General features: G+C 32.5%; 5 protein-coding genes across 6 annotated transcripts in view; 1 reads left to right on the forward strand and 4 right to left on the reverse strand.

Moving 5' to 3' along the window:
- Positions 1–33,045: 33,045 nt before the first annotated feature.
- LOC130979482 (bifunctional nuclease 2) lies at positions 33,046–37,575 on the reverse strand. Of its 2 annotated transcripts, none has more exons than XM_057902936.1 (10): positions 37,230–37,462; positions 36,018–36,235; positions 35,878–35,927; positions 35,748–35,804; positions 35,289–35,354; positions 35,124–35,195; positions 34,852–34,961; positions 34,621–34,712; positions 34,431–34,495; positions 33,046–34,321 (listed from the first exon to the last, which is right to left on the reverse strand). In XM_057902936.1, exons 2-9 carry the CDS (start codon positions 36,208–36,210, stop codon positions 34,443–34,445), a joined length of 693 nt encoding a protein of 230 aa, XP_057758919.1. In that variant the 5' UTR covers positions 36,211–36,235; positions 37,230–37,462; the 3' UTR covers positions 33,046–34,321; positions 34,431–34,442. The 2 variants fall into 2 exon arrangements, with proteins under 2 accessions (XP_057758919.1, XP_057758918.1); XM_057902935.1 differs by having other exon boundaries at positions 33,049–34,321; positions 36,018–36,230; positions 37,230–37,575.
- A 4,541-nt stretch (positions 37,576–42,116) lies between these two features.
- Positions 42,117–48,275, reverse strand: LOC130982692 (ankyrin repeat domain-containing protein, chloroplastic). The gene is made up of 8 exons (XM_057906753.1): positions 47,939–48,275; positions 44,967–45,861; positions 44,448–44,524; positions 43,666–43,764; positions 43,486–43,584; positions 43,146–43,244; positions 42,949–43,047; positions 42,117–42,628 (listed from the first exon to the last, which is right to left on the reverse strand). Exons 2-8 carry the CDS (start codon positions 45,703–45,705, stop codon positions 42,515–42,517), a joined length of 1,326 nt encoding a protein of 441 aa, XP_057762736.1. The 5' UTR covers positions 45,706–45,861; positions 47,939–48,275; the 3' UTR covers positions 42,117–42,514.
- A 1,258-nt stretch (positions 48,276–49,533) lies between these two features.
- LOC130982005 (serine/arginine-rich splicing factor SR45a) lies at positions 49,534–52,277 on the reverse strand. Its single transcript, XM_057905814.1, has 8 exons — positions 52,134–52,277; positions 52,011–52,030; positions 51,496–51,636; positions 51,342–51,365; positions 51,067–51,169; positions 50,828–50,977; positions 50,176–50,245; positions 49,534–49,998 (listed from the first exon to the last, which is right to left on the reverse strand). The coding sequence occupies exons 1-8, from the start codon at positions 52,134–52,136 to the stop codon at positions 49,766–49,768; spliced, it is 744 nt and encodes a 247-aa protein (XP_057761797.1). The 5' UTR covers positions 52,137–52,277; the 3' UTR covers positions 49,534–49,765.
- A 986-nt stretch (positions 52,278–53,263) lies between these two features.
- On the reverse strand, positions 53,264–60,340 carry LOC130981851 (phospholipase D delta). The gene is made up of 10 exons (XM_057905583.1): positions 59,146–60,340; positions 58,655–58,771; positions 57,965–58,159; positions 57,040–57,345; positions 56,861–56,929; positions 56,523–56,670; positions 55,123–55,271; positions 54,630–54,782; positions 54,249–54,449; positions 53,264–53,844 (listed from the first exon to the last, which is right to left on the reverse strand). The coding sequence occupies exons 1-10, from the start codon at positions 60,100–60,102 to the stop codon at positions 53,548–53,550; spliced, it is 2,592 nt and encodes an 863-aa protein (XP_057761566.1). The 5' UTR covers positions 60,103–60,340; the 3' UTR covers positions 53,264–53,547.
- Positions 60,341–69,391: 9,051 nt separating this feature from the next.
- The window catches only part of LOC130980297 (protein TIC 214-like), a 1,059-nt gene continuing 642 nt past the window's right edge, over positions 69,392–69,808 (forward strand). Inside the window, exon 1 of the mRNA XM_057903986.1 lies at positions 69,392–69,808. This exon is cut by the window's right edge and continues 642 nt beyond it. Coding sequence (XP_057759969.1) covers positions 69,392–69,808 — 417 coding nt within the window.

The following is a 69,808-nucleotide window of genomic DNA, read 5'->3' on the forward strand; positions in this document are numbered from 1 at the left end:
AAGCAGGTGTCTAGATCGCAATCCAAACATATGAAGCCCACTAAATCGACCGCTCGGATCGAGTCTAATAATGCACTAGCCGACTGAACTGAAACAATTTGTGTGTTACGTAAGTTTATATTTATTATATTATTAGTTTTGCATATTAATAGAATTATACTATATTCTTATGCTAATATTAATATAGTAATATTATATGTATAGATAATGTAAAATATGGTATTAATAAAATGTATATGTGTGTATGTTGACAATATAGTAATTATTAAGCAAAATTTGTAATGTTTATCAGAATTATATGTTATTGTGAAAAATATTAATATTAGAAGGTAAAATACATAATTTAAATATTTTTTAAGTATGTAACTAGCGTTTGTTTGTTTTTTTCATTGTTAATTGTTATCTATATCATGTGTAATAATCTTAAAATTATATATTATTCTTAACTTTAAAAGTATGATATTTAAATATTTAATAATCTGAAAATTATATATTAATATTTATATTTCTAATGGTAATAAATTATTATCGAATGTGAAAGTTATTATATATATCAATATTAAAGTATTTTAGATAGAGAAATGTTAAGAATCATTAAAATTTATTATTTTTAGTTTTTTTTTTTGCCAAAAATAGAAGACTCGAACCCGCAACCTCTTAATTGAGTATGGAGAATCTATGTCATTTGAGCTATTATTTTTAGTTATTATTTAACTATTAATTCAATTTTATTAATCTAATAATTTAATGACATAATTTATAATGATAGTCTACCATTTCTCTTTTATATATTCATGTTAATAAAATATATTTGTATTAATATATCTATTCTAAATATATTGTTAAATTATACAATATACATAAAAAAAATTATTTAAAAGAAAATAATAAACTCGCACGCTGCGAGATGGAAGATTTAAAGCTTTTTTATTCAATTTAAAAAAATATATATCTCGTGCACTGCAACAAAAAAAAAAAAGAATCTATTATCCTAAAATATAACACCACACATTTTTATGCTGGAAAATAACACACACACAAAATATTCATATTCAAATTTTTTAGCCGTTGCCTAAGTAAGGTTTTTATTTTTTATTTTTTTCTCATGGAGTATATCCAAGGGAAGTTATGAATCGTGATTTTATTTAATTTAATAATAGATAAAATGTGAGGTAATAAAATATATAGAAACAATATATTCACTATTTTTTTTCTTATAACAACAATACAATAACACTCGCCTATACTATACACTTGCATACACAATTGGCTTCAGCTAAATTACGAATTTTTGTTTTGAAATAGCAACTTAAAAGTCTTAAAGCACGGGTTTCTTTTGTTTGTTCAATGTATTTTGAATAGTTTTTTTTTTCACTTTTTGATAAGTGCTTAAAAAATTCGTATCTTATTATATCAATAAATTGGATTAAAAGTATATTGATTTTTTTATTTAAATTTTTTTGTCTTTTATTTTAATTTTAATTTATTTTTTATTTAATTTTAATTTATATTTTGTTTATTTATCTCTTATTTCATAATATTTGGTATCAGAGTTTAAATATCCGATTAATTTTTATTAGTCTATATATATATATGTTTTGCCCGGAAAAGAAGTTCGCCTTCATTGTTTGTTTTCCCTCTGTGTTTTTGAATAATTAAAAAAGAAACGGAAAAACAAAAACGATACATGCATAGTCAATTCGTTCTTACCAGCTTTGTTCCTTTTCCTAGTGATTAGCTTTGTATCTTCAGTTTATTGTTCTTTTCTTTTTTTTTTAAGTCCTTTTCTCTCCTATTAACACTGTATGTGTCTCTCTTTTGTTCTCCATTGATTTCCTCCTCCTTTTCTTGTTAGTCATTTTAGCTATTATTCTTATTATTTTCTCTTTCAAAATAGTATTGAGTATGTACGGTTGGTCGGGTATCGAACGGTTTAGAGTCAGTTTTTGGATGTGATAGTGGGTTCCAACCTCGAAGTGGATCTGGGACGTGAGAAGCGCGAGTAGACGATTCTACGAGTTCTTCGAAAGGTATGGAGGGTGCCACCTGCAAGAACATTCCGATACTCAAGTTTAGAAAGGTGCAGGTGGTAGGAAGATTAGGGATGTCGTTACGTACCCTGGAGAATGGATAGGACCCTCTCCTTATATAACTTGTCAGTATAGTGAGCCATACAGAAAAAATTTTCTTTCAGGAAGTTTCGTTTCCCACAGCTGTCATGCAGCTGTCAGCAGCGCGTGTCCGAGCCGCAAGCCGTGTAATGGTCGCCAACCCGACCGCTTAGGTCAAGTCGTTTTTGAGTCAGGTCGGTTAACTGGCCAGTTGGACTGACCGTAACAGAATAAAAAAAAGGATCATTTTAAATTTTGAACAATAGTGCTTTAGTATAAAAAATATTGTACATATTTAGTTATATCTTTAATTTTGTTTATATTTTTATTTTACTTTATTTTATTATTTTTTGTCCTTATCTTCACTTTAACACATTTTAGTATTTTATTTTATTATTCAAAGTATCTTTGTGATTTAATTATATTCTTGTTGATCAAGTTTTTCTAATTTTTTATCCGATTTCTAAAGTATAATAACTAAAGAATACTCTAAAGTGATGAGTTTAATAGAGAATAAAAGTTAATTTTGAGAGTAAATACCAATGTTCATTTTTGAGTGAAACACCTGAGAGTAATTGCAAAGTTATTTATATAATTTTTTTTACAAATTCATTGCTTTGACGCCCTCAAAAGATATTCTAGTTTATATGGAGATAATGCAAGGGGTGTTATTTAATACTTAACTAATTGCTTGAATAAAATTAGAAGAATAAGAAAAAAAAGTAGATAAATATTGTCCAAAAATACATTAGACTCGTGAACCTTCTCATGATCATTCTGATGGGACTATAACAGCTCGATACAAAAGATAAAATAGTAATATCAATATCATTAAGATATAAATATCATCATTTAAAGGAAGAAACAATCCTAAAATTTATTTGAAATGGATACGGAAGATAAAAATAATGTTTACTTATCATAATTATTCGAAGGCAAAGAAAATTTGCTTGGCAGCAATTATGTTCTCTAATTATGCATTGCTTTGATGGAAAAACTAGTAAATTCAGTGCATGTGACAAATTTAACACCATTCTTGTTTACGTAGTTTTTTTTTTTTCTGTTTAGGAAGATTGAACATCTAATTTTAGACATTATAAATCCACTCACACCACATTCGTAAATGCATGAATACACTCATTGCAAGGCATAAAGATAATCACTAGAGCAAGGCGTTGCTTGTTTCTTCTTTGCTTGTTTTTTTTGGTAGTTTCTTGTTTTTTTTTTAAATAGTAGTTATGCATTTTCCACATTGATAGTTTTGATAAAAGCCCGGGATCTGCGACTGGTTGCAATTGAGACCAAATATGTATTCTTTGTGAGGCCCAGCCCAGAAGAATATAATCCGAGCTAGAGCTGGCAAATTGTAATTTCGACTTAATAGCTTTGGCCCGTTACAACATAAAACAAATATAGATTATATTATTATTGTCATCAATGTTACATCATGTATCATATTTTGTTTTCACTTTTTTTCTTAATCTTAAAAGAAAGCAATGTTGTGTAATCCGATTCAACAAATTCAAAGGTTTGATTTGAAGGAGCTGAGAAATATTAGAATCATACATGCTACTTCCATATAAATTAAACCAATGGATCCTTGTGTAGGAATCTTTGTTTAGTTAAATTTGATCTTCTCTCTTATAGAACATCCACCTTATAAAATAATTTCGTGGCGTATTTTCTCTTCTCCTATAAAATAATTTTAATTCCAATATGAAAAATAATTTAGAGTATTATCTCATGCGATCCTCCTAACTATCTTTCTAACTTTTAAACAAATATTACTCTCATATATATATACCGATTAGACTTAATAAGTTCTTATTGTATTGCAATTAAGACAGATTATTAAAAGGTTTAAAACGCTAAACCGTACATGTAGTCATCATTAGTTATAGTTGCTGAAAGCATTTATGAAATTTAAGTGTCACATTATTTCGCTTATTTTATTGATTTTTTTTAAATTACAAATAAAATGTTAAAAGCAGGAAATTGTTGGATGACCCTTTGCCCTTTCAGTTGCATACATAATAGTATTGGTAAAACTTACGTGGAGTTAACTTTATATAAAATTGATAACTGACAGCCATTAGATAAAAATTTAGTAATTATTTAATCGCTCTCAACTATTAACTTTACATAAAATAAAATTGATGGTGCTTACTTGAGTTTTCACCTAATAGTATTAGATATCTTTATATAAAAGAAATCATATGTCTGATTATGCTTCATATATATATATATGAGACTAAAACAGTGATCGCTTCCTATGTATGAGTTATTTATTGTTTGATTTTTTATTTCTTTATATAAAAAAAACAGCCATATAAATGAATAAAGAAAAAGAATGGTAACTAACAGAGGAAAATATTGAGTGAGATAGAAGTGAAGGAAACTAATTAAGAAAAACAAACCTTGGTTTGATGTTGATTGTGTTGGATAGATAGAAATGAAATAGCAGTGAGATATTGGCACGGCTCAATCAAAATCAAAAGAATATGAATGAATGTATATGCGTGTTGTCTGAGTGAACCAAGCCAATATCACAATAACTACTCCACATACATGAACATACATTCTTCAAAGAAAGAGAAATGAATGAAGAAGAAGAAGAGGAGAGAAGAGAAGAGAGGAGAGGAGTGGTGATTGTTGAGAAGGGTGGGGGGGTTTTAATTAGAAGAGGGGGGGGTCTGTGTAAAGCATTAAAAGCCCGCGACTACCAAAGCATAAAGCTGGGACATAGCATTTATATCCCATGCTTTCTCTTCTCTTCTCTTCTCTTCTCCCTTTCTTCACCCTTTTGCCTTCAACTCTCTATGTTCCCTCTCTTCAAGAAACTCCTCCCCCACCCCCCTCAATTCTACGTTCCGTACTAGGGTTTCGTCAACTGGAAAAAATTTAAATAATCTTAGCCTATTCGGATAAACACGTTTAAAATGTCTTTTTTTTTAAATATTCTTTTTTATAATTAAAATTTAACACATATAATCGATTAAATCGTGTTATTTTTGTCAAAATTAGGCTAAACAAATTAATTTAACCGAAAAATGATAAATCAAATTTTGAATCGGTCTGAATTAATATTATTTTTTATAAAAAATTGACTATAATACCCCTATTATAGAAAATGACTAAAATACTCTTATTATATATATTAATTTTGAAAATCCTAAATTCTAGCATTTTTCTTCTCTGTCGTCATAAGATTAGAATTTAGAATTTTTAAAATTAATATATATATATATATATATATATATATATATATATATATAAAAGGAGATCACACTTTACTCTAAACTTTAGAGGATCCAAATCCTATATATAATAGGAGTATTTTAGTTATTTTTTATAATAGAGAGATATTGTAGTCATTTTTTATAAAAAATATTAATTTATATCAGTTCAAAATTAAATTTATTAATTTTTTGACTAAATTAATTTGTCCGGTCTAATTTTAATAAAACTAATATAGTTTAATTAATTATATGTGTTAAATTTTAATTTTTAAAAAATATTTTAAAAAAAAATATTTTTAACATCTTTATCTAAGTGGCTCTTATAATCTTAACATGTGTTTGGTAGCTATCAAAAATAACACATAAATGGACTGATTAAGTTTCGATGTAGAATTAACAACCATTTTAAATGTACAATCAAAATTAATTACTACGTCTTGATTAATTATTAAAAATATAATTATTAATGTTATCTTTTGTATTAGTAATTTTATGATATGATATCAGAATTTTATGTCTAAAAAATTTAAAATTTAAGAAAAAATCTTAAAAACATAACTATCAATATTATTTTTTTTATTAATTTAAATTTTTAGAATGAATAATTTTATGATACTAGTTTAGTAGTTAATTTTTAATATATTCATAATATTTTTTTTTGCAAAATTAATAAGCGTAAAAGGATTAAAATTTGTGTCATGATGGGACACAAGGGATAAAAAATTGTGCATCTTTGGAGGAGTAAGACATTGAAAATAAGAGATAAAAACACAAATTTAATAAAAATATATTTTTCAATGTGACATGTCCTCCCTATTATGAGTCTACACCCTTGTACACCTCAGTTTCTCATGGAGTCATGGTTGTGTTTCCCTCTACGTAATCACTCGCTTGAACAATGTGGTAGATGGGATTAAGATGGGTGGGGAGTAGGGATAGCATCGGAGTGGGTAGGGGCAGATTTTTGTTTTATTGAATTCTGTTTTATCTTACAAAAATTCGTATTGAATTTGTCTCGTTTTTATTCATAGATAGTAAAATGTTAAATTCTAATCTATTCCGTTCTTATTCGTCTCTATGATTATTAAATCCAACAAATAAAATTAAATTTTAAAAATTATATAACCATCATTTATATATATAACATAAACTAAAGTAAAAATTTAAATATAATATAATATTATTAATTATTTTATTAATTATTTTATGTATATTACATATATTATATATATTGGGGTGAGTTTAACCTAAATCCGTCCCGTCCAAGAACTCGCCCTATTAAAACTCATTCTGGTGTGGGACTTATAGTTACCCGCCTGAAACAGATAGAAACGGAATAAGTACCCACGAATTCGGATAGTGTTACCACTTCTAGTAAAAAGAGAAAAGAAAGAGATCAACAAGAGTTTGAAGACATTTTTATTTTTAATTAGAAATAAGTATTATTTTAGTCTTTATAACTTTATAATTTGATGTTAAAATCAAAATCATTGTTAACGTTAAAATATTTTTAAAATAATTCTATTAATAAAAAGATAAATTTACCCAAAACAAAAAATAAAAACCCGTTCCTTTATCCCCAATCTTCGTTCTCCATCTCCCTTTCCCTCATTTTTCATCGCTTGGCAAGTTTCGATGGCCTTTTCTAGTAACTATGCAGTGGCGGAGCACGTTAGCAACGATCAAGACTGCTCTTCTTTCTCTATATCGTTGGGCTCTATCTTTCGTTCTCTTTGGTAACGTTTGTTTGTGGAGACACGACAGAACAGGACACTGAGACAAAGACAATAGGACAGAGATATTAAAAATTATGTTTTGTGTATCGTGTTTGGATACGATGGATAGGACACTAATGTAATGTCCAGTATTATGTTTGGATACACATGGACAAGACTAAAATATTATATAAAATGACTAAAATAGCCATGTGATTCCAAATTTTTTAGTATAAACTAATTTAATAAATAATGAGAGTACGTAGGAGTACAGACAGTGAGAACTTGAAAAAAATATTTGAAGCAGTCAAAAATTTTAATAAAAAATTATATAATAGTATTTATATTAAAATAAAATTTATAAATATAATTATTTTTTTTTTAAATTTATTATTAATATGTAAGAATACATATGGTTAATATTAACAAAAAAATCTGAGTTTGATTAATAAAAAATTTCATTTAGGTTAATAAGCCAAATTAATTTTAAATACAAAATCAGTTTTAAAAAAAGAATCTATTTTTAAATGGAAAAAAAATTAATTTTTGCACATAAAAATTTATTTTTATTTAGAAAATTAATTTTTTTATCTAAAATTTTATTTTTCTTTTCAAAAAATTAATTTTTCTTTAAATTATATAAAATCAATTATAATTTATAAATTATTTTTTAGTATTTTAAAATATCAATTTTACCTTTATAATATTTATCTTTTAAAAGTTTTCAGACTAATTATTTTTGTTATTATTTTTATTACAAATCAAATAATATAATATAAGGTTAAAATAATGTTGAAGTAAGAATGATAAGAAAAAAGAAATTATTTAGTCCAATAAAAATTTTTATAAAAAGGAGAGAGTACCTGAGAAAAAAAAGAGAAAGAAAAAGAACGTAGAGATAGAAAAAGAGCATGGAGTAAAAAAAGTACTTTCTGATAACAACGCAAAATAGGAAAAATAAGAAGGGGTAACAGTGGAATAATAAAAAATAGCACAATGGACAAAAAAGAAAAAAAATTCATAAAAACAGTCCGTGTCCCTCTTCCAAATCCCGTGTCCATCATTGTCCTTCGTAAAAGAGTGGACACAAAAGTATAAAAAACTGTCCGGAGACAATATGTTCAGTGTCCATGTCTTTACTTCCAAACGCTTTTTAAGAATGTGCTGTCCATGTCTCCGTGTCCTGTCTCCGAAAACAAACGCTACCTTTATGTCTTTGTTTTTGTCTCTCTTTAAACTCTTATACCACTTTAAAAAATTATACTTTATAATAATTTTTTTTTAATATTAGATGTCTTGGTATTAATTTTTTGAATATTAATGAGTCAACAAATTATTTTTAATAAAATTTTAAAAATTATTTATTATTTTATTCTGAATTCATAAGTATAATTTATAAAAATATATATTTTTTAAAATTTGAACTAAAATATAAAATTTGTGTATACCATATATCGTAATAAATCAAATTAAATTAATTTTATTTATATAAATATATTTAAAAAAGACATATAACAAAATTTAGTTTAAAATATCTACATAATTTTAAATCTCAAACTATTTATTCATGTGAATTATCTTATTCATAAGTTTTGTCTATTATAATCAATTACGAAATAGAAATACGAAAATTTTTATCTTACTATCTGTATTATCTTTGTGTCTCTTTCTTTATCATTTAGTATAGGTACATACTAAACACACTCTAATTATCCTTAAAATAAGATACTAATTTATACATGATGCAAAGTTATTAACATGAAACGTCATACTAGATATATATTTTCAGGATTTATATCATCTAAAATTTGAATTTTACTTTAGAGAGTAAAGTATGATCTTTTATCTTTGAATAGTTTTTTTTATATTTATTTTTTGTCCTATATATAAAATAAATGGTGAGAGATCACACTTTATTTTGTAAAATAAAATTTAAACTTTAGAAGATCCAAATCCATATTTTTAATTTAAAAGATTTATTTTTCATTCAAGAGTTTAGCAAATATTTTAAAAGAGTGAAAATAATATAATCGTCTCCTCAGACAAATATATCATTTTAAAATGATAATAGTGCTTTATCTTTATTATTATGTGCTTAGCTTTTGGATGGGAAACAATATAAAAGAAAATGTAGAGTTTATTTGATTTGAATTTGTGTTTTTTTATTTTTATTTTTAAATTATATAAAGAAAAATCTGAAAATAAAAATATTTTTCACTTTTTCTTCACAAAATGTTAAAACTAAAAAATACTTTAATTTAAAATTTGTTGCACAAACCAAACATGTTTTTAGTTATAGTTAGTTATTAAACAAAATTTTGTCCACCAATAAGAATAAAATTGACCTATTTTAAGAAATTTATTTGACAAAAACTGTTTCAAAAGTATCTAGACGTATTTTGATAAACTAACATAGAGTTAGTTGAAACAGTTAACTATTTCGATATTTTAAACGTGTCTATTAGATTTTTTACTAAAAGATCTAGAACCTCAACTTATGTGATTGATTGAATTCAATTAATTAAATTTCTAATAATAATAAGAATCAGTAAGCTTATTTAATTCAAAGTCTAATCTATCCAAACTTACTCTAAAGCATGTTTACACCCCCTCTTTAGAAGAACAAGTGTTAGTCTAAAACCTGCTTAAAGAGATTAATAAGCGACAACCACCAACCACTCATTGATGAAAACTTTATTGCTTCATCTTCGTTCACACTACTAGCTAGTATGGCAACCTATGCCCTACTATTGTGTCGCGTAATTGTCTAGTGTTTTTTTTTTTAACAATTTCAAAATAACTGAATATATAGGCAACGGCAAGTTGATCTATGAACTGTGGATTGAGATTGTTATAATAATTAAGTAGGATAGGATTCAATGTTCAGTAGGGGTGTACATGGTCGGGTATATTGGATTTGGCTTAATACAAACTCGACTCGAAATATAGATCAGATTTAATTTTTAGATCTTAATTTGATTTTAGATTCGATGAAACTTACGCATCATTGAATCGGGTAAAAATTAGGTAAAAAACGGGTCTTTAGCACATAAAAATCATCTAATCTCCAACCATTATTTCACAATTCACATAGTAAAGTTCACTTAAAAAAATATAACAAGAACAAACTATTCTCTAAAATTAAAACATAACCATAATCAATACTAATATTGTCTAATAACACTAAATATTTAAATCAATACAAATAACACTATTATACATTAGTCTAAAGTCTTATGCATTTTAAACATAAAACATTAACTTATAATTTTATAATGACTAATAACACAAAATATTAAGGTTTATAGTATTTAAATTCCACATAAGAATAGCCATCATCATCATTAATAACACAAAATATTAATTGTGTATGATGACCGGGCCACAGGGCCGAGTTCGGGCGACCCGAGCTATGGCCCAGACCCGATCCGAAATAATGACCAGATCTATTTTTTAGACCTTTACCCAACCCTAAACCCGATAAAATCACACTAAATTAGCACCTAAAGTGTTCGGGGTCGGACCAGGTCTTCGGGCCGAGCCGAGCCATGTACACTCTTAGTTCTCATAACGGTTGGACTATTTAATAGTCCTATAATAAAATATATTTTTTAAATTTTTTAATAACTGTTAAATAATTTTTGTTTAATTTTAATTATGAATTAATTTTTTATATATTATTTAATTATAAAATTTATCTTCTATTTTATAAATTATTATTTTATCATTTATTTATTATGTTTATTAACAATTAAAAACAAAAACAATAAAGAAACAGATCTTCTATTAATCGTAATAAATATTTTGGCAATTTAAATCAATTAATTTTTTATTCTTGATCCATTACATCCATAAAAGTTTGTGAAATCGTGTTTGTTGGCAATTCAATTGATTGGATGTATAACATAATCGATTGAATGTCGCAAGACAGTATGTGTTTTTTCATAATTCAATCGATTGATTTTTGCAGTCAATATGGGTTTTCAAAATTTAATCGATTGGAATTGTTAAACAATTGATTGAATTGTACTTAGAATGTGAGTTTTTCCTTGTTCAATCGATTGTTCGAATTACCAATCAATTGAAGTCATAAAAGTAATATGGATTTTCACAATTCAATCGATTGAATTGGTTGTGTTATCCAATCAATTGAATTGTACACTGTATTATATGTTGTTCCATTCTAAATTTTTTCTCTTGTTTATAAATTATTATTTTATTATTCATCTATCTTATTTTTAAAATTCTATCTTCAGTTTTTAAGTTTTTATTTTGATGTAGATACTTTAATCCTATCTTTTTTAAATATTAAGATTATAAATTGGTGATAATTTATCATCAATTTATTTTTTAATTACTTAATCATGTAATTAGAATCATTTATCAATCTCTTTAATTATTAATTTTTTCATTATTTTTTTCATCATTTATCCATTTACTTAATATCCAATTTTTCTTCATTGTTTATCCATCTCTTGAATATCCAATATTTGTTTATCATTATGCGATAATCAGTAGAGATCCAATCAATTTCTTCTTCATTGTAGTAATCAATTAGTTTGTAAAAGAGTCTTTTTCATCTTACATCGTTCAGAAAATAATCCATTATTTTAATTACAAAATTGAGGTTAATGAATGGAATCTCTAATTTTGCAATTTCTCGTTTCGATTTTTTATTCATGAAATTGATTGTGTAATGAAAGAATATTTTTTTATCTTTTAGTAATTCACATACATTAAAAAATATTAAAAAGTAAATAAAATTTATTATTTTTTATTATTAATTAACTAATACTATTTAAAAGTGTGGACTTAAAATGTATTATTGGATTATTAGACTAAAAGAATTTGTATAGCTTATACTTTTTTGTCATTGTGAGTTCCACTATAATGAATGTCCAACGTTTTGATTGTATTTATATAGCTTATATTTCATGGCAAATAGAATTAGATGAATTCAATTTATGAAATTGGTTGAACGTCATAGAAAATCAAATCAAATTAGAATGACGTAATATATAACGTAGTGCACAATTCAATCGATTGGATAACACAACCAATCGATTGAATTATGAAAATACATATTGGTTTGAAAACTTCAATCAATTGGTAACACGAACAATCGATTGAACAAGAAAAAATTCATATTTTAAGCGCAGTTCAATCGATTGAATTTTGAAAACCCATATTGCCTTACAAAAATCAATTGATTGTGTTACATTTCCAATTGATTGAATTCTGAAAAAATCCATGCTGTCTTGCGACATTCAATCGATTGTGTTGTACGTCCAATCAATTGAATTACCAACAAACACGATTTTCACAAATCTTTACGAATGTAACAGATCAATGATAAAATTCTAATCGATTATGATTGCCAAAATATTTATTACGATCAATAGAAGATCTATTTCGTTGTTATTTTTGTTTCTAATTGTTAATAAACATGATAGATGAATAATAAAATAAAAAATTATAAAATAGATGATAGATTTTATAATTAAATAATATATAAAGAATTCAGTTGTAACTAAAATTAAATAAGGACTGTTTAGTAATTAACTTAAAAAATATATTTTTTTATTGGACCATTTAATGGTCCAAACATTCTGGGGCCATTGAATCCTATACCTAATAAGTAGTCGTAGTTATGGGTGTACATGATCCGATGAAATCGAATTTGTCCTGTCTCAAATTCGATTCTAAATATGTACCGAGCCTAATTTAATTTTTAGACCCTAATTCGATCATAAATCCGATAAAATTTATACACATTTGTGTCATAATTATACCGAATAAAAATCAAGTAAAAAATAAACCTTTAATAACAATAATTAGAAAAATCAACAATGAGCACATCAACTAAATTAAGAACAAATAAAAAACAAGTAATTATCAGTGCAAATATTGGTAATCGAAACAAGAATTAGAATACCAAAATACCATCCCTAATTAATTAAAAAAAAAAAGAAAATACCATCACCGATAATCAGAAGTAAGAACAATAATCAAAATATTAATCAGAACAATAATCAAAACCCCTAATCAAAATACTAATCGATTTACTTGAGTTTGAGACACAACGACGACCAACGGCGTTGCCATAAGTCACATTGCCATATCACTGCGAATATCAAAATAAACGAAAAACGGTGAAGCATAGATACTACTCTTGAGATATAGCAAGCTAGATGTCCATCACTATAAGTTATTGGATATCATCAGATTTGTCCCAGTGGATTTACTAAAAAAATTCGTCGGTATAAACCTCACCGATAATTATTTATTGACAAATTTTTTCGTCCATCGTTAATTATCGGCGAATATAAATTCAACATTAAAACAACATGATACACAAGCAAACATGTAATTCAAAATTTAAAGTGTTATAAAGACATATCACTAAATACTTGGCGTACATTAATTTAAACAAGAATAATTAGCATAATTTAAACAAATCAAATATACAAATTCTTCAATTTTAAGCACAGCAATCCAAAATCAATAAAAAATATAATCCAAATCATCAAACACTACCTAACTCAATAACTAGAATAACATGTCAAAAGTTCACTAACTAAAGCTAATTCTAATTTAAAAATCCTAATTCAAATTAAGCCAAACCTAAAAATTCAGGTACAATTAAATTCAAACTAAATCCAATAAACAAAATCAAATTAATCTAGAAATATAGCATCTAGTAGTTGCGATGAGTAGATGGGCTGAATGTAGTGGCACCAGAGGTAGTGAACAACGCAACAGCAATACAAACAAAGAACCTACGATGCAAACATTAAGCAAAAATGTAGGGTTGAGGTTTAGCAAACGCTAACAATGTCAAAAAAATAGAAGAAGGAAAAAAAGAAGACATACCTGAATGAAGGGGGAAGGGTAGCATCGCAGTTGACAGAAGCAAGCAGCGGCAACGGCGAACAATAGAAGCAGCAACTTACATGGGAGAAACAAACTCCTTCATGGCAGAAACAAGTTCCAAGTGGACACTCCTCGACGGCGACGATGGCTGGAGTCGTGGGAAACGGTCGACGACTGTGAATGGTGGCGATGGGGTCTGACAGCGAGAGAGAAAGAGAAAGGAGAGAGAAGTAAGGTTAATGATGTTGCAGAAATGGAAGGAAAGGGTTCGCAAATTTGAATTTAGGGTCAATTTTACTGTTGAAAAAATTCGCCGGTAACGTACAACCTGTGATAAAAACGGGGCTGTTTTATTTAATTACCTTACCGTCGACTTTTTTTCCTAAATTCGATGGTAATGACAGCGCCAATTTTTCTTCTTTTTTTTTTTCAATTATTATCGGTAAATTTACCATCAAAAAACCAAATTCAACGATAGTTTTTTCACTCGACAAATTTATTGCCAAATCCTCCGATAAATCCGCTGGTAAACCCGCCACTAATCTCCCACGCTAAATTCGACAGTATTAAGCATTTTTCTTGTAGTGGTCGCATTTGGCATAATGAATGAAATAGGCAAAAAAAAGTGTGAAACAACGCAGATGAGAGAAAGGTTGTAATGGTTTAGTCTTGGCAAAATTTTAATACAATGATGAACATTTTTTTTAAAGGTCTAAAATGACACCATTTTAGCTTAAAATAGGGAAAAAATTAAACTCATTAATTCAAAAATTAGAATTAAAGTAAACTTACGAGTTTGACTAAATCTAGTTGAATCTATCAGAAACAATGAAACTAAATCAACTCGATTATACTACTTAAAAATGTAAACTCATAGGATTTTACGAATTAATTTGCGAGTTTAAAACAATAATAATTTTAATTGTCTATGGTATTTTTTAGTTTAACATACTAAAGATTAATTTATTATGGATCTAAGCTTTATTTAATAATTTGTTATTGGTCAATAGATTACTACATGCTCAAAGTAAAATTTAAATCTTTAATATTTACTTAAACAGACGAATCAGCTGATCTGTCGATCATCCTAAGTTGGTTGGGTATAGAAATAATTTAGTTGGAGTAAATATTATTAGTGAGAAATTAAAGAGAGAAGTAATAATAAGAAAGGGGATGATTTGTTGGGCATGATGGCGATACTGGCAGTGTGATTGCAAAGGGAGACCCACAAATAACATTAAATGAGGGAATCTCCCCTCTGAAAATTAGACAGCCCTCAACATTAATAGGCAAGGTACCCTTGACCTTGAGACTTGTCACTGTGCCTTTGAACTATCTATCAAAACTAAAACCTCACTTGGCTCCCACAACAACCCTACTTCTATTCTTATCATTTTGGTCTTCTACCTAGGTCTTCCCATTTGGAAAATCCTCCATAACTTCTTCATGTGTTTCTTCGAAATTACAAAATTAAATAAGACTAGAATATTTAAATCATATAAATAATTACTTACCAATTTAATTACCAAATAAGAATTTTCAGGATCTATATATCCCTTCAAATAAAAATATACGTGTAATTATCATCATATAAAATTGTTAAATAAAAATTGTTAGATAATTTGACATATTTAACTGAATTAATAATTTTACATAAAAATAATTACATATAAATTTTTACCTATTAGTTTTTGACTTTTGTTGATTTTAGGTGGAAGGGAGTTGACTAGTAGCAATAGTCCTAGAGAAGCAAAAAAAATAATGAATCTCTTATGTGTTGCTCGATATGACAAAGCAGTATCTCTGTTGCAATTGGGAATCTTGTTTTTATGTATGGCATTCCTTCATGAAACAGTGTTGGCGGTTAGGTTGATATGGTATTTATGGGAACAATTAATGCACCATAATATCATCTACGACCCTTTTTCTTTCTCTTTCGCAGATGGAATCTCATTTGCAGTTTGCAGTTTGCAGGTTCTCAGCGTCTCTATTTATGACACCACATTGGTGCTTCTCTCTTTCTGGCATCTGGAATTTCCATCCCTCCCTTCATGGCCCCTCTCCTCCCTTAAAAAAAATAAATAATAAATGTTGTGTTTGTTTATAAATACGCGGCATTGAGATAAAAATACAGAAATATAATTAAGTGAAAATTCAGGTGTAGTTGACTTCACGTGAAGTTGATAGGTGAGAGTCATTAGATGATTTAACTGATTTAACTAAATTTTCATCTAATGGTTCTCACCTATAAACTTCACCTGAAGTCGACTGCACCTAAATTTTTACTATGTAATTATATTTGACAGATAAAATATAGATACAAATATTGTGTCAAGAAATACTAAATTAGTATATTTAAAAAAAGATATAAAGACACTAATAAAATGCACAATTTATTTTTTATTATTTTTATCAATTTTTATAATTAAACTTTTATAATATATTTTTTTATATTTAATTTATTATTAAAAAAATATAAAATTATTAATTTTTGTATCTTTATTCTTTGTATTTTATTTTTAATGTCTCGTGTCTTATTTAATTCTTATAACCAAATACAATTGAAGTCCTAGCTAGAGACTAAAACATTTTTGTTACTCTTAATTTAATTATATTTTGTGTATATATTATCATATCTCATTCTTAAACTGTTTGAGCTTTCTTTTATTATAAAAAAATTTATTCAATTATCTAATAATAAGATTTAGATATATGTGACTTTTTAAGTAGTGAACTGAAAAATTAATGATTTTTGTTGATACGATAATATGTGATTAGTAATTTATGTAAAACTCTTTTACATTAATAATATATGAAAATTATATATATAACAACAAAAATTATTAATAAAATTTTTCCTCCAGACAATCATATATAATACTAATAAGATAGCTAAATAAAGTAAAATTATAAAATTATTAATGTAATTAATGTGTTTTAGAATAAATAAACTTGATTTTTTTTTTTTAATAGGAAGAGATCAATTCAAAAGAGAAACAAAAATAGAGAGTATTCCCAAACAGTGGATTACACATTAGGCACATTGTATGCCCATCTACATTTTGAAGAGAAAATAAAATGAAGAAAGAAAAAGGGAAAAAAAAAGGGAAGAAGAAGGAGGAAGAAACTTCTAAATACCATACGCATAATAATTAATAACCCTAATTATGGCCAAGAGATAAAGTGAAGTTGTTTTCTATGGATAGTTACCAGGAAAATACTAATAATAATGCTAATTGCTAAGTAAATATGAAGCCATGCTATATCCTATATGACTAATAATTTTATAATTAATATAAAAAGGAAACTAATGAAGCATTTTTTTTATAGGAATAAAAAATTGGACTATTGACTAAAAAATTATTAATTATTTAAACTTTGTTTGAGATATAACTGTATAGATGGAATATCATTCATTAAATTCAAATGCCCTGGGGTCTTAGCAAATTGGATTATTGATTAAGAATGTGATAGAAATATCAAAATAAGAATACATAACTATGCAAAAAAAATCAAAAAAGTATATTTTATAAAAATTAAATATACATAAAACTAGTATTTTTATCCGTAATTACGTTACGAGAATATAAATCTTTTAAAATTACGTCAATTTTGTTATGATATTATAGATTATGGCGCAAAAAATTTATAAAATTAACCTACTTTAGCAAAAAGATCGTAGAAGATAAAAGTCCTAGTCGACTAAAAAGACTAAAGTTTACGTAAATAAAAAATTAAATAATAAAATTTTTACTTATTATTTTCATATGAAAGAATTTAACTTATTATTAATAATTAATTTTAATATTTATTATCTAAAATTTAAAATAATTTAATTTGTATATTTTTAATTAAGTATTTAATCTATTATACAAATAGTAATAATTAATTTTTATATTTGCTATTAAAAATATTTTTTTATGTATATAAAAATTAATTAAATATTAACATAAAAAATTATATTGATTAAGAATGTGTTAGAAGAAATAAGAATACATAACTGCAAAAAAAAAAAAATCAAAGAAATATATTTAATAAAAACCAAATATATCATATGAAATATCCAGCTATAAATACCCTAAACTTTTATAAAAATCATAACAAGTGATTGATGATTGTATTATCACAAAACTCAATTATGGGAATAATAACAGACAACTCGATGTCTAATTAGTTAGAACAACCAAATATGATGAACAAATAAAAGCTGTTACGCACCATATATATCCTTCCTATATATATTATTAGAGAAAACAAAAGAAGAAGAGAAATAAATTAATGCCAATCCACATATTATTATTCGCAGTTCGCACTATATGTTTCCGTCATTCACACAAATGTATCTGTATATGCATAATAATTCCATCTGCGCAAAAAACATGAGGCGTAAATTACCTTAGTTTATATCATGTTAATATAAGGTAATTAATTCATACAATCAAAGTGTATGTAATGTGTCTACCTTTTATAATATGAAATCATCATTTGTGATAGTGAACATGATCAAATAATAATGACAAATTATATTTGTGTTACTTTTTGATATATTATAAAGTATATATAATATTTTTTTCTGGAATAATTTATGAAAGGGCCCACAAAGTGTAATGTTAGTGTGGATATGACGCAGGCTTAAAATTGTCGCGTCCAAGAATCTTCAAAGTGCCAACCAAACCTTCGAGGGAAGCGTGGACTAACCCTATTTTTTCCATAAACAAATATTATATTTGTGCTCTAAGAATAATATGTACGTTTAACATAAAATATAGATAAAAAATGTGTTATCTAATACCGAATTTTAAATTTCAAATGTACTTTCAATTTTTTTTCTCTTTTGTATTTGTATCTTATTTCAATTATTGATAAATAAAAAATTTAATTATTTTATTAGTCTCTTTAATTTTATTAAATTTTTAATTAAATTTTTATATTTTTTTATTGAATCTCTATACAAAATCAAATTTTATAACTAAATCATTGCAGTAATAAAAATGTTAAAATTTATAGAATATTTGATTAAACTATACGAAATATTCAGTTGAATATTAGGTATATATTTTTTATTTAATAAAATATTCTGTTAATTCTAATATTTTTGTTACGATAATGATTTAATTACAAAATTTAATAGAGTACAAAAATTCAATAAAAAAATATAAAAACCTAATTAAAAATTTAGTAAAATTATAGAGACGAATAAATAAATTATACCTAAATAAAATTAATACGTCTTAAAGTGTTACCACAAATCTTTGTATACATGGTAACCCTTTAAACACATATAATCAAGAGAAAAAAGCTTGCTTTGACGCAAAAGGCTATACCTACAAATACTAGAACATAATAACTTAGAAGACACCTCTATGTGGCTTCAAGCATATAAATACACCACAATCGCATAGTCTCAAGTTTGATGAAGAAAATAGATAGAGAAAGAGAATTGAAGCACACAAAGATATGTGAAAGCAACAGATTGAAGTTGCACAAAACAAGCTAAGATTCCTTTGGTCTTCTATCTTGTCCAAACCAATTACCAGCCAGGTTTATTTGATTCATAGTACTCTATATATATCTCTATATCTCTATATCTATAGATATAAATATAATATATATGATTTGGATATAGTTTGTATATATCATTTAGATGGGTCAATGTGCATCACGTAGAACAAATAATAATAATAAAAATGAAGGGATTAGTGGTGGTGGAGGCTATGTACATTCAGAGAGGCATCAAGGGTGCTTTGCCATGGTAAAGGAGCACAAATCCAGGTTCTATATTGCTAGAAGATGTATAGTCATGCTTCTTTGTTGGCACAAATATGGCAAGTATTGACTACTATTCACTATTCACCATTGACTACTACAAACTTCAAATAATTTATTTCTTTTTCTTTTTCTTTTTTTTTCCCTCTTGTTTTCATATTTTAGTAAAGTCATGAATTAATAGTGTTTTTTTTTTTATTTTAAATAATGATATTGTACATAGACTTGAGTTTAGGAAATGTTATGTTATTTTATGTATCCTTATGTCATGTCAAAATTTAAACTTGACTCTTCATTAAGTTAGCACTTAACATATGATGAGTGAATTCAATGCATATATTTGATACAATTGTAAATATCTTTTTAGTAACATTAAAAGGGTAAATGCTACTTACTAAGAGAATTGAACCTGAGTTATACATATGTTCATTCAACCATTTTGTAAACAAAAATAATGTTCGCACCAATTTTTTGTACACTTCGATCTCTTGTGTATACCTTTTCTTTAGAGTGTAAATAAAAGACAATTTTTATTTTTTCCTCTAGGTTTATCAATCATTTCTAATACTTAAAAAAATATATATACACAAGACATATATAAATGCGGTGTATATATAATTATATATAGAATATGTTTAGTTGTTCTCTCAAAATAATAAAAAATAATGGTTTTGTTAGGTAGATAATGACTTTTCTAAATAATGTGAACAATGGGCTCTAAAATTGATCCAATAAAATAAAAAAATACTTCATCCTCAAATTACTTCATAAATCTGATAATCATTCGCATACCTAGTAAATTGAACATTTAACCATTGTTAATTATACATGAGTAAATCGAATAAAAAAAAAACCATCTAATTAAAAATAATCAACATATATATCTATTAAATTGAACATCCAATATATCTATTATTCACATTGTTTAATATTCTCATTATCTATTTATATTTTTTCAAAAAATAAATACAGTAATATAAAAATATCCAAATTTCACATCTTGTTTGGTAATTATGCACAACAATACATTCAAAATCATAAATGAATGTCAACTCTATCAACGCCACTACCATTACCATCACAAGTCATTATCATCCACCAAAAATCATCAGCAATCAACAAAAAAGAAGGAGATGCTAGAGAAACAGTGACAAGACCCTACAACAACAACAAAGTTTTTGAGGGAGAAAAGAGGCAAAGGCATATGTGACCAATGAATACTAAGAGAGGTGGCAGCAAAGAGAAGAGGAGAGAAAGCTCAGTAATGGAGGAAGGGTAAGAAGAATAGGGGAAGGAAGAAAGAAGTGAAGATGGTAGGGTTAAAAGAAAGATGAAAATTCACGTGTAATTGTTTTGTGTAATTGTTTTTTATTATGCAAAATTATTAGTTAAAAATTATTATATAATTTAATATATTTGATTAAATTATTATTTAATAATTTTTTATTATCAATTTTACATTAAAATAAGTACACGATAGTCTTCACTTAAAAGAAAACAAATAATAAAATTAGAATTAAAAAAAATAATGGCAAAATTATGATGAAATTTATATATATCTCAAGTTTAATTTATCTATCTCAATATTTTGAATGAAAACTAAGAGTTTAATTTTAATACACTGATAATATAAAATATTTTACACAATTATGTAATTATATTTATTTTTTTGGATGATTATTTACGCGATCAATGTGTAAGATAGTTATTTTTTTGGTGATGTGGTATTATGTAAGGGTAAAATATTAAATTGGTCCTTTACATTTGGACGTAATCCTGTTTTGGTCTTTAAGGTTTAAAGTGTCTTATTTGAATCCAAAAAAGTTTCATTTAACTTCAATGTAGTCCCACCGTGAGATCAAAGTTAAATAATTAATAGAAATAACAACAATACAAGAACAATTTCGATAATATGGAGAACAAGTACAAACTCCAGTGGTACAAAATCAACCGTGGATGCATCAATACATTTATTTATCATTTTCTATAATTATATAGAAAATATTTGATTTAAATTATAAGAAAAATAATAAATAAATGTGTTGATGTATTCACAGTTGATTTTGTGCCTATTTTGTGCCTATGGAACTAGTACTTATTCTTCATATTATCGTCTTATCCTTGTACTATTGTCATATAGGACATTCCATTAATTATTTAATTTTGACATCACGGTGAGACTACATTAAAACTAATTAAATTTTTTTGGATTCAAATAGGACATTTAAAACCTTAAGAACAAAAACATGATTATGTACAAATATAAAAGATCAATTTAATACTTTATCCCATTACATAATTAGATACATATACAAAATTATTTTACACTAATATTAAATGCACATGTAAAATTATTTTACACTGACAATGTATTAAAATTAAATTCTAGAAACTAAATACATATTTTCATTTGTGTACAACTTTTTTTATGAAATTTGTGTCCAAATAACTGAACATACAATAAATATGTGTCATCATATCCATATTTTTGATGGACATCAACACTAGCAAAACAGGTGTATTCATATATAAATTCCTCTCCTGGATAATGGTGTTTAGTTTAATTGATGGAAAAAAAAAAAAAAAAACACAACACACAAATTGTTCAGTAAGTAGTTCGCAGCAGTTAGTTATCCGCAACGAGCTTGCATGTTGCTAGATGGTTTTAAGTTTTAACGATGATTTTCAATAGCATTGGAGTAACCCAAATATTTGTCAAATTAGTTTTTTTTTTTTTAAATAAAGTTGTGGCAATTTTGAATCGCAACTATTTTTTACACTGAATTTAAAAAATAACAATAATTTAAAACCATAGCAATATACTATGCGAGATTAAAAAAATTAGCTAAAAATTGCATGAGTTTACATCCTTTTCCTCATCATTCTCTATCTTTTATTATTTTCACATCATGATAAATCAAATTTAAGAGATACTTATATTAGAAAGTACTCTCTAAATAATATGCCTGTCTGCATGCAATAAAATATATTTAAATTTTATTTTAAAGGTGTGAATTTGATTGATATGTGCTGTGGATACAACAAGTTGCATCGTTTAATAATGTGAAGTCACATAATTTACTGAATTGATGACTTTATAGTTTATGCAGTCAAGCTCCCTACCACTGCTTTATCTCGTCTCACACAGAAAAAGGCCTTTTCTTTTATATTTAGCTAGATGTTTTTTGTTTTTGTTTTTGGTGGAGTTGGCTATATTTATTTGATATAATTCAATGAATTTGGATTTTTTAAATTTTAAATTTTTATTTTAGAAGAATGATTTATCTTTTATATTTTTTCTTGGTCCCACTTATAAAATAAACTATGAGAGATTATACTTTACTTTTTAAAATAAAATTTAAAATTTAAAAAATTTAAATCCTAATTCAATATATGCATAGTAGGGTTGAAAGTTATTAATTTCTTTTTGTTCTAAAAAAACTAATCTAATTAATTGTCTTTGAAAGAGCAAGAGGCTGAAGCATAAATATGCTATCTAGCATTATGAGTGATTGAACATTAATTTTATAGTCAACATAAAGTAAAATAAAGATTCCAAAAACTCAACTATGCTCATTTTGCTCCATTCTCATAATTTTGCTGGCTTCATTTGTTGACATGGGATTTACTTTATACTACTCATCATACAAGGTCATCGAAGAAGTAATATTTGGACGGGTGTCAGTAACATAAAATAATATCCCTTCCAAATGTGTGTATATATATAAAAGTTGGGTTGGTCTAATTATTAGTTTATTAATCCAATTCATTTAAATAAATATTAAAATTTAAATTCTACTTTGTATATACTTTTAATAAATAATTATACTAACTAATTTAATACATAGTTAAAATTTGAATAAAAATAAATTTTAAAACCACACATTAAATATATCTAAGATTACACAATTTTTTCTTAAATTTTATGATTCCAAGAATACATAAATAATATGATAAATTAATTATCTCAAGTTTAATTCAAACATAATATTTTATATTCAAATAAAATATATAAAAATATTTATTTTATATATTAAATTATTAATACATGTAAAATTAAACTTGTTATACAATAATATATTAAAAATAATTTATTCTCTAATTTTTAGATTGATTGCCAACCTAATATCATTATTTATTAGTAAGCTACTTTCATGTTTAGCAAAACCTAAGGGTGTTCCCGGTGCGATTTAAATCAATTTTACGTTAAAAATTCATCTGATCCTTCATCTAATTCGAACACTAATTTTATTTGCGGTGCGGTTTAAATTGAATTAGATTTGTAATTTTGTAAATTAAAAAAATTAAATACATATAACAAGTCTCAACATCAAATTTTAAATAATTAACAATGACATAACAAGTCTCAACAATATTTTAAAAAACCAACGAAAACATAACAATAAAAATAAAATTATAAATTAGTTAAAATAAATAACATTTTGAACATAAAATATTTATTAAATAATAATAATACATAAATAATATAAAAATATATAACAAATCGAATATTTTATAAGTATAATTGTAAATATAATAATAAAATAATAATAACACATTGTGCTGTTTGAATTGAATCGGATCGGTTATGAAAAGTAAATCCGAAATCCGATCCAATCCAGCAGTTTGCAAAAAATAGAATCCAATTGTTCATACCCTGGCCCAATGTTAAGGGCCCAGGTCCAATCGAAAGGCCTGATCCATTAGATTAAGCCTAGCAAAGCACCCACCTCCACTCTAGAGGTCGGTGTCCACCCCGACTTGGTACGAAGAAGTCGGTTGTGAGATTAGCTGGCAAGTAAACACTCATTCAAATGAGTAACCGCCCCTAGAATCTCTCTAACCACTTCCTAAAGCCATATCTTAACCTCCCTAAGATAGTGGGACGGTTATTATCCTAAAGATACGGCACTACTCCAACGGTGGTTATTGGCTCACCACTATAAGTACACTGACACACCTCAGGTATTCCTAAGTCCAATACTCTCTAAGACCTGCTTACACCCTTGCTAACTTAGGCATCGGAGTGTCCTTGCAGGTACCACCCCCCATTCACACGCGAGCACAAGTCGGACGGAGCCTCCCGAGTTGCGGACCTACCTGGAATTCTCCTCCGTTATACACTTGGGTCGCCTAACGTCATTCATTGGGCTAATCTCCGGCTACCTACCGTAACATTGGCGCCGTTGCCGGGGACCCGAGAGATCACCCCTCGATGGCGGATAGATTCCATGAAGAAGTCCGTGTGGAAACAGATTCCGAAGAGGAGAATCTGAACGCGGGCAATAACAATGAAGACCTGGCCCAGCACCAGGAAGATAACGACCAGCATAGAGAAGGTACCTCAGGAATGAAAAATCCGAAGGTAAATTCCTCAGATGGTCGTGAATCAGAAAAGGGTGGACCATCCCACGTAACTGAACTAATGGGATTGGTCCATAGCCGCCTAGAGCAATTGGAACAAGAGCGGGAGAGGCAAAAGGAAACCGAAAGGTACCTTAATGAAGAGATGGAACGGCGAAAAGAGTTAGAAAGAAAACTCTTGCAGCTAGAATCCTCCCTCAAGAACTCCCGCGATGAAGGAGAAGATCAACTCCCGGGCGGAGAGGATCCTTTCAGCGAGGACATAATGAGGGCAAAAGTTCCAAGGAACTTCAAAAGCCCTGATATGGACCTCTACGATGGGACTACGGATCCAAAGCATCATCTTAGCAACTTCAAAAGCCGGATGTATCTAGCTGATGCCTCCGACGCTACGAGATGCAAGGCTTTCCCGACCACTTTATCGAAAGCAGCGATGAAGTGGTTCGATAGCCTCCCCCCGAGATCCATTACTAGTTTTGAAGACCTCTCCAGGAAATTTTTGATGAGGTTCTCAATTCAGAAAGATAAAGTAAAACATGCACCGAGCCTCCTGGGAGTAAAACAGGAGGTCGGAGAGTCTCTACGAGCCTACATGGAAAGGTTCAATAAGGCATGTTTAGAGATCCAAGACCTGCCCACAGAGGCAGTAATAATGGGGTTAGTCAACGGACTTAGAGAAGGCCCCTTCTCACAGTCCATATCTAAAAGGCACCCCGTTTCTCTAAGTGATGTACAAGAAAGGGCCGAAAAGTACATCAACATGGAAGAAAATGCCAAATTAAGAGACCTAAGTTCACGACCTGGACCTACTTCCTCCTCTAGGGAAAGGGAAAGGGAAGTCAGGAAGAAGGAAGAACCCGGTCTCGAAAGGCCCAGAAAGTATCACTCTTATACTCCTCTAAAGACTTCTATAGTGGATGTATACAGAGAGATCTGCAACACTGAAAGGCTGCCACCCCCAAGACCTATTAAAAACAAAAAAGGGGGAAGTCGCAGCGAGTATTGCGAGTACCATAAAATATATGGTCACTCCACCAACGACTGTTACGACCTCAAAATGTGATAGAAAAGCTGGCTAGAGAAGGTCGGCTTGACAGATATCTCATGGAGAGGTCGGACACCCATGGAAAGAGAAAGCGAGATGATATGGATAGGAGAGATCCTCCACCACAAACCCCTGAGAGACACATCCACATGATCTCAGGAGGATTTGCGGGAGGTGGAGTCACCAAATCTTCTCGCAAAAGACATCTGAAGAGAGTCTATCAGGTCGGGGATGAGACACCCGACCTCCCCACTATATCATTCACAAAAGAGGATGGGCAAGGAATAATCCCCGGGCATGATGATCCCGTGGTGATAACTATGATCCTAGCCAACGCCCACCTCCACAGAACCCTAGTAGACCAAGGAAGTTCGGCGGACATCCTTTTCAAGCCCGCCTTCGACAAACTAGGGTTAGATGAAAAAGAGTTGAGAGCTTACCCCGACACTCTATATGGGTTAGGGGACACGCCAATAAAGCCACTAGGATTTTTACCCCTTCACACTACCTTTGGAAAAGGGGAAAAATCAAGGACTCTGAGCATAGACTTTATAGTCATCGATGAAGGGTCAGCCTACAATGCCTTAATTGGCAGAACTACCCTTAATCGACTCGGAGCGGTGGTATCAACTCCTCACCTCTGCATGAAATTCCCGACTCCAGGAGGAATAGCAACGGTGAGGGGAGATCAGAAATTGGCGAGGAAGTGCTATAACGAAAGCCTAAATCTGAGAGGAAAGGGCAAAGAAGTCCACACCATAGAATTAGGTGGTGCCAGGACCAGAGAAGAGCTGCGACCCCAGCCGGGAGGAAAGACCGAGGAGATACAAGTCGGTGAGGAGGAAGGAAAAAACACTTACATAGGAGCCAACCTAGGGGAAACCCTGAAACAAGGGTTGGGTGAACTCCTAAGAGCTAATTCCGACCTCTTCGCTTGGAAGGCTTCCGACATGCCCGGGATTGATCCCGAGCTCATGTCCCACAGGCTCTCGGTTTACCCAGGGTCCCGACCTGTACAACAAAGAAGACGCAAGCTCGGCCCAGAGAGGGCCTCAATAGTAGAAGAGCAAGTACAGGCGCTCCTGGAAGCCGGCTTTATCAGAGAGGTCAAATACCCAACATGGCTAGCCAATGTAGTGCTAGTCAAAAAACAAAATGGTAAATGGAGAATGTGCGTCGACTATACCGACTTGAATAAGGCGTGTCCCAAGGACCCCTATCCTCTACCAAGTATTGACACCCTGGTGGACTCCAGCTCAGGGTATCAATACCTATCATTCATGGACGCCTACTCGGGATATAACCAAATCCCGATGCATGAACCCGACCAGGAGAAAACATCGTTCATCACACCAAAAGCCAACTATTGCTACGTGGTCATGCCATTCGGACTAAAGAATGCAGGAGCCACGTACCAAAGGCTGATGAACAAAGTGTTTTCCTCCCATTTAGGGAGCCTAATGGAGGTATACGTCGACGACATGTTAGTAAAAACCAAGCAAGAAGTCGACCTCTTAACCGACCTCTCACAAGTCTTCGACACTATAAGGTTGCATGGGATGAGACTAAATCCCGCAAAATGCGCCTTCGCAGTAGAAGCAGGGAAATTTCTAGGCTTCATGCTAACACAAAGAGGGATTGAGGCCAATCCCGACAAGTGCAGAGCTATCCTAGAAATGAAGAGCCCGACTTGTTTAAGAGAGGTTCAACAACTCAATGGCCGACTCGCAGCCCTCTCCAGATTCATGGCAGGATCGGCACTAAAATCCCTTCCATTATTCTCCCTATTAAGGAAGGGATGCCAATTTGAATGGACTCCGGAATGTGAGGAGGCGTTCCAAGAGTTCAAAAAATTCTTAAGCCAACCTCCTATATTAACTCGACCAATACCGGGAAAAGACCTCGTCCTATACCTATCTGTCGCAAACAAGGCTGTTTCATCAGCCCTGATCAGAGAAGACGAGGTCGGGCAACACCCGGTCTATTTCACCAGTAAGGTTCTACAAGGTCCTGAGCTAAGGTACCACAAACTAGAGAAGTTTGTTTACTCCTTAGTGATAGCCTCACGAAGGCTACGACCTTACTTCCAGGCTCACACAATAAGAGTCCGCACGAACCAGCCCATGAAGCAAATCCTTCAAAAGACGGATGTTGCAGGGAGAATGGTTCAATGGGCGATAGAGCTCTCCGAGTTTGATTTAAGATACGAAACTCGGACTGCAATTAAAGCCCAATGCCTCGCCGACTTCATCGCAGAATACGCAGGTGAACAAGAGGAAAAACCGACTACATGGAAACTCTATGTAGACGGATCCTCCAACAAAACAGGAAGCAGCGCAGGCATAATATTGGTAGATGGAAAAGGAACCCAGATAGAGGTCTCCTTGAAATTTGAATTTCCGGCTTCAAACAATCAGGCAGAATATGAGGCCTTGATTGCCGGATTAAAATTAGCAGAAGAAGTTGGCGCTGCGAAGGTGATGATCTACAGCGACTCACAAGTGGTGACTTCCCAAATAAGCGGAGAATATCAGGCAAAGGACCCCAATATGAAGAAATACTTGGAAAAAACCTTGGAGCACCTTGGGCACTTTGCGGAAACCAAGGTTAAGCACATAACTCGGGATCTAAATAGCAGAGCTGACGCCCTATCCAAGTTAGCAAGTACCAAACCCGGAGGGAACAACAGAAGCCTGATCCAAGAAACCCTCCAAGAACCCTCGGTGTCAAAAACAGAAGACGAACAAAAAGTACTTGAGGTAGTCGGCCTAAACCTCGGATGGATGAATCCCTTAGTCGAATACCTGAAATTCGACATCCTCCCCAAAGAGGAGAAAGAGGCTAAAAAGATCCGAAGGGAAGCACAACATTATACATTGGTGAGAAATGTCCTTTACAGAAGAGGGATATCAACACCATTGCTGAAGTGCGTACCGACCTCAAGAACCTCCGAGGTGTTGGAGGAAGTACATAGTGGGATCTGCGGAAACCATCTCGGAGCAAGGTCGCTGGCCAAGAAAGTAATCCGAGCAGGATTCTATTGGCCGACCTTGCAGAAAGATGCCACAGACTTTGTGAAAAAATGCCAGCCATGCCAGATGCATGCAAATTTCCACGTGGCTCCACCCGAAGAGCTCATCAGTATAACTTCCCCTTGGCCTTTCGCGAAATGGGGAATGGATTTGTTAGGTCCTTTTCCCCAAGCACCAGGGCAAGTCAAGTACTTGATCGTGGGGATAGATTACTTCACAAAGTGGATAGAAGCGGAACCACTAGCCACTATCACCGCTCAAAGAAGTCGCAGGTTCCTCTACAAAAATATTATCACAAGGTATGGAATACCTTATTCCATAACCACAGACAATGGAACCCAATTCACCGACGCCACCTTTAGAAGCCTGGTAGCTAGTATGAAAATCAAACATCAATTCACCTCGGTAGAACACCCACAAGCCAATGGGCAAGCCGAGGCAGCTAACAAAGTCATACTGGCAGGCTTGAAGAAGAGACTACAGGAAGCGAAGGGGGCTTGGGCTGAAGAGCTCCCTCAAGTATTGTGGGCTTATAGGACGACCCCCCAATCCGCCACAGGAGAAACACCCTTCCGACTAGTCTATGGGGTAGAAGCCATGATTCCCATAGAAATCAATGAGCAAAGCCCAAGGGTAATTCTCCACGATGAAGTCGGAAATGTACAGGGGCACAAAGAGGAACTCGACTTGCTCCCCGAAGTCCGAGAAAACGCCCAGATAAGAGAGGCAGCATTAAAGCAAAGGATGACTACCAGATACAACAAAAAAGTCATTCGAAGAACATTTGTCGTTGACGACTTGGTCTTAATCAGAAACGACATTGGGGTCAACAAATCAGGAGATGGAAAGCTCGCCGCAAATTGGAAAGGACCATACAAAATCAAGGAAGTCTTAGGGAAAGGTTACTATAAAATAACCGACCTGGATGGCACTGAGTTACCTAGGTCGTGGCATGCTTGTAATATGAAAAGGTACTACAGTTAGAAGCGAACTCTACTCCCTGATGTACTCTTTTCCCAGCTTCATGATTTTTTCCCAAAAGAAAGGGTTTTTCTGGAGAGGGGTTTTTAACGAGGCATCATAGTAGAGGCTAAGGGAAAACATGCTGTCAAAGACCCTTAGTAGCAAAAAGGTACCTTCCCAATTAATAAAGATCTTTTTCATTACTATGTCTCTATTAAATATCCTCCTTTATTCTTTATAAGTCTTTCTACGAAACGCGCCGACTTAAGCTCGACAAAACGTGAAAATCACATGAACCGACCTAACATGGTCGTCAGGATGAAACGACGAGGTACAAGTCGGTGTAAAGAGGTTATATAAGTTGATCGTATGAAACTCGGGAACAGTCCGACTTATAAGTCGAAGACAAAAACCCGAGTAGAAAAACTCGGATACATTCCGAGTAAACGAAAAACGCATCACAAAAATAACTTAAGTCATAAAAACTCACTACAGCAAAGTTGAGTATAAAGGATAACAAAAGAGATATGGAAACCTGAAAAAAGTTTAAAGTTTGCAGACAAACCTTTGCACGAAAAAGGCTCAAACAATGCAAGCTAACAAAAGGTTTTTTCGAAAGGATCAAACATATTCAAAGCAGAAAAGCATGCACACACGCAAAGTAACTTAAACCCTTATCCAAAAAAGGGCGCCTACTTTGATTAGAAAACCCTTATCCAAAAAAGGGCTTTATTTTGTTTAAAACCCTTATCCAAAAAAGGGCAACGAACAAGAATATTTTGTTTACGGCCTTAAAATGCCAGAAGGAAATTGTTCACAACCACCAACATATAAATAAAGTTTAAAAAAGAGGGGACCCACAGGCCGGGCCCCCATATAGCCATAAAAAATTCATTTCTTGATTGGAATAGAGGAATCACCACCACCAGGAGAGGCGCCACCAGGACTGGGAGGAGGAACGGAAGAAGAACCTGAGGCATCCGAAGGACGAGGAGGAGACTCGATAATTCTCTGTCCCCGAGTCTTCAGGTCTGACTCGGAAATGACCTCGGGGACGGAAGGATCAACGATGGCACCGTCAATAACCACCTTGTCGGGGTGTAGTGGAGAAAGGTCCAAGTCGGGAGTGATAACTCTGACTTGTTCCAAGAAAATCCTCCAAGACTCCTCGGCACCATCGGCGATAGAGTCCTCCAACTCGGCATATGCGTTCCGAGAATTCAGCAAGTCCTTCCTCACGGCAACAATATCTTGAAATAAGCTGTGGTAGCTGTCTTGCGCCGTCTTCCTCAGATTAGCCTCCAAAGTACATTGGGCCCGTAGCTTACCCTCCTCCTCCTTCAGGTGATCCCTCTCCTTCCTCAACTTATCTCTCTCCTCCTTCAGCTCCTTCTCATGTTTTTCAAAAATACGAAGTCTCCCCTCCAACTCCTCAACCCTCGAGGTTGCACCTAAGGAGCTAAGGGGAGCCTTCTCAAAAATATCCAAAAGCTTGCCACAGACACCCGCCGTCCTAAAACTCTCCTCGGCCATGGTGGTAAGGTGGTTCCGAACAGAAACATCATCCATATGTATAAAAGGATAGATGTTCTTTCGGACGAATGCCATAGCATCCGCCTTAACCCCACCATCGAAGGAAGAAGAGCCAGACTCTGAAGTCTTGCGCTTCTTCTTCTCGGGTTCGGAGAGAATTTGGGCAGAGGGGGGTGGTCGGGGCAAGCTCGAGGAAGAAAGTACAATAGGTTGAGTAGGAGTGCCAGTGTTCTTAGGAGGAGGAGGTGGAGGGGGAGGAGAGATGACCACCCCGGACCTAGCCCGGGACTTCGCCTTAGCCTCCCGGACCCTTTGGTAGGCCTCCTGAGCATTCTTTTTTGCCATATCTACAAAAGAAAACAAATAACAACCGAGTTACAAGTCGGTAAAATATAAGTCAACAACTCGTCGGTAAAATATAAGTCGGTGGAAACAACTCGGAAATAAAGAATGCATGCACTACCTATTTGGGACTGAACGAAGGTCGGTGTACCCTGGAGAATTTTCCTGGTATCCAAGTATGGGGACTTCCCCCACGCTTCTCGGAAAAACCCTACAATGGCCGCCTCCACCTCGTCTAGGTTGTCTAGACCAATCTTTTCGCAAGGGGTGGCCGGCAGCCAGTAAAGGGGAAAGCGAGGGGAGGAATGCTCGTCCAGAAAAAAGGGGTGGTGGCCCTCTACAGCTTGAACCTTGAAGAAAAAGTTTTTGAAGTCGTGGAAAGATTCGTCAAAAAGGGTGAAAATCCTCCGACCTTGAATGGCTCGGAAGGATACCCATTGTTGTTTGTTGTTTAGCCCACTAAAGGGCTTAGTCATATGGAAAAGATAAAAGAAGATTCTCAATGAAGTCGGGAAGTCTAAAGCGTGGCTTATAAACTGGTAAATCTTCAAAAAACCCCAAAAATTGGGGTGGAGTTGAGTAGGGGCAACCTTACAATGGTGCAAAACGGACATCTCGAAAGCCGAGAAAGGGAGAAAAACACCCAAACGGGTGATCATACATTCGTACATGAAGAAAAAATGAGGGGCGGCCTCATTAACCCTCCCAAAGCAGACCCGGTCTTCAGGACCCGGGATTATCAATTCATATTTGGGCTCGTCCTCGTCCGAAGTACAGAGCCTATGATGAGTTCGGAGGTGAGTGACGAATTCAGCGTCGACCAACGGTTCCTCCCCAAGGACCGTATCGTCAACCCACTGAGAAAGAATGTCTACAGAAGCCATTTTTATGTAAAGAAAAGTGGCAAAAAACCTACAAAAGGGAAAAAGAAAAAGAAAATCAAAAAACAAGGCCACTAAAGAAGAAAGATTCGAAACTAGAATCTACGGGTCAACCTATCTACTCACCAAACAAAACATGCAAACAAAAATGACATGGGAAAAGCAAAACTAACCTTTATCCGAAAATGGAGGTTGGAGAAGAACAGAAGTCTTCGAACGCAAGGATGCAATACGAACAAGATAAGAAGAAGTTTGAAAGATCGCAGAAACGGAAAATGGAAAGAGAGGGAAAGTATTTATAAATAGGCTAAGGGGCACAATGGTAAAAACGAGGCAGTCATTAATGCGACTGCACCGTTACCAAAGCCCTCAATCCCTAAATAAACCCTCAACGGACACGACGCTTGAATTGACGTAACTGTCAGAAACTAAAAGTCGCGGAAATCACGTCGGTTTCCAAGATCCGTGTTCTTTTAAACAAGTCGACTACGAACCCGAGTTAAATATTTGAACCCAAACTTTAAAAAGATTTGGGCTCAAGTAGGGGCACTGTTCATACCCTGGCCCAATGTTAAGGGCCCAGGTCCAATCGAAAGGCCTGATCCATTAGATTAAGCCTAGCAAAGCACCCACCTCCACTCTAGAGGTCGGTGTCCACCCCGACTTGGTACGAAGAAGTCGGTTGTGAGATTAGCTGGCAAGTAAACACTCATTCAAATGAGTAACCGCCCCTAGAATCTCTCTAACCACTTCCTAAAGCCATATCTTAACCTCCCTAAGATAGTGGGACGGTTATTATCCTAAAGATACGGCACTACTCCAACGGTGGTTATTGGCTCACCACTATAAGTACACTGACACACCTCAGGTATTCCTAAGTCCAATACTCTCTAAGACCTGCTTACACCCTTGCTAACTTAGGCATCGGAGTGTCCTTGCAGGTACCACCCCCCATTCACACGCGAGCACAAGTCGGACGGAGCCTCCCGAGTTGCGAACCTACCTGGAATTCTCCTCCGTTATACACTTGGGTCGCCTAACGTCATTCATTGGGCTAATCTCCGGTTACCTACCGTAACACCAATCAAATCCAAATTAGTGCGGTTTTAATCAGTTTTTAATTTAAATTGAATTCGATGAACAGTTTAATTTGAATCAATTTGGATTTGAACCCTAACAGAGAGTAGTTAATCAGTCACTTAAATACTCAAGATCAAGAAAGATATTATGTACTCATCACCAGATATCAATTCCACACTCTTGCAATTCTGAGTATTCGTAGAAGCGGAATTTCAATACATTTTATATACATTAACACGGGTTGATGACTATAATTCACAACTATACATATCATACTTTTTCCAGTTTTCCTCATTTTTGTGTATCTTATGCCTCAATAATATATTCTTCCTGTTGAAAAATTAGGAGAAGATACATTCTCTTCCTCACAAGTTATCCTGTCATTACCATATGAAATATTTCAATACACAATTAGACAACTATACTCAAGACATATTTTTAAGGCAAATTCCAAAAGGTTGAATTGCATAGAAGTAATTTTCAAACCTAACGAGCCAGTTAGTGTTCATGTTTTGATTTACGAAGATTTGCAAGTTTATCTCTCCATATAGCTGCAAAATCAAATCAATTGCATAGCATTAATTCGTAACAAAATGTGATATTAATACTTGCGAGTTGTTAATGCATTTTGATATTAAACTACAATTATACCCAAAACTTGAAAAAATATTTTTACCAGCATCTTCAAATCTTTCATGTTTGATAGCTATATGCATGTTATTCATCATACTAAGTTCTTCAGCTACTAAATCAGGACCATCTACAGCACTGTAAGAAATATACAAAGTTAAAAATCGCAGATGATATATACCAAGGAAAAGGGTTCAATAGAGAATTCTGGTGGTAAAAAGTGAGAATAATATGCCTAACAGTAAGGAACGAATGCCACTCAATAATTATGCAATACCTGTCAAGTACTACATCATAAGTAGGTCTTTTGTTATGCGCTCTGCCCATTCCATAACCAAGCCTGATAGCATCTGCTAAGACAATTTGTTTACTAACATATATTGGGGCCTGCACAAATCAAATTAAAGTCATACAAGTGGATTTGTCTCACATTCATGCATAAATTGCATTTTTAATATGATTTAAGCATAAGAACAGATATGCTAATCTTCGGTTATGCCTCCTTTCAAAAACTTCCTTAACAGATCTTGGTCGATGCAGAATTTATACCTTGCATCTATTTGCAATATTAATGGCATCAGAGGGCCGTGCATCCACACTAATAATATTGCTTTTCCCTGGCTGGATAAGTTAATAACTTTGATGAGAACTTTCATGAGGAGAGAAACAAAAACTAGAGGTTACATATCATATAATAAAGGACTTATTTATAACCTGGCTAAGGTACACTCTGGCAAAATAAGTACTGACCACTCTCTCTGTAATCCTCACCATTATCACCTGAAAGAGTAAATGAAGAAAGACTTTTGAACAATTTATTTGACAATGACCAAGCATGGTAGCGTTATGGGGTACAATGCTATTGCTGTAAAACTTCTGCACTAGGAATCTAGGATAAGGAATGGTTCTTGAATTTATTATCAAGAAGAATTCATAACAATCAAAAGTGGTTTCCACGACAGATGTTATAATGACCTACTCTCCCTATAGAGGGAGTCTTGGGAATTTAAGGTAATACAGGAAGCTAAACAAAAAAGGTCATATACTCTTTATTGCTGCCATCAATAATATCACTTCATAGACCCAACAGACATGCATCAGAATGAAAAAAATAAATTAACAAATAAAAAACCATTGACATAAATATAATGTGGGAAATGCTTAGCTTCATACTTCATGGTCTAGTCTTTCAACCACGTTTTTTGCCAACTGGAACTGGTCTGGACAAACCTGCAACAAAGGATTGATTATGAACAGAAAAGAACTGTGCAAAAGAATGGAATAAAAGAATGCAAAGAATTACCCCATTTTCTTCAACTTCAGGATCAATTAGTTTTTCAATAGCGACCTTTCCTGCAGTGACAAAGAAATGAAGTTAATAAAAATCTGATTTTCACAAATGACGGGGAACGATAAATTAAAGATTTTAACTTTGACACATACCTACAACAATGGGCAGAATATAGTCTCCATCACAAGAAATCTTGAGAAAAATGGTTGGATTCTGGAAACGCTGTAGAAAGCTTTGTCTCATCAAATTATTATCTGATCTCAAATTTCTTCCTTGGACAGCTATGGGAATTGATGGTGTAGAGGATTTCCATCGTAACTCTTCTTGAGACCGATGCCTCCACATATGATAGTGTGAAATTGTTTCTGCGCTAGTTTAAGTAATAAAGATTTCAGGGATGCATACACATGTATAACCTAAATGATAAAAAGAAACAGAGTCACTACAACACACTAAAATGATTTGAAATGAAAAAAAATATATATTAGAAAGAACGGAGGGTAATAGCTATCAGCTTGTCCTCATAGAGAAGCATTTGTGGTAAATGCTACTCAAACAAACACACGCCTATGTAGGTAATATTATAATATGGATTTGGTGATCCTCTAACTTGAGCATAATGGTAATTTAGAAATGAGAGAACAATCCCCATTGCAAAGATATATAATATATCCCTTTATTGACTTAGAATTCATTTTACTATATGTTTATAATCGGGGAAGTACAACGTGTCTGGATTTGCTATCTTCCACAAAATGTAGAACAATAAAATCATGTAGGAAAAGATAAGACTAAACATAAAACAACAACAAACACTGCTTCTCATATTATTACTCTGAGGGCCAAGAGGTAAAAGGACATTGACCGAAGAACAACAAAATTTTGATGGCTCTACTCTAGGAAACACTGAATAAAACAATAGTATATATAAATAATATACATTTCAGAGCTCAAGTTTTTAAAAGGATTGAAGCTAAAGTTTAGGAGGAAAAAACAAAACTTTTTGGTTCAGTGTGATTAAACAGAAAAACATAAAGGGTGAAGCTTCAATAAATGAATAAATAAATAAAACAACAGTGGAATTATTATATCATCATTCAACAGGATGAAGCCATCAATCTCAGACTCAGAGTAACGAATTCAACAAAAGCAAAGGCATAGAGTGAGGAAAAACCGCGTCTCCTGTAACAATATATCCACTGGTGAATTGTGATCATCCCACACCGTCACTTCATAGCTCAATTTCATAATTTAATTTGTTATGTAAAAAAGGGGAAAATGATTTTTTTTTTCCTTTTTCATTTCTCTTCAGAGACTAATACAAGTAAGGCGAGAAAGAGAGAGGTGAGGTTAGGGCAGAGTACCAGAGAGAAGAAGAGAAGCTTCGAGATAGTCATCGTGATGATCGCCGAAGCTGGATCTGCTGCGGGAAGGTCCACGCGAGGAATCGCATGAAATGAGGACCGATTTGCGGCATCGGAGGCGGCTTGTTCGGAGGGAAGGAGCGTGGTGGAGGAGAGGGGAGAGGTCCATTGCGAGGGAGGAGTGAGGGAGGCAGGTGGAGGAACAGCGAGTGGCATTGCCGTGATCGGCGACGGTGGCAACGCCGGGGATCGTACGGACGCAGAATCGGGAACAGAGCATTGTGGTGAAGGTGGAGGAAGAAGAGACGTTGCTTGATACGCGATGCGTTTTGTTTCGTTCTTTGGTTTATAGAGTCACCATAATAAACCAACTTGTAGTATTTAAAGCTTAAATAAGTGTTAAAATTTGTAATTTATTTTATATACGGTAAAAATTCAGATGCAGTTATTAATTTTATAGTAAAGTTAATAATTGAAAATCGTTAGATAAAAATTTAGTCAAGTTAATTAAATTATTTAATGGCGTTCAATTATCAATTTCATATGAAATCGTATCTGAATTTTCATCTTTATATATACAGTAAATTATTAGTTAATAATATATTATTAAATAAAATTTAAATTCGTAACGAATTAATTCTTGTAGCGTGAAACCAGAGTAAAAAATGTAGTCACAGTAAAGTAAAGTATTGTACAAGAATGAGAAAGTTCATTAATATATCTTAACAAAAAAACACACAAGTTTTCTATGACTCAACAATGAGAAAGAAAGTTCATTATATAAGTAGTAAAAAATCAGACGCTAAATCACAACTATTTTTTGCGAATATTGGAATTTTAGGATCTCATAATATTCGTTTTCCACTATATTAGATTCTATCTTCTTGGTTTTAAAATCTTGTTATCTGTAAAATTAATTTGGAGCCCTAATTTATTAATATTATTGTTGCTTTTTTATTTTGAATTAAGGAAAAAGCATGAGATTCTTCGCAGCTTGGTGATAAGGATAGAGAGCTTTTTCTGGTATGCTAGCTCAGCTCTTACTTTTAAATTTTAATTATCAGAATAGAAACTATAAAAATTATTGTCATCCTGTCCCCCTCAAATTTTGCACATGACCAACAACCAAAGATATATTATATATTAATATATATTTCTAAGTTATTTATTCATGGTATTATTCACACCTTATCTTAGTAATCTTTCTTATTCTAATATAATTCATCTCACTTCATTTTACTTTCCTTCTTACATTCATATTTTAATTTAATTATGAAACTCATGCATATGTAAAATTATTTATTTAATGCTGCTTGCTGATATGGACCAAGGGTATTATATGAGAAATTACCATTGTTTATGAAGCAATTAAATTATCATTTATGATGCTAATTTATTTTTTTTTACTTTTTAGTTTGGCATTTTAATCCTTTTTTTGTAATTTATTTCGAAATTTAATTGTCACCATCAAAACCTTAGTTTAACAAATCCCTATCAAGAAGCGAATTATACATAGAAATATCTTTATTGTGCTAGAAAAAAAAATAAATGTACGAAGATATTTTTCAATTTACTGATTTTTGTTTTCTCCCAATCCTTTCCACAAAAAAGTAATTTAATTAATAGATCGCTAACAATGACACATAGAAAGGGAACAAAATTTTCAGAACTAAACGTGTACATTTCGTCAAAGTTTGTTAGGGTCTTTATCCTAACAAGTAGCAACTTTTTTTATTTTTTATTTTTATTTTTCCTTATAGCTTATTGGCTTTCTTTATTCGGTTGCAAACTTGCAATGCTTGATTTCAGAATACAGAAGTAGTGAATTAAATTATAAATCAAATGACTAAGTGTAAAATAGAGAAGATTAAATTAGGGTCCAGTTTATTTTAGATTTTGATGAATAAAAAGAGAAAATAGTCTTCCCAAGAATGGAGAAAAAAATATCAAAATATAGAATACGAATTATTGATTTTGCAGTGATAAAAGAATCACAATCCGTATATAAGTTGAATATAAAAAATTGGATTACCTGTCTATTAATCTAATAGTAATTATAAACAAAAGGTTACAAATAAAAATTTATTGAAAAAAATATTTTAGTTATTATATTTGTATCAATAAAATATTAAAATATAATCGCACGACTTGCACACAAGAAGGATTAATATTTTATTTATACACAATAACGATTTGGTTAAATACAACTTAGCTTATAAACGCCAAGAATATTATAATTATTATTAATTAATATATTTATACATATTAATGATATTATTTTATATATTTTCAATAAAAATCAATTTTAAAATAATAAAATATTTTATATCATAATAATCAAATTTTTTAAAATAATATAATAAATTTTTTATAAATACTATATATATATATATATATATATATATATATTCTTATTTAATAGCTGAAAATTTTGGTTTCAATACATCTGAATTTGATAGTCTTGGCTTAGCATTCGATTTTTGCAAAGAGACACGTGGTTCATTTTTTTTTATATGAAATGTTATGCGTGTATTGTATTTTGTTATGGATATGGGGTGTGTTATATATGAACTTTTTAATTTTAACATGGAAGGAGGATTGGTGTATACCAGAGTTATGAAGGTATATGGTGTTTTATTATGGTATGAGGACTGTGCAAGATAAATCGGACCGTCCGATTGGAGATACTGAAAACACTGGGTCTGATTTGTATATTAGTAGAAAACTCTGAATTCAATATGTGTAAAATCATGGGTCCGATTTTAATATCTACGAAATTCTGTTCCACACAAATCGGACTGTTCGATTTGTGTCCCTCTCTCTTTAATGAAATCAGACGGTCCAATTTTTTTCCACTAAAATAAAAAATTGAACGTTGTCACAACCGTGTATATCTCCCCAATACTCCATAACTCAGCATAACTCACATGTCAACCTCATATAAAAAAATAGCCGTTATATATAAGGGTGCGCCTGCTTTTTGTGAATTGATGGAGTAAAACTTAGTCCGATTCTTTTATTGGTGATGGATTGATACAAATTAGACGATCCAATTTGTGTGGAGAAAAAAAATTTAAAAGTTTGTTGATACTGAAATTGGTAGGTTTGATTTGATTATTTTACTTTTTTTTAATTTTACCCGAACCAAATCCGACCGTCCAATTTGTAAGGATAAAAAAAAATTTAAATGCTTAAATACAAATAGGATATCGGACCATCCGATTCATACCCCTTAATCCTGAGTTGGCAGAACTTCCTCTTCTCCTTTCACCTCGCTCACATTTTCAGAAGTCTTTCTCTCTCGTCTTCTACCTCAAAAAATTACACTGAATTTGAATAATGTGAGGTAGAATATATAGGATAGATGATAGAGTTTTGTTGAAAGTGTATTATCATGGTTAAATTTTGTTGCAAACTTCTATGTGAAAATCCGTTGAAAATTATTATTCCATTTACACTCTTATTTGAGGAACTGAAATGTGTGATCTGTGAGAAGATAGATCCTCAAATATCAAGGAGAGTATCATGTATCTTGTACATATATGCTATACCAGTATTTGGTAGATTCGTTCAATTTCAAACTAAATATGTGACTGATGAAACGAGTATGTAAGGGATGTTTGTATATTGAAACTCGTTCTTAGATACTGTTCATTGAGTTGTATGTTGAATTCGAACAATTTAAAGCCAATCGACAAATCGAACGGGAAGATTATAATAGTGATAGCAAGGAAGAGTTTAAAAGTCAATACGATGTTGTTGATCCAAATGGAGACGAAGATCAAGTTTATGGTACTATGGAAGCAGATGTTGCGGAAGTAGCAAATGCATTAGCAAACCAACATGAAGAGCCATCTTTTATGCGTGTGATGGATCTAGAGGCCATATATGTACTAAAATTTTCTGAATATATGAATGCAAGTATGTAATTTTGATATTTTTATGAAAAATTACAATTTTATTATTTTTAGTATTATTGATTGATTAAGTACTAATTAAGGGATTCCTCACCTTAAACGTGCTGGGAATTAAAGATTTTTGACTCACAAGTCAAGCTAAGCAAGAGATCTAAGGAAGAACATCAAGAAAACACATGTTTTAAGCATGCTTCCTTGAAAACCGAATTCAAAGGGAAAAAGAACAACCATCTAACCTTATTTCCAACCTTGATAAGTTACATGGTTATGTAAAGGAAGAAGAGGGAATCATTTTGGTGTAATAAAAGTTTTGATTTGAGTTTTAGTTGAAAAGAAATCAAGTTTTGAAAATTTAAGTGTCATAAAAATTTCTCTATTCTCTCTCGTAATTTTTGGCCAAAATAAAGAAAATAAGACAGTTTTGGAGGTCTTGGAAATATAAGATGAGTTGTGGTTGATTGGCTTAAAAATGAATTAAAATAATATTAAAATATCTCAAATATATGTAACATATAAATAAATACATAAGATATTAGCATTTGTTTATATATTGATTTGGTTAAATTTAAGATAATAACTTAACTAGATTTGAATAATTTTTAGTTTAATTTAAAGTAATTGCTTGAGTAGGAATAAATACAATGTATGTATTTATATTAATATTATAAATATTTATAATGTATAATTTTAATATTTAATTGATGGTAGTAGAATTTTCTGTTGTGATAGACGGTTAATTCTATTCTAACCTCCATATAAAAAATTAAAAAATCGAGGCACGTCATTTTTCTTTCTAATTTCCTGCAAAGGAAAATTACAATGACTATTATTGGCTTATTTGTCAAAATCTTTGAAAAGTTGTATTGCATGTTAGCCCCATCAGTCATAACATTTGATATTGCCTCAACAATTTTGATTAAGTCATCCATCTGTTTCAGTTAAAGGCAAAAAGACAAGTCAAACCATCCAGAGATAAAAACGAGCAAAGAAAATTCCATTAGACTTTAGTGAGTATCAAGCAGTTGGATACACGACACTGAACACTTACACACACACACACACACACACACACACACACACACTCTTCTAGGATAACTATATTGGTTCTAACTTCTAAACACGTATGCTCTTTTGTTCCATGTAGGAATCAATTTTACATGGAGTGATCTTTGCCTTCCTTACATAATGTCCTTTATCACTTCCTCCTTGAGCAAACCAGAAAATTTCGCCCCATAAGGATGTGTTACAAGATCATGGGAAATTTTCACCCGAGAGAATCCATTACGTGCTAATAGTCATGCAAGACTTCGCAATGACTGCTCATAACTCGCGCGCCAAATCTTTCTGTCGTCATATTGATTATTAGCCCTACCTGGACTCGAGTCTTGTGCGCCCTTGCGGCAACTTCAACAACTTGATTAGCTCATATGTTCTGGGACTTTGACCAGAGTAAAGGCAAAGATCAAGTGGTGTTAAACCATCCTGAGACAAACAACACAAGAAGAAACTATGAGCCTTGAACACTCTGTTACTGTTTTAAGCACCAAACAAATTATTGAAGCAGCGTGTAACAAAATCTATTAAGCTCTATTGAAACTGATTCAATAAACAGACTAATTGATGCCGTCAAGATTTGACAAAACTAAATATTAGATTGTGATACTGTAAAAGAAAAATCTTTTTAATTACTATGGGTCGCGAGAAACTAGCATAACATATGCAGCAATTAACAATTCCTCAGGCATTTTAGAAATTCTCATCAACAACAGCAATACCAAGCCAAAGTACTAGTAGGAAATTACCTTGTTCTTTATTGTCTTATCAGCACCTTTAATGAGTAGAAGCCTAACTAAATCTGTTCTCTGAGCTTGAATGGCAAGATGTAATGGTGTCCAGCCATCCTGTGATGGAGCAAATCAATTGTCTTCTCAAGCAGTTCATCACAAAATTGACAAAAGAAAAAGAGTTTATAAGATGAATTTGAGAGTACTAATCATACATTGTCCTGAAGATTTATATCCACATTGTACAATAAGAGAATTTTAATTGTCTGGCTAGAAGCTGTTTGTACTGCATAGTGCAACAAGGTGGCCCCATCCTGTTTACAAAAACAACAGAGTAGAGTTTCAGCAACAGGTAACTAAGGCTAATGTTCGATATGCTCTTCACATTAAGATGAAATCCTTATGACTAGATGTGATTAGACTGTTGATTATTTCCAACTGGCGGCAAAATAGGCGGCAAAATCTAACTTCCAAAAGAAAACTAACAAGTAAAAAGATTCACATATGCAATGAAAACAGTCCAAACAACAAGACAATTTAGTAGTTTTTACTCACTCTATCCAATACGAAAGGATTAGCTGAATTTCTCAAGAGATAGTTAGTAATCGCTTGCTTTTTTCCAATGATCGCTTTGTGAAGAGCTGTCAAACCATCCTGGAAACAAGTGAATCATTACAGTTCTGCGAGAGGATCGCACACATTTTAGTCTCTAATGCGGCAAGTTAATATGTATACCTTATCAACAGCATTAATATCTACATTATGCTTCATCAAAGAATCTAAAAGGTAGAATTCTCCACATGCAGCAAGAGTGTGCAGCGGAAGCCATTTTTCCTGAAAATATCAGTATTAGCCATAAGTTAAATAAATAACATAATTAAGTTCACTAAAAGGCTACAAATAAGTAAATCAGGGCCTACTTCTCTATACCTATACTACAATTCTGCCAAGGGAAAATGTAGAAGGTTTCTGATTCCAAGAATGAAGCGGCATAGAACATCTGCAAATACCGAGATTACTCAGGCTTGGTTTGGTAAAGCTTTTCGGAGAGGTGCTTGTGCTTTTTAAAAGTATAAACACTTCATTTTGCATTTGGTAAATAAAAAGCCCATGTGCTTATGCTTGTAGTTGTTAAAAGTCAGGGGTGCTTTTGAAAGCACCTAAGGGAGAGCTTTTTAAAGTTGGCTTGTGCTTATCAAAATTAAAAAGTCTAATATAACCTCGTACATTAATTAATATTCAAATTTAATTCTTATATTAATGTCTATTATAGTATTTTTAAATTTTAAAAGCCATTTTACCAGACGCACTTCTTGTTGCTTATGCTTGATAAAAGCCATTTTTAATTTAATTTACCAAACACAAATGCTACAACTTTTAAACAGTAAAAGCTTTACCAAACTAAGCCTCAATACACCACCTCTATAAGGTGAAAGTGAAAGATTCTCGTTCCCAATAATCATATTAAAACCAGCAAATAGCCATCTATCATTGTTGATAAGACATGGAAAACTTACTGAAGTAGCAGCTTCCAAATCTGGTACTCGCTTATTCAATAAAGCCTTCTCCTCCTTAGTGAACAACCTCCGGTGACCTATGAAAAGGCATACACATTACACACTGCAAAGAGAAGCTTAAGACACCACTCTTTGAGAACAATGAAACAAACAACGAATAAAACCATTTATTCTATCACAGTTAACAAGTCCATTATCTTAATCCGTATATTGCCACTCAATAACCACCACAATGTAAAGCCCTACAGAACCAATCAGTTAGTTATCATACCAATCATACATCTATGCTGCACAAATACAAATGCAAATACGAAGTATTGAATACAACATGATACAATACTGAAACACCGCATTTCTATGAAAGAACTAGTCACAAATTTAAGAAATTTAAAGTAGCAGTATTTGATGCAGATACACGTACACAAGTAAAAATGAAATATTTGTGTCAACTCTTATAGCGTACATACATACATACATCAAGGTTGCAAATTTCCAGAGACCAAGTTAAAAGGGAGATACCTTCGTTGTTCTTAGTATCAGCACTAGCAGGGTCATAGTCCTCACTATTGAAAAACTCAGTGACATTGTCCAAACCCTTCCCATAAACAGCCCACTTAGGATTCTTAGGCTCTACACGCCGACTACCACCACCACCACTATCATACCCATCATTCAAGTCACCTCCTTTTCTGATGGAACCTTCCTCTTTCACTGGAAAACCAGAAGGGTTATCGAGAACAAGGGGTTTCAGTTGTGCCAACTTGGCCTCCTTATAAGCCTTATACTCGTCAAGGTTCATGTCCCTCAATGGAACCAAGCCTTGTCTCTTCTTCATAACCTTGCTGTTGAACTCCATCTCTTGAGCAATCTTGCGCCTCTCCTTCTTGGTTATGTTGAGTTCTGCCTGAACCTCCCTCCATTTGTCGGGAACCAAGTTTTCAGTGGCAATTTCAGGAACCTGCTTCTTGGAACTTGGTTTGGTTCTGGTTGGGGTGAGAGTGCGAGAATTATCAGCGTGGGAATTGGTCTGGTTTTGCGAAATGGGGTCATCGAAAATTCCTTCCTCGTAGACGAGACAGTCGCCGATAACGTGTTCGTCTTCTTCTTCGTTGAAGGACTGGAAGGATGTGGGGAGAGAGTGTGGGTTCTTCCAGATTCTGGGGAATTTGAGAAACTGCGGAGAAGGAGTGAAGAATGGGAATGAACAGAAGATAGAGGGAGGATGAGGAGGATTCAGCAGAGCCATGTAGTGGAACATAGCCCACTTGGATGCTGCTGCTCGGAACCGTATCTTTGCCTGCAAAAGGCTTTGTGGATTATGGAAGGATTCAACTGCAATTATAGGTGTCAGAATCGAACCGGGGATTGAACCGATCAATCTACTGGATCACTGGTTGAACTAACTGATCCGATCCTATTTAAATAAAAATAGACATATTATTAGTCAATACTATACTAATAACTTAATTTGACATAATAATAATGACAATCAATTAGACAATTAGCAATCAATTCCAATTAAGCAATTAACAATCACACTTTAGCAATGAAGCCTATTAACAATTCCCAATCAATTCTAACAGTCTATTAGCAATTAACGATCAATTCTACAGAGCTTATTATCTAATTCTAATCACACTATCACATTGACAATCAATTAAGCAATTAGCAATCAATTCCAATTAAGCAACTAACAATCACATTGTAGCAATGGAGCCTATTAAACAATTAACAACCAATTAGAGCCAATCAACAATCAATTCTAACAATGGTAATTTCAGGGCCCTCAAAATTAAAATTAAAAATAAGGTGCATCCCTATTATTTTTATTAGCAGAATCATAATAGCATAACCACAAAGTAAAACTAAATAACTAAATACCAATCTCCAAAATTCTCTTTAAAAATTCAAAATTAGCAAACCAACACAAAATCTGCAGTCTGCAGCATAACTAAATATGTAGCAAGCTTCCCATTCAACAAATTAACAAATTCGAGTCTTATCATAATTTCATAACCAATCAATTAGTCAATTACATTACATACTAGCATCATAAGAAATCAGAGCTCACAAACACACAAAACGAGCAGCGAGCTGACGAGCAAGAAGAGTGATGGCAAGGACGGACGACGACACGAGCTGACGAGCAAGAAGTGAAGCACAGCTCGAGGAGACGCGAAGGCGAGAGACGCGCAAGCAGCCGAGCTCAGACGGAGTAGAGAGGCGCGGCGACGGCGGAGATGTCGAGGTGAGCTCCCAGCGACCAGCTCTGTGGTGTGTGTGGGCCGTTAGGAATAGAGAGAAGAAAGTGTGAATGAGAGAGCTGGGGTGGGGTGGAAGGTTCTGAAAACCGAACCAGTCATTGAACCATTCTAGTTACTGGTTCACTGGTTCATAGGTTCAACCGTTTCGACCGTAGTTAAACCGAAAAAACCGTTTTATAATAAAATAATAAATAAAATATAAATAAACATATTCAAATACAAATTCAAAAGTCAAATAACAAAAACAACCAACCATACATAAAATGCCAACATCCAACTGATCAAGTTTGTCATTCAATCTTATTAGTCATTTGGGATTTTCATGAGATCAGCTTGACTTATTCCGTTGGATAACTTTTAGTAAGGTATAAATCCAAGTCAATATATGGAAATGCAAACCAAAAACTGAATGTTTGCAAAACATTTCATTGATCAAATGCTGAAATGCGGTGAGATCAAACAACAACTACCAAGCATCACAATTAATCAATCAATGCTTCAAAAATTAATCATGCTTCAAGCAATTAACAACAAGGTTTAGAACCAACAATTAATCAATGTTTCAACAATTATTATTACAAAAAATCTGAATAGAAAATCCAGCAACCCACTAACAAAAAATAAAGACAATCTCAATCTCAAGAATCACAATAACACCAGTAATTTAGCAAATTAACAAATTAACAATTTGATAAGAACAAAGCAACCCAATAATCTCAATTTCAACTTTCAAGAATCACAACAATTTAACGAACTAACAAGTACAAAATCCAAATAGAAAATCCAGCAACCCAATAACAAAAAACAAACACAATTTCAATCTCAAGAATGAAGAATCACAAGAACAGCAACAATTTAGCAAATTAACAATTTGAGAAGAGCAAAGCAACCCAATAATCTCAATTGCAAGAATCACAATAACTATTTAACAAATTAACAAGTGCAAAATCACAGGTTCACAAGTACCCACATCAAATCACTCCAACCCAATAATCATGTCAAAATTATTCGATAATAATTCAACCTAGTAACAAGTTACAACAACAAAGTGCACAACTTAAGTAACAATAATTATTCAACAATCATTCAACAAAGTTCACATTTCACTTCACAGTTCACAGAAAAATAAAAAATATAAATCATAGACATAGCTCACCGTTCACGGTTCACAATTCACAGAACTTCACAGTAACAACAAATTATTCAATTATTGTTAAAAAAAATTACCTAGAAGCTAGAAGCTTTGAACAGAGCACGCAAGAGGGAGACACCACGACAAGGTTCACCTTCGAATGGGCTTCGAACGGCCTTTGAACAGGCAGTGGCTGCAGTGGAACAGAGCTGGCGCCGACGGAAGTGACTGCGCGACGGAGGCTTCCACGTTCGCACGGTGGCTGCTGCGCGATGGAGGGGAAGGAAGGTTGCGACGGCTGCTGCGCGATGAAGGGGAAGTGAGGGAGCAGGCGGTGGCTGGACGGAAGTGAGGGAGGAGCAGGAACTCTGGACTGAGTGTGAGAGATACAAGAGAGGCTAGCGCGTTCTGGTTCTGGAGGATAGGGCTGTGGAGGAGTTAGGGTTCATTGATTCAGAATCAATGAAACGGCGCCGTTTGCTTCCCAATTCAAAAAACCGGCCGGATCACAATTCGGTTCGACCGATTGGTTCCCGGCCAGTTCGACAGTTCGATAACGATTTCTGAAATTGGCGGTTTTTGCATTTAACCGACATCATTTTGGGGTCGGGATTTTTAAAAATTAAAATATCGAACCAGTCTGAATTTCTCAAACTATCAGTTCATCAGTTTTTACCAAACCCGTCCGGTTCTCACCGATTTTATTCCTTGCACCGTCCCATACTCTGCCAAGGAACAGGTTTTTCGGTCCGACCTACAGATCGATTCGATTCAAACAACCATGATTGTAACAACTGATTATTTATATTGTTATTGTTTATTTTTTTAAATATAATTGATAATTGACTATATAAGAATTCATTTATTTATATTAAAATTTCTTTGGTAGATATATTTAAATACTTGAATGTCCGCAAATTAAAAATATGTATATTTTAATCAGTTTTTATTTTTATCTTTTTTAAAAAGTTACTTCTGTATAACCAAATTACTAAAATCGATGATAATCAGATAATGTACAAATACACTTGGTTTTGATGTAAATACAAAAGTCAAAAACTACCAAAAAGTACACCTAGCTATTGATTGTTGAACATTATGAGGAATTTTTTCTTCCTAAGCAGCTTGGAACAGGATTGGTTCCAAAATAAGAGGGTTATTTACTTAATCATTCATTGGAGAATGGGGACTATACTCTGAATGAAAAGAACATCTCAAAGAAAAGGAATTGTATTAAGACATAATATTGTGATAGATTAAGCATTTATACTTCATAAAAAACCGCATAAAAAAATAAAAAAATTTAAGGTATGTACATTCCTTTTCGCAGATATCCATGCCATCAGTTTTAGTCAGTCATTCAGTTAATGTAATTCAAAAACACTCCAACAATTTGTCAATATATAACATGTTAATTGCCTTGATCATCTGGACTATTTTAAAGTAAAATTTTGGAGCGGATTCATATTGCCATCATTACACCCGCTATAGCATTTGCAAATTCAGACCGAATTGAACGTTTGACCACCACATAAACCTATCATCCTCTACTATTCCTGGAATGGAATTGAACAAGCATCTTCTTACAGACAGGCAAAATTCAGCTACCTTTGAGGCGGCTGGTATGGGGGTTAATGTAGAGGCCAAGGACTGGAGAACTTAGCGGTAACATGAGAGGAAAATTAAAAGATAAATAGTTCGAACAGTATATAGTAAATATCATAAAAAGATATGCACTAGTGACACATGCTGACTTGTGATTCAGATTCCAACACTAGGTTTTTAACATTTTAACAACAAGGCACACAACTGCAGACATCCTCGGGAACACAAGTACATCACATACGCAAAAATAGATGGTCAAGGTACCATAATAGCTACACATTCTTGCTTTCCCTCTAAAAACTTAAATAACAAAAACATCACCTAGATCCCCGAGCATATCTCCTATCTGGGCTGCCGTATGGAGAGTAAGGGGGTGACCTAGACCTTTCCCTCCTAGATCTTCCACCCCCACCATAGGGAGAGCGCCTTGGAGAATAGTCCCTGCCACCTCGATATGGTGATCGCCTAGGGGACCGTCGATATTGATAATCATCACGTCCAGGTCCACCTCGATACCTTCCACGATCACCACCACGGTCACCACGGTGACCTAGAAACAATCAGAAGATGGAAATTTATTAAACATTAGTACTGCAAGAGAAAATTTGGAATTTTGTAACAATCAAAAATAGATATACTAGTATTCACTCTCCACTCATTCAAGATCCTCAACTTGGATATACAAGTATATACAGAAAATCTCTCAGAAGATGCATCTCAAACTTACCATAGTCTCTTGTACTTTTCAACCCAAGATAGTGTCCAGGTGTGGGAGTTCTTGGCCGCTTTCTTCGCGACTGAAAAAATACAGAAGATAAATTATGAGTTTCATCGTTATTAAAAGAAAATGGAAAAACCATCCAATGATTTGTCATGGCATAACAGCTTGATCTCTATGATACCCATCTGTCCTTGATGGATAGTTTGATGTACCACTTTTTACATTATATTGAGTTCGACCTTTAAGCGAAAGTGCATCATAAAAAAGAACCTAGCTTATGAGAAAGGGGGGGAAAACTCCATTCACAGACTCATGATTAATGCCAGGTGTAAGATACCACAAAAGACTGATTAGAAAGTTGATGATAATGTCCGTTGATTAGTTGAGAGTTGAAATGAATGCTGAGAGGTTGTAAAGTTGTTGGACAATATAGTTGCTATGTTTAGTTGATCAGACGCATTTCAGCATTTGATTAGCTGTTAAAGCTTGCCATTGATCAAGCTGTTTCACTAAAGTTGACATGGATGAACTGATCATCTTTGATTGCTGCCAACATAGCTGATGCAATGTATTCTGAATATAACCAGAAAACCTTCAAAGTCAAGAAGAAAGACAAGTACGTGTTTCATCAGCTACTAGTTAATTTAAAACACATTACCCTCTCAACTGTGATATAGCGACCCTCTAAAACTGATTGATTTAGGTATTTGATACAGCGGTTAGCATCCTCAACAGTATCCATTGTGATAAAAGCAAAACCACGAGAAATCCGTGTTCGAGGCTCCACCACAAGAAAACATGATGCAACCTAATAAAGGAAATTGTTAGTAAAGATCAAGGGCTTAGCAATGAACTATAAAGATTGAATGACATGGATAAGATATAAAAGGCACTAACTTTTCCTTCTTTAGAGAAGTGCTCCTCTAAGTCTCTCTCAGTCACCCTTGACGATAGACCTGTCACATAAAGTGTATTCCCTGGATTTTGAGTCTCTCCCACCCTGAAGCATGAATAAAGATCTTAGACTTCCTGAAACATATTAATCAACAGAGCACACAACCGCAGCTGTGCCCTTCAGAAATACTTTCAAAATCAAACTTCAAACTTGTGATGTTGAGCTATGTATTAAGAATTTAAGATCATGCACAACTAAAAATTAAAAGATGGCTTACCTCTCATGACTTCTTGATCTTGATCTGGAAAGACAAAATAAAGCAAGCAAATGTACAAAAACAAAGGGAAGAATTGTCAGGTGCGGTATAAAGAAATATAATAAAGGAGTGCAATGAACTTTATAGACACCAGACCCAAATGTTGAAATCAAACCTGCCGCGGCTTCTTGAACGGGACCTTGGCCTTTGTCTTGGGACAGATCGTGATCTAGACCTAGACCTAGGCCTAGACCTGGACCTTGACCTGGATCTTGATCTTGATTGAGCTCTCCACGGGGAAGGGGACCTTGAGTTCCTGAAATAACAGATCATTCTAAGCTCAGAGTAACATACAGAATTTAGAAATTCATTTAATTTACAAACTCATTTTCAATTTGCCTTCTCGTTACATGGACACAATACCGTTCAAAAAGAAAGGGGGGCGGGATCCAATTCCATTGGTCCAAATGCAAAGCAAAATGCACAACAACCTAAACCTCCCAATTAAACACCAACCAAACATCACAAACAAATTGGCGATGGCGATACCGCGAATACGATGTTTAGAGGAGAAAAACTAAGAGCTACACACAAATACAAAGATGTTCTATAAGCGTAGAATGCAGATTATTGAGCTGCTAGTTATTTGATTACGATGTACGTAATGAAAATAGAATTTCTAGGGTTTACCTTCTCACAGGAGAATCCGCCTGCAAAATAAAGAAAACAGAAGGGGAAAAAAAATGAATGAAGCGTTAGATTATAGTCGTTGAATGGCTCGAAAGAACAAGAGAGATGGGGAGAGAGACTTGCCATTCGCACGGGTTAACAGCTTCGGATGTTTCAACGAAGAAAGACGAAATGTTAGGGTTTTGGAGAAGCGAATTGACCTCCGATTTCCTTCTTCCGTAAATATATACTCTGAATCGTTTTACATTTTTCACCACTGGAGCTGCTAAACGGGTCAATTTGGTCTAATTATATATGGGCCGGCCCAGTTTAATATGAACAGCTCCTTCCAAAACGGGTCTTTCTTGGCTAACAAAATCCAATATTCAATTCAATAGATCTTTTGCTTCTTCCCAATAATCCCAAGTTTTGTTTCAGTCTGACTAAAATTAAGGAAAAATATCTACAGTATCCTAAGCTTTGAAACAAAACGTATTCCAGTATATGTCCAACTTAGGCAATTATGTCAACTTAATTGATTCATCAATCCATTCCTTATATGTTTTTATTGTACTTTTTGTGAAAATGCTACCCAATTATCCATTCATTCAGCATCAAGTATATTCACCCCAACACAGTTCACATATCATTTTTCCTTGCATAGTCTGGCTTCTCTGGACACATTGTCATCACTAAATCGATTTTCTTACAATTCTTCAACTAGTTAACAAGTTTTCAAACGTGCTAGTTAGTATTTTGAAAGTGTTCAAGCAACCCAGAAAGATAAGCATAGGCAAGTTTTATTACAAGTGAGACTACTCTGCAACTGACAAGAGGTTATCTCAAAAGGCTTTTTCTTAACCATGTAATGATAATTTAAGTCAATCTAAATAATTTATTTTATACATACATCATATTAATTTTCAAGTAAAATGACAAATAAACTATTGAAAATTTACATTTGAAATATATTAGTCTCTAAAGAAAAAAAAAATACCTTTAAAGTTCTTCAAGATAACAAATACGAACACACTACCTTCAAATTAACTCCTATAATTATTAACTTTTTAATTATTAGGATAGAAAATCTTAATTTGAACTAACTTGTCCACATTTGTTATCCTTGGAAGACTTTATTAATACTTTCTTCTTTAGAGACTAATCTGTCCAAAATATAAATCTTCAAAAATTTATTTGTCACTTTACTCTTAATTTTATATAAAAAAAAGTATAAGCATATCTAATCATAAAAGTAATTTTAGCATAATTAAACATAAAATAACATCAGCTTGAGAAGTCAATAAAGAAAACATTGTCTAACAACGATGATCAAACATTATTATTGTTGAAATTCAGATTATGAATCACTACTGTCTATATAATATACAAGAGTTTGAAGTAACAAACAAATTTAAGTACAGAAAACTACATCTTCCTCTTCTGTCATCTAGCCCAGCAAGGGCACCCAACCCAACACAATTACACATCATTTACAAATATTGAATCAAGCATTAATTTTGGAGATCGTTTTTTTCTTTTTATAGTTTTTTGGAGATCGTTATGTTGTTAGGATATCTGGAATTGTTGGAGAGTGAGTCCCAATTATCTTACCACCGGCATCTGGGAAAGTCTCACAATCAGGGAGAGAACTAACCGTCCCATCCTGATCTACATGTAAAGGGTACCTCAGGAGATGTCCTTGCAGCTCTGAAAACTCTTCAGAAACAAATCTTTTCCAGTTGTCATCTGCAATTGCATTCACTTTACGCACACACTCCAAACTCTCTGGTTCCCTGAAAATTTCTCCCGACATGCCAAGATGCTCTGCCCACAGCGACATTCTGTAACCATAAATCTGCAGGAACAGAAACCAGCTGATGTAATTGTAGTCTTGTAATATTAAGTTTTTCCTTTAAGACATCAAATAATAATTAATTCAACTTTTGAACAGACATAGCACAAAAAGATACGACAGAAACATAGTTGAGAAGGTTGCTTATCCATGACATCATTAGTACTTCTAACGAGTTGAAAACAAGTCATTCATATTCAGTACAAGGGTGAATCCCAGATAACGTATCGAGTCATTATTATTCAACATATTTATAGGATATACTCATTTGGAACAATAGATACACAATTTTCAGCTCTGTAGCATGCTCCAGTTGTGAAGTCACATGTCATTTGAAGCTGGAAAAGGGAAATTGATCTCTACTAGGAAAGTTGCCAGAGTAATTAGAGCTTATGGAGAATACAGACCTGACCATATGGATGTCTTTTCTTCCCAAACCAGGTATAATGGGGTTGATATGCACCCATAGCTATCTCAGTATCCTTAGTGCCAGCCATAGATCTTTGGTTTATATTAGCAGACCCCACTATGACATACTCATCATCAACAATCATCCCCTTAGCATGCACATAAATCATAAATCGGCGATGCTCATATGCTCCTGAGACCTGACAAGAAAATTACAATCACACCGTGTTCTTGATCAGTGTCTACCATTTTAGATCTGATAAGAAATTATAAGGCTCAATATACTACTAACACCATATGAAAAAAAAAAAGATGCTTAGAACAAAAGTATCATGCCGTAAAAAGGCGTACAGATAAATGTTATTTATTAGAAAACTTACGGGACCATTATTTGCACTTGCAGGTTCTTCGTTGAATGCTTCCCGATTTCCAAGGCAATAAAAGTTGAGATAGTCTTGCAGGCGTACATCATCAAGCTGCATTGATTTCAATTCTCTAGCAACAAGTTGATACATCATATGCATTGTCTGGCTCTGTATAAGAAAAGAAATAACTGAGAAAATATTTGCCTTGGAAGCATTAGACTTCAACTCAAGTACTTATTCGAAGGGGGAGGGGATTGCCTTCAGAAATTGTAGTGCAAGTTTGACAGCCATTGGAAAAAATAATCAATAGTTTTGATTTTGAGAAGGATACCACATAGACAATAAATCATGATTTACTAGAATTTGGTCCCTTCATTTCCTTATTAGCAACACTTACACAATACCCTCTAAAGTTCACCACAGAAACGATCTCCCTAGACTTCAGATATAAGTAAATTTCTAACCATCGAACAATTCTGTAAACTTCATACATCAGACAATTCTATACCTGCCAAAAGAGGATTTCTTGCATTGCTCCAGTTTTGGGATCACCTTCTGGCCACATTGGTAAAACAATATAAACAGCAAATCTCTCGTTTGCTCTGATTTTACTAGCAATTTTCAGCGCCAGTTCCATGGGGATAAGATTGTCAGCCCCTAACCACACATAACAACAGATGAATTCACAATGACCAAAAATTAGGAAGAAAAAGAACAAGTCCTACAGTGGAACATCTCCTTATCTTTCTTCTTTTTTTTTTACCCCCTCTTCATTAGAGCAAAAGATGTAGATATCAAGGAACTTGAAAGCAAATATATCATAAGTACAAAGGTGGCTACAATCATTATTGGAATATAATTTCTGACCATGGCTCATAAAAAATTTATTAAGTTTGGCATCAATAAATAAATTTAAAAAGAAAAAGATGGACTAGGGCATATAGATGGTAATAGGATAAAGTATATCTTTAGTCGCTTTAAGTTCTCGAAAAGTTTCAAAAATAACTCTGTCGTCTAATTTCATTCAATTTTGTCCTTAATCTGATGAAATAAGTTACAAATCGTCACCTGTCAGACAACTTTCTTCTTCCAACAAACAACATTCTTCATCATCATCATCATCCCAAATCCTCTATTTCTCTCTCCATAACCCTCCCATCACTATTACCCCACCACCATCATCTCCTCACCACAACAACACAAACACAAACCACCACCACCACCCACAGCACCACTGCAATTCCTTCACACACCCAACACTTTGTCTTCTCCACCTAATCCAACACAAACACTGTTCAATCCACTTTCAACACACTTTCCTTCTCTCAACACCAACCTGCTTGATGGTGACTAGATTTTTAACTCGGAACCAACTCAACGGACAACAGCCATGAAGAAGGCACTTTGTTTGGATGAGTGTGGTGGTATATTTACAATGGACTCATGTTTCTTTGTTCTCTTCGACGGAATAATGTCTGGTGGTGGTGATGGTTTGTGTTTGTGTTGGTGGTGGTGATGTTGTGAGAAGATGATTGTGGTGGGGGTGGCAATGGGAAGGGTTAGGGGGAGATATATATAGAGTTTTGGTCAGGGAGAGTTATGGTGAAAGGTGCAGAGGATTTGGAGATGATGATGATGATGAATGTTGTTTGGAAGGGAAATATTGGAAGAAAAAAATTTGACTAATAGTTGATTGTCAAAAAATTAATAGTAAGAGTAAAATTGAAACTTATTCAAACGTTAAAGATAAAAAATTAAATCAAATTAAATGTCCAGGGTATTTCTGAAACTTCTCGAAAACTTTAAGGACAAAAAAAAAAAAAGAAAAAACATACTTTACCCGATGGGGATAATTTTAGAAGTATTGCCAACTATCTAAATTTTTGAAAATAACACTTTGAGTCTGACCTGCGTCTTTATAATCTAGCCATGCATATGATGAACCAATGAAGTATTGATTTTCAATATAAATGAAATGTTGAGCAGATCTGATTGCTTGAATGTATCCTGTTTGAATGCTTTTGTCTATGACCAAATTTTTAGCACAGATAAGATTCTGCATACAAAAAATATGCTATTAGGACTACAAAATATATTTCAAATCAATCCCTTATGTAAGAATTAAGATCATAATATATTAGTTTGATTTGCAAGCATGTAGCAGAGCATTCACTCAAGTCAACATTTTTTTAGTTTCCCTGCACAATAGGATGAACTGGAAGGAAAATGCCAGTTAATTAATAAACCTGCGATAAAGCAACATCAACACGCTTTGGAAATCCTTTCAGGGATCCAGAGTCAATGGAGCGGAAGATCTGCAGAATCATAAGTAGGACAAAACATAATGAAATAAATTATCTCCACAATCAAGAAAAAAAGAATATCAAGCAAGTAATATTTTCTCAGCAAGCTTGCATTATCCAACCTGAACATGCCAGGTTTCAGGATCAGCTTCATGAGAAACCCATACTCTTGGGTCATCATCTGGAACAATTGTATGCTTTTCTTTTGAATGAGGAATGGCAGGACTTGCTATCCAGGAGATCCGTTCTATTCGTATTAAAGCATCATCATGCCACTGAGAAGCTTTTTTGAACATTAAAGCAAACTCCCTCCACTTAGTAGATTTTCTCCATCGCTGCTCAAAATTAATAAGAATGTCATACGCAGCAGGCCCATCTATTCTGCAGTGTAAATCATGCCATGGTTGCCTTGGAGTCTTTGTTCCAGCCTATCACAAACAGCACATATAAGACCAATGAGAACTGCTGTAAATTGGATCTTGTTTCATGTATCTTTCTTTTATCTTAAAGTAGAGGGAAAAGAAAAGCTGAGATGTTAGAGAGGTGAGAACTGCAGTGAATTGGATGCTATTTTATGTGTAATTTTTTTTTCATCTTAATGGAAAGAGAAAAGTAAACCTGAAATGATACAAAAATGTCTTTAGAGATTCAGCAAATATCTACAATAAAACTTTTCATACAATCCAATGGTGTAGCCCTCTAATTCATCCCTGAGACTTATCATTTATTGCTTTCAAATGGAATAGTATTCATATTCAAAATAAAAATTCTATGGGAAGGAAATATATACTTGGCAGCCATTAGAGGAACCACACTACAAACCACTTACCATATAGTATAAACATTGCAACTTCAACCTCATAATTTTAGTGGGTTTGACCAAGGCGACATGGATAACATAAGTATATAATCTAAAGAAATACTGTTGAAAATCTTCTGTATATTTCACGATCAAATCATGGCTTCAACCAGGACTGCCCAGACGAAGCGGAAGAAATAAATGTAATACTTAACAAATTAATGTGTCTGATTGGGCTGACAACTTACAGGAAATGTAGGATTGTGGAAATCACCATCAAATACAGTATTAAGATCCTTGAAAAGTCGATGCTGAGGTGTGTCATAGCGACCATCACACAGATCAAGACCTCCCATAAAAACAGTTATCTTTCGATCATTACCAGGAGCCTGTGTGTCCACAATAACACACTTTTGGTGGTGTGTGAAGACAGTTCCAACAACCTGTATAATTCCAATCACAATCAACTTTAATAAGCTATCTGTCTCAAACACGGGATCATGTCATGGGGATGAATAATGCAGTTAGAAGCAAAGACATGGATAAGAAAATCAGAAATAGGAAATGTATCCATTTAATAGAGAAAAAACTTAGAGGACCAGATACATTTCCCATTCTCCATTTTGTGTCTACAAAAAAAACATACCCACGATTAAGAGCTTAGGCCACAAAACACAGGGCATTTCACATTTGAGTATTTGACTCCACTGAAAAATAGCTCATAAAGAACCCTAGCTCCTGACAACATACAGGAGAGTGCATCAACTATAGAGAACTCAAAAGTCATAAGGGGAAGAAAGAACAGAAATACCACATCAATGCAATCTGACTATGTTATGAGCGATATGCAGATAACATCAATCAATGAAATGCAGGTTGTCAAACTCAAACAAAATTAGATTACCAAACGTTAAAATGCCTATTTAACAAGCACTTGCCTGCTGCTTCAAGAAGCTCAGCTTGCTGCTACCATAGCGAGGTGCCAGAACACACATAACAGAGGAATGTTTAAAAAACTTCTTGGTTTCCTCATCATGAGTTTGCATCACTCCAGACTGCACCAAAAATCCCGAATCAGAAGAATAGCAACACAAGCACGCACACTTCCTCAAACAACCAAAAATTAAGCAACAACTAATTGAAGCAATTTCAAGAAGAATTAGGCCTTGTTTTGTTGGTTGGCTTCAGCTACAAGAATCAGATTATACCAGGGTCAGCTAGATGAATCAAATCATACTAGCAAGGTAATCAAACTTGAGATCTTGTAAACTTGAATTGTAAAGTTCAACTAACAAACCTAAACCTTGCATACTAGGGTTGGCTACATGAATCAGATAATACCGCATAGCTAAGTCCTATTGAAATTATTACAACATTAACCAAAAAGAGAAAGCAAAACTGAGTAACTAAATTCAAATTAGGGTCTCACCGACTTAAAGAAGAACTTATCATGTGAAGTCTTGTCATCCCAAACCATCAAGAGAACCCTAACCCCTTCTTGAGACTTGTACTTGAGTAACTCGCCAAGGGTCAAGTCTCCGCCGCGAGGCAAAGGCTTCGTCGGTTCTCTAACGAGCTTAATCTTATGGTAAACCGACCAGCCAACAACATAAACCATGTGATGAGCCTCGGAAATAGCGTGGCATATATCTTCCCAGCACTTCTCGTGCCTATAAACCTTCCCTCCTTCCAATTCAATCTCCGGCAACAAACCCTCGGGGCAATGTGCGTCCTGGTACAGCCTCACCGAGCTCCCTTTCCTCACCGGAAAGTACGTGTGCCGCACACCACGGTGCTCTGGATCGGCGGCGATGCCGCTCCGGTAAAGCGGGTTGTCCTGAACCGCCGTGAACTGCATCTCGATGCGGAGCGCCGCGTTCGGCTTTGGTGGCTTGCCGGAGGAACTGAGTATAGGGAACCAGCCAGAAATGGCTTCGCCGGTGGCGATACGGGTCGCCGGAATCTTGACGGTGCCCATAGTTTCGGCACCGAAGACGTCGTCGTCCTTGACGCGGAACTCGAGGTCGACGAGAGGATGAGCAAGCGGGATGCTGAAGCGTTCGTCCCAACGCGGGTTCTGAGCGTTGCGAATCACGCGCGTGCGGGCCACGGTGGCCTGGGGGACAGAGACAGTGACATAGGGGTCGCTGGTGATGATTTTACCGCGGTGGCGGCGGGCGGTGGCAGGAGGGTTGTCGGTGCCGTCGGCGGTGGCGGTATCGGCAGGTTCTGAGGAGTGGAAGTTGATTGTGTCGCAGGCGGTGACGCAGCGGCGGAACCGCTCGGAGACGATGTCCATGTTAGGTAAGTGTCGAGCCTCAATGATTTTGAGGTCGAGGTCGCCGTGGAGGTACATGAAGCCATTGCCGTTACCGGTTTCCGCCATGAAGGAGGCAATGTTCCCGTGCGGGCGAGTGTAGAATATGAAGAGAAGAGAGAATAAAGAGAGGGTTCTTGAAGTTTGGAATGGCTTTGGCTTGGGAGAGTGGAACTGAAATCACGTGCTGCTTTGCGGTTTGCTTGCTTGTGTTGTGTTGCAGACTTTTGCACTGTCTTACTCTTACCCCGCTGGCGCCTTCACTTAATTCTATGAACGGTTTCCATCCCAAAAACCAAAATTATTTGACAAAATGGATTCTACTCTTTTACTGCCATTTCCACCGTCATTAATATATATTTTCCTACCACGAATTGTATTCTGATATTAAAGTGGCGCAGAATGCCCGTTTATATAGTTTTTTCTTAATATTTTTAAAACAATATTATATAATCAATCATGTATAAATTCATGTTTAATAATTATTTATAATTCTTTTATATATTTTGTGAATCAATAATTAATAATTCAATAATTCTTATCATTATTATTATATTATGACGTGGTGGATTTTGTTGCTAGTTTACATTTATTTTTTAATTATTTTTTAAAAACTATTATATAATTAATTATATATAATTAATTATACATAATTAACATTTAATAATTATTTATGTTAAAATTTGTTAATAATTCTAATATTTTATTAAGTTTAACTAACATTTGTAATAAAAATACATGATAAATTTATTATATTTCTAATCAAAATTTTTTTAATGTGTAATCTTAATATGTGCCTTTAAAATATAATATAGATAAATTTTATTTTATTTTATATTTTTTTAATAATTATATTTTTAATTATTATTATTATTTTCTTATATTTTAGTGATCAACAAACAATAATTCAATAATTCAAATTCTATAATAGGTTATATTTTAGCGCCAAACATGCTGATGTGAAATATTCTAGTATCAATTTGGATACTTTCCTCTTTTCAAATCTCAATTATTTTTTAGAAAAGTATTATACAATCAATTATACACAAATTAATATTTAACTATATTGATATTTATCAATAATGCTAACATTTTATTTCATTTCATTTTAGTAACTATCATGATTTTTTTCATATTTCCGTAAATTAATAGTTTTAAACTTCTAATATTTTACTTTATATCTTTTTAAAAAATATCACAATTCTTTTTTATATTGCTGTGAACATTATATATAATATTTCATTTTATCATTCATAAATGTAAATTTTAGAATCAAATATGCTCATGTGGCACATTTTAGTGTTAATCCACATGTTGATGCTAGTTTTGTTTGTATTAAATAATTAGATTTGTTGACATTACTAATTAGTTATGGTAAATTTTATCAATTGTCATTATATTATTGTATAACAAGTTGTATTATGCCGTTAAGCATACTAACATGACGCATTTTAAAAATAGTTTGCATACATTTTTTTTCTTAACCATTTTTTAAGAAAGTAATATATAATCAATTATAAATAAATTAACATTTAATGATTATTTATATTAAAATTTATCAATAATTATAATATTATATTTCATATATTTTTAGTAATTATTATTATAGTTCTTTCTTATATTTTAGTGAATTAATCATCAATAATTAATGATTTTAATTTTACAACAAATTATATTTTGACACCAAGCGTGTTAATATAACATATTTTAGTGCCAGTTTGAATACATCTCTCATATTTTAGTGCCAATTTGAATACATTTCTCTTCTCAACTATTTTTTAGAAAGGTATTATGTAATCAATCATGCACAAATTAACATTTAGTGTTTAATTACATTAAAATTGGTTAATAATTCTAATATTTTATTTTATAACTTTTTAGTAATTATCATTATTATTTTTTTATATTTTTGTGAATAAATAATTCTAATTTATTTTACATCCTTTTAAAATTTATCTCAATTCTATGTTATATTTTTGTAAAGGTTATATATATTGTTTCGTTTCACTATTTATGAGCATAATTTCATCAGCAGAATTTGCTGATGTGGCGTGCTCTTATATAATATTTTGAATATAATATATTTTTTATTTTTGTGTATTAAATATATCTAAATAGTTAGAGAATTATTTGTTGATATTTTTTATAGTAATATTATTTTTTTACTATTCAAATCAATATTTATTAGTCACCAAAAAAAAATCAATATTTATTATTATTATTAATTTGACAAAATCTAATAAATACATATAAAATCTATAGTTATTTCAACTCATTTAAGTTTTTTTTATAATAGATAAAATGAAACTGAAATTGAAAGAGATGGATTAGGGGAAAACGGATGGGCAGCAAGGTGGATGGTACAGATTATGTGACATAGTAGGACACCAGAAAACCAATGGCTAACGCCCAACAGATCTTTTATCGTTTACACAATTACACGTCGAGCTTTAAATTATTATAACATACCATATATTTTCCAATACTATTTAGAGTTTAATTAGTATTTATATGCATCGTGGCGTCGACCATCATTATCATGATCATCATCTTTGAAACTACAATCACAACATGAATGGAGTTATGGAGATGTATTTATTTATTATTATTATATGAAAGGTGGATCTTATGTTGAAGAAATGTGTATGTTATCGTAATTGGGAACGTGGAGACTGGAGAGTAAAAATGAAGAGCCCTTGGATGCATGATACACGTTTGGTGTGGCGGTTGGGAATATGGTTAGAGACAATGAAATGAATCCTTTTCATTGGCACCCTCTTTTAAACCCACAAAGGCTACATGTGGGTCCTCGTTTTACCGTGTCATAAATCCATTGAATTGCCTTTGATTTTATCTTATTCTTATCCCCTAAAACATACAATTGAGAGGTTTTTTTTGTCTATTATAAATTACAATTCTGTTATATATACAAATTTTTTTTATAAATAAATTTAATTAAGTTTATTTACGTCTAATAAAAATTAATCTCGGATTAGAGTATATATAACACGTACTTTTTCCAATTATTGAATAGTGCGAATATCATTATAACAAAATAATAAAATGATTCTTTTTTCAATATCAAAACTGCAACCCTCAAACTTTAAACTAAATTTAAAATCATCGCGAAAAATCAAGAAATTTTCAAAGCTAAATTTGAAATTATCACCATCAAACACAAAAAGAAAATATGAAAAATTATTAAAGGTATTGTTTACTAATCGTTTAGTTTTTTCACTTTTCTCTTTCTCATTTCGATCGCAAAACACTACATAGTCATAATTCTATTTATTCAGTACAATCATTTCGTGTTTTTGTCTTGAAATATGTATTATTGTTCTCATTATACGCTTCATTTGGTGATAACTATGTTAGGTAGGTGTAAAAATAGTGAAAACTCAGGTGCAGCCGACTTCATGTGAAATTGATATCTGAGAGCCGTTAGATTATTTGACTAATTTGACTAAATTTTCATCTAACGGCTCTCAGATATTAACTTTACATAAAGTCGACTTCACCTGAGTTTTTACTTGTAAAAATATTACGTAGTGTTTATCGTATAGTTTAACCTGTATTTGCATGTGTTTGAGGAATTTGAATCTGTTTCTGTGCATGTTTTAGTGTTTGCATATTTCAAATTGCATTTGTCTCTAGTAATCATTGACAACTTTCGGTGTATTTCATGTGAATTATGGTGTACTTAATGCTGTTATCCTCTTTATGCTGTAATTAGACAACAGAATATTGTTATTGTGTTTTTGATGTTATTTTGTACATATTTGAGTGATTTGCAACTATTTTTGTCTATCTATCATAAATTTTGTTCATCGATTTGTTATAACAACCCATAGAATTCTGTTCTAGTGCTTCTGGTATTATTTTATGTATTTTTAATTGAGTTGCATGTCTTTTTGAATTTCAAAAAAGAATAGCAGTGTATTTTGGTTTGTTTTTTATGTATTTCGTGTGAATTGAGATGTATTTGTTGCTATTGTCCTCTTCATGCTATAACTAGACAACAAAATATTGTTATTATACTTCTGATGTTATTTTGTACATATTTGAGTGATTTACAACTGTTTTTGTCCATTTGTCAAGAATTTTGTTCATTGATTTGTTGTAACAACCCATAGATTTTTGTTCTAGTTCTTCTGGTATCATTTTATACATGTTTCATTGAGTTGCGTGTCTTTTTAAACTCACATTATATGATGTAATAAAAAAATAATAACAATATATTTTGATTTACGTTTCAGTGTATTTCGTGTGAATTGAGGTGCTTCTGGTGTTCTTATTACCTATTAACTTTTTTTTATTTCTTACAAAAAAAATGGCAAAAAAGAAAGCACCAAAATATAATATAATCATATATGTGTTTGAACAACTCAATTTATTTTGTATAAATATAGTTTATTTACATGATTTTGATTTATTTGCAGAAATATCATATTTTGAAATGCTCCACGAGATCCATTCATGATAATTTTCACAACATGAGTAATGACAAGAAATCCATTGTTCAAGAACTAGGATTTAGTGGTTTGATGCATATCCTACTGCCATGAATGTGCCACATAAGTTCTTGAAAAAATTGGCATATTCATTTGATCTTTACCGTAACAAATTTGACACACGGTATGGTATAATCAACATTACCCCAAAAAATATAGCAGTTGCCCTTGACTTGAGTGAATCTGGTAAAAATCTATTTTGTAATATACTGTAAAAATCAAATTTAGGTGTGTTATCAAATTATTTATGTATTATTAAAATATTTTTTGCTGCGTTTGCAGGGCCACACTATCCAGCTAAAATTAACTTTCAAGAACTTAGTGAGGAGGACAAGAAAGTTGTTAGAAGCTTTTAAGACAAGACTTTGTCGCAATTATCAACCTCTATGATGGAAATGAGTGTTGATGGGGAGGTAAATCAGCTAAAATTCATGAGAACATTTATCCTCTAAATTTAGATGTCCTTCTTGTTGCCGACAACAGTAAACAAACTTTCTCTGATTCACATGCTGCCCATTCTTCATTTGGACACAATACGTAAATGGAATTGAAGTGATCATGTGCTCAACTTCCTCATAAAGGGGATCAGAGAGCACACATTGAAAAAAAATATGTTGTTAATAGTTGCCTCTTTACTCTAATGACTGTATATTTTTATGAATCGACACATAAAAATAGATCGATGGATGCATTTTCTAGATTGTCGTGAGTCTAATATTGGACTAGAAAATTACTGGTTGAAAGAATACAAGCTAAGATCAAAGGATGATATGGTAACTCAACAGAATTCCTTCTTTAATTTTAGTGTATTTGTTATAAATATATATTGTGTAAACAAATATTTTTTCTATTTTAGAAAATCGTAAAAAGAGCACGGCTTAGAAAACAACTAAAAGAAAAAGGTAAAAAGGAAGGAAGAAAATAAGAAAAAGAAGAAGGCGAGTATTTTTTTGAAAAGTGAATGTGTTGCTGAATCCGAGTCTGATTCTGAAGATGACTCGGAGGAGACACCAAAAAGAAGAAAATAACCTAAAAGAATGACAAAGAAGTAAGTATTCTTTTTCGGTGTATTTTTGACAATTTTATTGTGTTTATTTACCTGATTTCAAAGATGGAATCCAAGAAAAGAAAGCATATTACCGAGAATTCATCTTTCAAAAATGAAAGTGAATATGATGATGAGTAAAATTAAAAAATAATAATTGAAATATTATGTTTTGTTTTTTCATCAAAATTTTATTTATTAGCAGACTTTTTGAATATATTGTTAGAAATTAAGAAAGTGTAAAAATAAGAAAAAAATTCACAAGCCTGCAGAGAAGTAAGTATTATTTTTTGGTGTATTTTATTATTTTTTTTGTTTATTTGCCTGAAAATTATTTGCTTTTCCAGGATGTAATTCCAAAAAAAGAAAACACGTTATTGAAGATTCATCTTTCGATAAAAAAAATTTTGAATTTGAGAATGAGTAAGATTCAAAAACTATCATTATAATGTTATATTTATTTTTTCGTTAAAATTTTATTTATTAACAGAATTTTGTGCATATATTACCAGAAGTGAAAAAAGCGAGGAGGTGTGAAGAATCACTTTAAATAAAAGCCATCGTACAGAAAGGTTTGGCTTGCAAGGCAGAGAGTCATTGTTAGGATATATGGAAATTGAGAGGAGTCGTACAACGATCTGCCACATCCACCTATATATGTTCCACTCACAATAGTCTGTCGCTCGACACATCTGCCGATAAAATCATACCAACACTGCTGAGTCCCACGACCACCTACCACATCCATCAATGTCCTCTAATAGAGGCAACCACCTAATGTGCACCCGAGAGTTTAGAGGCATCAAAAAAGTGAAAAACAGAATGTCCCCGATGATCTACATGATATATTCCCTGGTGTAACGGAGCAGACGCTATTTTGTCGGGTGCTCCTCCAACTATCCAAAAACAGTATTCTAAAATTAACTAAACTTGACAATACATTTAGTTTGTGACTGTTTATCATCAAGGCCGGGAACAACACCTAGTAGCTGCTGACAGAGGTTCTCAATAGACCGTCCCTGATAGAATTGCTCCCCATCGATGTTGAGTTCCAACTGGTACGCCACGTCATGTAGGGAGATAGTGATCTTTCCGCATGGCAGATAAAACATATAGGACTCATGTCGCCATTTCTCGATCAGAGCAGAGACCAATGGCTAGTCATGCTCCCACTCAATTGTATATGCAACATGCTCAAATTCTAGCCGTCTAAAATGTGACCTAATATGCTCGAGCGAACGTCCCAATATATTTCTCCTGATACGCAAAATTCGAGGTGCCTAAGAAACAAAATAAATCATTAAAAAAAAGAGACCCTAAACAACTAATAACACAAATTCATATTTTAAACATATAAAAGATAAGAGTTATAAAATGTACCACTAGACCAAATCTTCCTGCTATGTGATTAACCTGATTTAGTTTATAAAAGCCATTTTCATACTCCAACAATTCTTACTCCAAGAAATTCCGTACTAATAGAACAAATTACAATAAAATAATTTTAAATTAACTAAATTGTTATCAGACATATTTAAACTAAATCTAACAAACATAATAAATTAGACATAAACAATAATCTAAACTAAAATTAACTAAATTATCAAACTAATTAATCTTTATCTAATAATTTAATCAAACTAACTACTCAAACATGTTAGGTTAATATAATAAACAACAATAATTAAACTAAAAAAAAATAGAAGAACAAAATTATCTAAAATAGACAAATTCAAAAAATTAAAGCCTTTAAGAATGTCCAAAATCACAAGATAAGAGAAGAGAGAATAAAAGTAAAAATGATATGGAAAACAATCCAAACGACTGATTTAAAAAAATTATCTAATATACAATAAACAATATATAAATATCATTTATCTATATTCATCATAAATATCCATTTCGCTTACTTTGGATATGATTGGGTTAAAGGTTTACAGATATTAAAGTTAACAGCTGATTGGTCATTGGGGTAGCTTTTGCCTTTATGCAGAGTTGAGTTTGGATATATACAATTAAATTAACTCTATATGAAAGTCAGAAAGTATTTTAATAAGTTTAAATTTGGCAAAAATTCAGAAATTAATTTTATGGGTAATTGATAATTAAGAATTATTAAATTATTATCTAAAAATTTTTAGTCATGTGAAATTAAAAATTTTTATCTTTAAATTTTTAAGGATTAAATTGAATATTATGGTAGAATTTGAATACACAATTCACTATCTCTTTAGTGAACTAATTAAATCTTTTAATTATTTTGAAATTAATTAAGCGAGAATAGAATATTGTAGGGTTGGGCGTGAGCCATGAGATGAGGTATAGAATCTCCTTTGTTGAGTTGGCGTATCTTCATTAAGCTTCTTCAGAAGTTAGAAACAAAATTTTTCCCATCACTGTCTTTGCTTTCTCACTAAACAGACGCAAGATTCGAATCTCCATCTCACGGTTGTAAAACTTAATTTCCTTTGCCTTTTGGGATGCAAATAAAATAATATTAACTTTTTTGCCTTTCGGGATGCCAATCAAATAATATTAACTTTTTTTTCCTCCTTGTCTTGGCTGTTCAATATATATAACTAATTTAACAACCTGAGAATGATAACTGGGCTAATTATTTTTGTTATGGAAGTAGGAGTTAACACTATAATTTTTTGTGTTTTTTAAAATGATAAAAAATACATAAATCGGAGGGTCCAATTTTATTGCAAAGAGAGAATGACACAAATCGAATCCAGGATTTTCTGAAATCGGACCCAGGATTTTCAATACCTCAAATTGGACGGTCCGATTTCTCTTGGACAGCTATCATACACTAGTGAATCACCATATACACCCATAACTCAGTATACACCATTTCTTTCATCATATTAAAAATAAAAAATTCTAATAATTGTTGTCAATATATAAAATATAAATTAATAGATAAGTTAATATTTATTACTCAATAACTTATAATAATAAATAATAATATAATGAAGTAATCTAATAATACTATAAAAAATCTTTTAAATATATTAATATTTTAATAAATTTTAACTGTTGATCTTAATTATATACATTATATATATTTTTATAATTAAAATTAACGATTAAAAATTACTAGAATATTAATTTACCAATACACATGAAAGTTCAATACTATATCGCTTTTGACCGAAATGGTAGAATGAAATGAATGAAAGTTAGTTCCACCTTTCAGTTGGTGCACCGTAACATCAAATGGTGCAAACTCATAGTGTGGCCGATATCCAAAGGAAAAATCAATAAGATCTTCGTTTTTTAGTTTTTGAGACTGAGATGTTGGATCTTCTTCTATCTTTTGTTTTTGTCTTTTTCTGTTGTGAAATGAGATTTTTTTTTTTGGATATTGTGCAACTCCTAATTTTAAGTATCATCAAATTGCATTTTTTTTTATCTCATAACGACAAAACCATCTTCTCATTTCGATTTCAAGAATTGTTCAGAAATTGTATAATTAACGGTTTCGTTTTGTCCTTCCATTATTGCGTTTGTCGATCAAAGTGCATATCTCTTTTTCAATAAAAAAGGGTATTCTCATATATATATCGTTTTGGCGGCATGGCCGAGCGGTAAGGTGGGGGACTGCAAATCCTTTTTCCCCAGTTCAAATCCGGGTGTCGCATGATCGACAAGAGAATTGAAATTTGACCTTTTAATTAAAAAAATGAGAGGAAAAACGAATTTATCTGTAAACTTCTATTTTTTATTATCTTCTGTTTTTTATTATCTATTGCAATCTCCGGATTATTATCTAATTTTAAATCCATATATTTATATAATGATTTTTCAACCTTTTATACTGGATAATCTAGTATACTTATGCATGAAGATAATGAATTCGGTCGTTGTGGTCGGATTCTATTATGGATTTCTGAGCACATTCTCCATAGGGCCCTCTTATCTCTTCCTTCTTCGAGCTCGGATTATGCAAGAAGGGACCGAGAAGAAACTATCAACAACAGCTGGGTTTATTACGGGACAGCTCATCATGTTCATATCGATCTATTATGCGCCTTTGCATCTAGCATTGGGTAGACCTCATATAATAACTGTCATACCTCTACCCTATCTTTTATTTCATTTCTTCGGCAATAATAAAAAAAACTTTTTGAATTATGGGGACAAGAAAAAGAATTCAATACGTAAATTTAGCATTCAAAGAATATTCTTTACTAATCTTATTTTTCAGTTATTT

Source organism: Arachis stenosperma, chromosome 5 (assembly GCF_014773155.1).
Source record: "Arachis stenosperma cultivar V10309 chromosome 5, arast.V10309.gnm1.PFL2, whole genome shotgun sequence".
NCBI lineage: Eukaryota > Viridiplantae > Streptophyta > Magnoliopsida > Fabales > Fabaceae > Arachis > Arachis stenosperma.

Bases quoted from the DNA above. Each gene is read 5' to 3' on its own strand.
- LOC130979482 (XM_057902935.1), bottom strand. From the start codon at position 37,509: ATGCTCTGTTCCCGATTCTGCGTCCGTACGATCCCCGGCGTTGCCACC. The intron at 35,928-36,017 runs GTATGTGTCAAA...TTGTCACTGCAG, and splicing joins TATTCTGCCCATTGTTGTAG to GAAAGGTCGCTATTGAAAAA. The intron at 35,355-35,747 runs GTATGAAGCTAA...TTACTCTTTCAG, and splicing joins TTGAAAGACTAGACCATGAA to GTGATAATGGTGAGGATTAC.
- LOC130982692 (XM_057906753.1), bottom strand. From the start codon at position 45,705: ATGTTCCACTACATGGCTCTGCTGAATCCTCCTCATCCTCCCTCTATC. The intron at 43,765-44,447 runs GTAAGTTTTCCA...TGATATTTTCAG, and splicing joins ATTTGGAAGCTGCTACTTCA to GAAAAATGGCTTCCGCTGCA. The intron at 43,245-43,485 runs GTGAGTAAAAAC...TTTTGTAAACAG, and splicing joins ATCCTTTCGTATTGGATAGA to GATGGGGCCACCTTGTTGCA.
- LOC130981851 (XM_057905583.1), bottom strand. From the start codon at position 60,102: ATGGCGGAAACCGGTAACGGCAATGGCTTCATGTACCTCCACGGCGAC. The intron at 56,930-57,039 runs GTTGGATAATGC...ATGATTCTGCAG, and splicing joins CTGAAACCTGGCATGTTCAG to ATCTTCCGCTCCATTGACTC. The intron at 54,783-55,122 runs GTATAGAATTGT...TTTCTTATACAG, and splicing joins AAGAAATCCTCTTTTGGCAG to AGCCAGACAATGCATATGAT.
- LOC130982005 (XM_057905814.1), bottom strand. The intron at 50,246-50,827 runs GTAATGTGTTTT...GTATTTTTTCAG, and splicing joins GCTATATCACAGTTGAGAGG to TCGCGAAGAAAGCGGCCAAG. The intron at 49,999-50,175 runs GTAAGTTTGAGA...GATTGTTTCTAG, and splicing joins GAAAAGTACAAGAGACTATG to GTCACCGTGGTGACCGTGGT.